Source organism: Falco peregrinus, chromosome 7 (assembly GCF_023634155.1).
Source record: "Falco peregrinus isolate bFalPer1 chromosome 7, bFalPer1.pri, whole genome shotgun sequence".
Classification (NCBI taxonomy): domain Eukaryota; kingdom Metazoa; phylum Chordata; class Aves; order Falconiformes; family Falconidae; genus Falco; species Falco peregrinus.
The window spans coordinates 34,438,893-34,495,170 of NC_073727.1; the positions used below are offsets into that span (position 1 = coordinate 34,438,893).

Sequence of the window (56,278 nt, forward strand, 5' to 3'; positions counted from 1 at the left end):
GGGAGGCTCCACCACTTCCAGACCTCTGCTGCCTGGAGGGGTGTTTCAGGGCTTGCTGGCAAGCTTTTGGTAGCAGAGGGGATACCCCTACCGCGTCACGATTTACTTCTTATTTCGCATTATCCTGCTCTGACTGGATTGGTAACGAGGTAATTTCTCCAGGTCTAGCCTGTTTTGCTCCTGCCGGTAACCGGTGAGGGAGGGGAGCCCTCCCCGCCCTTATCTCGACCTCTCGCCGTTTTCTCCGCCCCGTCCGGCCGGGGAGGGCGGTGACAGGGCGGCCTCGGCGGGCACCGGGCGTCCGGCCGGGGCCAACGCGCCACACGGCGGCTTTTATCAGAGCAGGGGCCCCGGGAAGGCCGGGCCGGACGCCCCCACCTCCCGCCGCGCTCAGCCGTGCGCCGAGGCCCGCCGAGGCCCCCCGGCGCCCCCCCGCCCGCCGTTAGCCCAGCGGCAGCCGGGCGGCGCAGGCGCTGCAGACACCGCCGCCATGGCGCGCCCCGCCGGCACCGGGCGAGGCGACGTCACGCCGTGGCGTCACACACGCGCGGGCGCGGCCCTCCCCGCGCCGGTGAGGTCGCCCCACCCTCTCCCGCTGCCCCTCCCCGGCCGGCGCGTCACAGTGGCGCGTTGCCCGCCCCCCCCCCCCCCCCAAGTCCCGCGCGTGACGTCGGCGCGTCCCGCTGTCCCGGCGGCGGGGCCGGAGGAGGCGGCAGGTGACGGCGGCGAGTTGAGCGGCGCGAGCCGGCCGGCCCGGCGGGTAAGTGCCTGACCGACCGACCGGGCGGGAGGCCGCGGCCCCGGCCCTGGCGCCGCCGCGGGGATGGGGAGAGGCGGCGGCTCCGCTGCCACCGACGGCGGCTCCAGCAGCGCCCCTCCGCCGCGGCCGCCCGGGGCGGCGCTGCCCGCGGCGGGGAGCGGGCGGGCGAGCCGGGGCGGGTGCCGAGGCCTCGCCGCGCGGGCGGGCGCCCTGAACAAAAGGCCGGCGAGCGGGGCGGAGCGGCGCGGGCCTGGCGCGGCTCCCCGGCGGCGCTGAGGGACGGCCGTCCCGGCGGGCAATCGGGCCCGGTATTGTTTTGGCGGGGGGTGGGGGGAGCACCCGCCCCGCCCGCGGGGTCACGTGACGGGCGCTGGGGCCGCGGCGGCGCAGGGCGCTGCTGGCCGCCCCCGGTGCCCCGCCGGCGGGCCTGCCCCCGCCCCCGCCCCGCGGCGCGGCAGGGCACCCAGCAGGCCCCGGCCCCGCGGCCAGCCTGCTGGTCCGCCCGTAGAGCCTCGCGGGTCCCCTGCGCCGGGCCGGGGCCCGCCTGCGGCCGGCGGTTCGGCCCCGGGGGCGGTTCGGCGGCTCCCCGCGCTCGGCCGGTGCGTGCTGCGGGCCGGGGCCCCGGGGCCCCGGTTTCGTTTTGTTCGTTACTAAAATAGGTCAGGAGCATTAGCTGCGGCGGCGTCACGCGTGGCAGAATCCCCTGACCGACCGAGCTCAGCGCTTTAATTCTTAGACCGATGTGCAGCGCTTTAAATGATGGTGCGCTGGCCGTTGTCACTCGCCTTTCAAAATGTCATTGCCGCGGCTGGCGTGCCCCGCTCGCTGTGAGGAGCTGCGTGAGGCTGGGGTGGGAGTCGCACGAACAGGCGCCGGAGCCCAGCGCAAAGCCTGGAAAACCAAGTAACTGGTGTTTTTCAATGGAAGGGCTTTTGTTTTCTTTGTGGTTGATGGCCTCGGCTCAAGTGTTGGGGTTGCATCCCTTCAGAATGTTAAAATGGGACATGAAAATAGGTCCAGCTTGTGGTGCAATACATGTTGCCACCACTGAGAAATTATTACAAAATACTTAGTAAATACGCGTTTTCTTATACAGATGGGAGAATCAATGTGGTAAAATAGTGAAAGCCAAATAAAAGCGTGGGGATTTAAATCTTAGCATGACTTTTCTGTGATATGAATTGAAATACTGTAGATTTTGATAATGCTGGTGAAGTGTGCAAGTGTACATTGAAGAAGTACAAGGAGAAGTAGGGAGTGGAGTTCTGAGATGTTCTGCTTTCATCAGATTTGTAACACTAAAAATACAGCCCTCCTGCTTTGGTATCTGCTGTCTCTGGACAGCAGGGTACTTAAAAATAGTTCCTAAAGCATCTCTAAAAATGCATTACCAAAAATTACAGTTTGTAGTAGTGTTGAAGACACAGTGAAATCTGAACATTGATTTGGTCATTCTGAGTAAATCTTAAATATTGAATGTTTGCAATAACTTACTTGATAGTCTTGTGTGGTTACCACTGTAGTTTCTTTCCAAGTGAATCAACATACCAGTTGTTTAAATTGCTATAATACAGAATATGTATGAGTGAAAGAAAAAGTTCTGTTGTTCTTGTTTCCTTCAAAAAATATTGCATCAAGTAGATGTAATTGAATTGCCATTTATTTAGAGAGCTGGAACTGCAGTATTTTTAAAGGCTGTTGAATAGTAGATTCCTGGAATTAGTGGGGGAGAATCGTTTTGTTGAAGTTGATGCCCACCCCCGCACCACATATTAATCAAGTCTATATATATCTGAAGAAATGTTCCTGTACTTCCTTTGTTTCTAAAGCATTGATCACTTTAAGATGAACTGGTTTCTAATTAATTTTCCACACAATAGCATTATATTTCAGTGAGAAACTAGTATTTTGCGCTGTTAAATAAATTGAAATAGGCTATATGCTTGAAATGCAAATTCAGTGCTTCAATTGTAGCATAGGAAAACCACCTCATTTTGAATAAATATGTAGCAGTTCAGTACTGAAATGGTTGACTGTTCTGTTCTGCACTTGACTATTCCCCTGTGATTCAGTTCATATTGTGCATATAAGGGTTGGGGGTTTTTTATTGATGTGTAATAGCAAAGGATAAGGTATGACAGGCCTCATCATAATCAGTATTTCCTGAAGATATTCTGAGTTTAAGAAGCATACAGAAAAGTAGATGAGAACAGGAAACAATGAGGTTATTTATCTGTAGTGCTCTCCAGTGCCCAGGGACAGGGTAAAAAATAACTGATAGGCTCAGTACCTTGAGCTGATAGTGTATTGACAGTAGCAGATCTTCAGATGGGAGAGTGATTTATTCCCCCCTCCTGTTTAAAAAAAAACAAACAGCCACCTTCCTTCTTCCCACAGTGTTTGGCTCATAGTGACTTGTAGGGAAGGGCAGAATTCTGGGGTCCTTTTTCCCCTCCTGCCCCCCCAGTAATTGAGTTACGAGTTAGGGAGCTTGATGGAAAAATCCAAGTATTTAATTGCAGAAGAGCATTTACTCTTTTTGAAGTAATACTGTAGCTTCTGAGTTTTCTATGGGGGGTGGGGTGATGATGATGAATTTGTGATAGCTATTTTAGAGTAGTCTGTACAGAGTTGCAGAATTTGTGAGAACATCTGTCATTTGCGATAAGACTCAAATAATAGACACTGGGCTGGTTTGGTTAGAAGCTGGTGTTAGCTGAATATAGCAGTGGTTTGTTCTTTTTTGTTTTTAAAAAGCTAAGCTTTTACTTGGAAGATTTCTTAAGACTGTAGGTAGCACTTCATCAACATTTAGGAGCTGGCTTCTTACATATTTACGTTGTTGGGATTATTTTTGTTACTGTTGCTGTTTTTGTAAGGAAATAGGAAAGTGGGAAAAGCTGTGTTGGGTCAGATAGTTTACTTGGGATCCAGTGGGCACATTTGATGGAACTGACAAGAAATGGTTTCATTCCATCTTGGTCTAGTGAAAGCTTGACATTCTTCTTAAGAAGAACCTGAAATCATTGTGGGAGATAGGTCTGGTAGGAAGTCCACAACTTCAAAAGTTTCAGGTTGCGTGGAAGAAGCGGATGTGACTTCTCCCAGCAAGCATTCTGAGAGATTTTCAAAAGGACAAAAAGAACAGTTAAATACTGGCAGAGCCTCCATTTGGGAGGGGATGTTGCCCAGTTTCAACGCTTTCTTCCAATCAGTGGGATTGTCTTTCATCTGTTGCATCTTGAATGAAAGATTTAAAATCAGTGTGTGATGATAGGATACATGGATTGTGAGTGTACACAATGAAGGGATACTTGCAAGTTGTTGTAGGTAGCGTAACTCCTCATACTACATGCTTTTCTAGCATAGACAATTAATTGCCAACTATAGGACACAGCTCTTGCCCACTTGGCTTTAAAGGAGGCGTCATTGGCCAGGAAAGGGGGTGTGTGTAACCACAAGTGTCTTTTAGCCCATTTACTAAAATTTTCAGAACTAGCTTATTAAATAAATAACAATGTCATGAAATGTAGAAGTTACCTGAAGTCAGTTTGTGAACTAGCTCTTCTTAAGAGCAGTGCAGCAATTAGAAAGTTGCTTTACCATAATCCTATAATTACGCCCTAATTGGATTCTTCTAGGTATAATTACATACCTTGGACATGTGCATGCATTTTTATTTCCTAAGAAATCTGCCAGAAGTGACCCAACTTTTTTCTCCCATCACCACCTAACTTTTGATTTTATGATGTGCTACCTCTAATAGTGTATTGGGAGAGGTAGTAGACTGCAAGAGGTAGTAGATAAAAGGCTTCAAGTGATACCTACAGAAGTAACAGAAAAGCCAGCTCCTAAAATGAAGGACTGACCACCACACCCACAGCATCCAGTTTGTTGCAACCTTCTCTTTGATCATAGCAAACGTAGTATCTTTTCTGAGTAGATTAGAAGAGCCAAAATTTTAATGGTGATTGCAGCTCTTGGTTTCAGATTGATGTGTGAAGAAAGGGGAAGCTGCTAGAACGATGAGGGGAGAAAAGGTGTGGATAGGCTTGTTAATTTTTGCATTTTTCCTTAGGAACTCTTTCTAAAAATAGCTGCGTGGAACGTTACATGGAGCTCAGCTATAAAGAAAATAACACATTTGAGTGATGTGTCTTATACTGAAGTCATCTGAACATTTCACTCTGATGTTAGTAATGAAAAATATTCAATCGTTCGATGAAGGACTATAGCACAGAATACTATGATACGAAATGCTCCATGCTCTTTCAGGGACATACCGCTCCTTGACTTTACTCTTACACGTCTGCTCTGCACTGTATTTATACAGAAATGATTCTTTCCTTGAGCAAATTGAAATCCAAGACCTTACATTCTTGGGTCGGCTTCAGATCATTCCTGTATGTAATGTTTTGCAGCAGCTGGAAATTGTAGTTAAAAATGCTTAAGAATCTTGAAACCTACGGCCCAGAAGGAAGATATAAACTCCGTAGCTTATCAAGTCTTTTTACAGAGGATTCCCAAATACTTCCTGTAACTAAGGGTGGCCCTTTTAGGCCAAGACCTTCATGTTTAGGGTGTGAAAATGGGACAGTGAAATCTTGATGTTCCCCTTCTCATTGAGATTGCAGATTCATACTTCACTACGGTAGAGTTATTTAAGTATTTGTTAGACACTTAATTGGTTTCTAGTGATTGCGATGTATTTGTGAAACAGCTTAGATTCTGCTTGATGACATATGCAAAATGTATTGTGACTGATGTTACCTGTTGGCCTGAAGAGGGGTATATTACCTCAGAGGTGTGGAAGCTGGGTTGCATCCTTGTCCACTTTTTCAAAGATCGCATGCATTCATTCCATGAATGAACCTCAGAGCCTTTCAGCACTTTATAAAGAAATAAAGGAAGATCCTAATTATTCCTTTTTTTGTTTACCTTGTAAAATATCAAGTCTAGGTCATAGAGTTTGGTTATAAGTCAGTATGAGGACATACATACGTAGATTTATAAATAAAAGTGCTGAACGCTTCTGAGGTTCGTTCATTAAATGAATGCACGTAATCTCTAAAAAAAGAGGACAAGGATGCAAGGCTCGGAGCTACAGGCTGCTTGAAATATGAAGGACCTAGGGGAAATCACCTGTTTGCATGCCGTTTTCTCTTCAAGCATTTGATACTAGTCCCTGTTAAGAGACAAGATGACAAGCCTAGATAGTCCTTTGGAATTATATGATATTGATGATTTTATGAACAGCTTTAGGAAGCCATTGTGACTTTTTAAACTCTCCGAATATAAGGAGTAATTTATTAGAGATTAGATTTGCATAAACGTAATATGCTTTTAAGTTTGGTCTTGTTTCTCTTTTTGTGTACGTGGTCATTTTATGGAAATAAGCTATTCACTTAAAGAAAATTGCCTTTTACAATACTTCAGAAAAAGATAATTTGCTTAAGTAAGACATCAAAATAATTGACATCAAAACTGTGGGCCAAAATTGATAATTGGAAAAAAATAATTCTGATGCTATTTTTGTTGAAGATAGCCTGCAATCAGGTAAATGAAATAATAATTTGTTTTCTGTAACGGGACCATGGCATTGTGTTTTGCTTCCTCATACCTCTGTATGCAATTGTAATGGTGATATTATTTGCTTTCAATTAGCTTGCAGAGAAGCTGAAACACTGTAGTGTACCATTGGGCAGGACAAGTAAGGAATGAGCCAGCCTTGGGGAAGAGGACCTGCCGTCCTAGCTGGAGACATCTGAAGAGAGGACATTTTAGTCTTGTGGCATGCTTCAGTAGAAATTACTCAGAAAAAGTAAGCTGCTTTTTTGTTACTGGGCTTATACTTGTCAACCCCTTGACAAGACTGCTTAGTTGCAGTTAGAATTTGACCTGGAGTTTGAAAAATTACTCCACTTTGAGATTGAGATGGTTTTGTGGGGAATTACTTTTTGTTCCAGTAGAGTCATAGAATGCCTGGGGTCTTTTCATATAGATTTATACTTTACCTCTTCCATATTTTATGTGTTGATGAAGGCGCTCTAGGCTGCGCACCCTAAGCTTACAAATTAAATAGATGTTTTAATATTAAAAGATTAAGAAAATCCACAAAAGGATAATAGAGAGCGTGGATCTGGCAGGGTTGTGGACTAGCACCTTTTCAGTTGGCTTTAGGCTTTATTTATGTTAAAATGCAGTATTCAGATGCTTATTTTTCCCTTATTTATACCTGAATTGAAGATCTAAATACTTCAAATAAATTTATTTTTAGAACTTGTCCTTGAGTTTGATAAATTGTTAGCCTCACTAATCAATAATGTAATTTTCCCTGTTACCAGAATTGACTTAAGGGAAACCAACCCTCCAAGAAACCAGAGCTTTACTCTTTGATATCAGTTCTAATATGCAGCTTATTTTGATTAAACCTTGTTCTAAAATATTACTCCTAATTGGAGGAAAAATATTCTGTGATTGGTTTTTAGTTCTTAATACCATGAAGTTACAGTGAACATAGGCCTAGATGTTCTTCCTCCTTTCTGAAGGATTACCTCTTCAATAAAAGTCTACATACACATCCTCATACCAGCTTATAAACAAACTCTATGACCTACATTCGATACTTAAAAAGGTAAACAGAAAGGGATTAATTAGGATCTTCCTTTAGAAACAAAAAGTGAGACAGCATTGCCTTAGTTGATATGAATCTTCAAGTGCATAATTGTCCTGCATTCTGAGCACATGCAACTGCAGTTGTGCTTATCTTTTAAGAGTTTTATGTTGCTGTGTAGCACTAGCTTAGAGATAAGGGTTTACTCCTCCAGCTGTATTCATTTTACACATAACATTTTCATCCGAGTCATTAAAAATCACATAGGAATTTCAAGATAAGGCATTTACTCCTTTCTTTTCATTTATTGTCTCACTGTAGTAAGGAATCAAAGAACCCCCAAATTAATGGGTGACCTATTGAGCATAGTTCAAATGTTAACGTTTTTGTGCTTTCAGTGAACAGGTGAGGAGGTTCACTCTGCTTTTAGCTTATGAATAAGTTAGTTTATGGTATCAGAATTTGGTTTGTCAAAATGCATTGCGTTCTTAACCCCAGCGTTGCATTTTAATCCCCTCCAAAATCTTAATTACAATACGCAACTAACTGTATAGAAGTTACTTATCTACAGGTTGTTTTAATCCTTTATTTTTCACTGAAAAGGATAACCTTAAAAAAGTATATTCAGGGAGAAGCAGCTTTTTGTAAAATTGTAGCATGGAAGTAAACATCTCCGCTGCTGTGCCTTTTTGCACAGTAGTATCTCATTATAGGAGCACTTGAAAATTCAGATCCTTTACCTCAGCTGTGGTTAGTGCAAATTAATCAATACATGGATTTCTCTTCTAATTCTTCTGTCGTGAGATACTGGTTGGGTTGTATTCATAGGTATTCTGAAATCTCAGTAGCTTTTCTTCTCCTCTTTTTCTAGCAAGTTTCTTATTATAAACCCCTAGTTTTGGTGTAAAATTCTGTTGCAAAATACAGCCTCAAAGATGCGAGGAAAGAAACGTATTCCAGCATTATTAGCATGGATCTTGTAGATAGATGTTTGTACAGTGAAAAGACTTTTACCAAGTGGTAGGTAATGCTCTGTCTGTATCTGGCATGCTGATTTAAGAGCTAGTATGCAGATTTGTCTTTAATCTCAGAGAAAGAAATTCAGATATGAAACTGAAACATAGGTGGATACAATTAATGTGCTACTTCAGGAAAAAATATTTGAGCAGTAGAGCTTTTACAAGAATGATTTGATAAAAAAGGATTAGAGGCATTGGTCTTTCAGGAGGAAATTGTAGTGATAGAAGGGAACAGACAGCATACAGAAATAAATTTTTAAGTAAACAGCACTTAATACATTATTCTAAAGATAAATACAGATACTGAAGCATAAATATTTTTTTTTGTCAATCCCAGCAATGTATTCATAAGATGTTTAAAGCAGTGGAGGTTTTTACAGTAACCCTTGGCGTTTTCTCTTAAGGTAACACATTCTGCTAGAAATGTGTGCAACACTAGAACAGGCCATCCAAGGAGGCTGTGGTATCTCCATCCTTGCACGCTTCAAAACAAACCTCAGCTAGACAGAGCCACAGCTGATAGTATTGGTGGCACTGTCATGTGGAGGAGACTGGACTACATGACCTCTAACGGTCCCTTTTGGCCCACATGCACGTGTTACAGTTCTGCACAAACTGTTCCTAGGTGCTTGTACAACAAAAACTACTTTCACTGAAAGGGTATTTTGCCGAAGCCTCCAAGTTCCTTGGGGATTTAAATGAAAAAAGGCACCTCTTTAAGCCCCATACCCCAAATCCCATTCTTCACCCTCATTTGGTATCTGGTGTTTGGTTTTGATTTCTAATAAATAAAAACATGAAAAGAAAACTACCATGAAACAGACTGTGAAAAGATTCCCATGGCAAAAATGTAGTTGAGAAGGCATTTGCAAATTTAGACTAGAATTTTCAGCTACTGAAATCCTACACAACACCAAAGTGACACAGTTTTACATTCCCTGTTCTCTTACAGTTGGTTACAAAACCATCTTTAATGACAGAAATAAGATATGGCCAGAAAAGGTAAAGGCAATGACTTCACAAACTAAGCAAATCAGTTGTGTGTCTTCTGTGATACACTGCTCCTTATGCTGTGCTGCAGCGATTCCTTTTGAGATGCACACGGCTACATCAGGCAGTTCACTTGATGCTTTTGCCTCAATTCTCAAATCTGGTTCTTTCTGCATTCCTGTGGTTGTTCTGAGCCCAGTTGGAGGGATGGTATACCATGGTGTATGGGGACTAAGAAACAGTGGAAAAATACTTCACCCAGGTGCTGCTGCCAGGCATATTTCTTCTGTGGAAGCCTAGACTGAGGTACTGTTTAGGCAGTCCCTTAATCAAACGAGTTACCACCAGTAGTGTGAAGAGAGAGTGTTTTAAGTTCAGTGTTTGCAGCTGTATCACCTCTTGAGGAAAGAACTATAGGTTCTTTAAATTTCCTGAGGAGGCTCTGAAGTAACTGGCTGGCTGGAGGTTCATTAATCAACACTACTTTAGACAAAGAATAGAGGAAATTCCAAAATTTGCTTTCTGACTTGGCATGATAATGGGCTGAAAATTAAACAGATGAAGATTGGTCATTAGCAAAATAAATTCTCCCAGTACCCTATTTAGTCTGTCAGCTCAGGAAACGGAATGTTAACCTGTCAGTTTCTTTAAGTTGAGCTTCATAAATGATAACTTACCTTAAGGTAAGAGTCTCATTCTGTGGATGTGGAGGTCAAAAGTGATGCAAGGTGCCAGTTTAGATTACACAATAAGCTGATTTAAATCTGTCTTTGATCCTTTGCAGGATGGCTGGCTGTGGTGAAATAGATCATTCGATCAACATGCTTCCCACAAATCGGAAGACAAATGAGTCGTGTGCTAATGCAGCACCTTCCCTGACAGTCCCCGAATGTGCTATCTGCCTGCAAACATGTGTCCATCCAGTAAGTCTGCCTTGTAAACATGTTTTCTGCTATCTCTGCGTGAAGGGAGCTTCTTGGCTTGGGAAACGATGTGCACTCTGCCGGCAGGAGATTCCAGAGGATTTTCTTGACAAGCCAACCTTATTGTCACCAGAAGAACTCAAAGCGGCAAGCAGAGGCAATGGAGAATATGCTTGGTACTATGAAGGTAGAAATGGTTGGTGGCAGTATGATGAACGTACCAGCAGAGAGCTGGAAGATGCCTTTTCCAAGGGTAAAAAGAGCACTGAAATGCTAATTGCTGGGTTTTTATACGTAGCAGATCTTGAAAATATGGTTCAGTATAGGAGAAACGAGCATGGACGCCGCAGAAAAATAAAACGGGACATAATAGATATACCAAAGAAGGGAGTGGCTGGGCTGAGGTTGGATTGTGATGCTAACACTGTCAACCTGGCAAGAGAGAGCTCTGCTGATGGTGCAGACAGCACACCGACTCTGGGGGCTGCAGCTCTGCAGCCTCTAGCATCCATTTCTGCTAGGCCCCTGCCGTCACTAGATGGTCAGCTGGTGAGTCCTTCAACGCCATCGCCTGATGCAAGTAATTCTCTAGAGAACTCTTTTGCCCACTTGCAAATAAATGGAGACAGTATGGCTGAAAGGAGTCATAGGGGAGAGGGAGAAGAAGACCATGAATCATCATCTTCTGGTAGGGTGCCAGCCCCCGACACCTCTGTTGAGGAGACCGAATCAGATGCCAGCAGCGATAGCGAGGATGTGTCTGCCCACATTCAGCAACGCCCAACCTCTGTCCAGCAGAGACACTTGAACGCAAATGCAAGCCAGTCAGGAGCAGATAGACCAGTGGGAGGTGGTGGGGTGGTAAGCACAAGTGTAAGATCTAGAAGGCCAGATGGACAGTGCACAGTCACTGAAGTGTAAATCTAGAGCCATGTGATTAAAAACTCAGTCCTGTATCTGTAAATTTTCTGTCCACATTGGCATTGCACTTAAACCTAGCAGTGTGTTTGGTGGGAGGGTGGGGTGAAGGGGAGAAACAGATTTGGCCTGTTTAACTTGAGTCTCTTAACATGTCTCAGCTGGAAGACTCTAACTGTAGGAAACTGGGTTGTCCTGTTAGTGGTTTGAAAGCTGCTTAGCAATGCCCAGTTTTCTTGGAAACGTCTTGTGTTTATTTTGTAGCATTTTCCCCTTGGAGATACTCAATCCCTTTTTGGCCAATGTATATCTACTGTACAACTTGAATTGTCTTCATTATCTGACCGTTGCATTAAGTGTCTTACTACTTTCTGCATGGATTGATGTATGAAAAGAACACTAAAGCAATGTGGGAGCAGGCAAGATGTTGGGTGTGAGCAGGATGCTTCATTTAATGTGAGGAAATAGATGTGAGTTTGGAATTAAAATGTGTTTTTACTAGACAAGAGCAATCATTTACCTTCCTTCAATGGAAATGTAAAAATGCTGTTAACTTTTGTTGCAAATCCTTACCTATATACACTCTTCATGGCATTTTCACTGGCTTTGCCATCTAGTCCTTGTAGTTTTGTTTTTGAGGTCTTTCTTGATCTGTCTCGTTTTTGTTACGGAATTTATAATTTAATAAAACTACATTTTATCAGTAATCATCTCAGATAAGTCTCCAGTTTAATTGACCTTCACTGGAGGAACTTTAAAGAAAACTATCATGAAGCAGCTTCCCGTGTTTGCCAAAAGGGAGGACTGGCTCTGGGTGGTATCTTGATGTTCTTGCATCCCTGACTGGCTGTCTCTCAAAATCAACACTGTAGAAATATGTCTTTCTACTGAAAAATCATGAGTTTCAGGCGTCACACTCACACAAGCTTTAACGGTCACTTCTCATCTGAAGAGCTGATCAACGCACTTCAGTGTTACAGCAGGCAGAAGTACCACACACAGCCTTATTTTAACAGCAGAAATGCTGAAATAAAAGAGTGTAAGGAAGTTATCAAACTTGACCCTATAACAAAGAACGCTGATGTTAAGGACTGCATTGCTGTTCCTCTGTTCTTCACAGGAAAACTAGTCGCAGCCTAGAAAAGGTAGTTTTGTGCTTGTATTAGCAATCTTCCATAAACTGACTGATGTGTATTAAAGAAGGTTAGAAGCCAGATCTTGAAAAGCACAGCTTGTCTTTTCTGTGTATAGCAGTTGTTGTATAATTTCTCAATTTGAAAAACAGCATTAGTTGATTTATGGACTCAATCTTTAAAACAAAGCTTATACTCCAATTCTTAGTATATGTATCCCTGAATAGAAAGGGACAGTAGCTGATACATAGGTAGTACACATCTTCAGACAAAAGTTGCTGTAGCAAACAATCATTTGAAGGGAATTAAAAGGGCCGATTTATAAAAATGGTAAGATTTAAACTGTAATGATGGCTGATAGCTCTACTCTTGGGCAAAGCTGTGCCAGCCCTCCAGTTTGTTTCCTCTGCCCACAGATGAGATCAGTCAACACAGAAAAATGCAGAGGAGATTAGGATGGAATAAAGAAGATTTCCTTCTTTCTCAGCTAGGAATGGATGCTCTTGCTCACAGATTTTTACTGTCATCTTCCAGTTCCATAAGGAGCATGGACTTAAAGGAAACAGGATGGAATGGGGTTTTTTTTTGTTATTTGCCAGCTGTCTTATTTCTCTGTTTCGAGTTAGCACACACAGTGACTCTCATCAAAGTCTGACTTTGTGCTGCAAAAGCTTTCAGTAAGAACACTTCTGCTGTGTGCACACATTTTACTTCATGTGAGGGTATCTGCTGTTGAAGAAAGCAAGAAGCAAAATACAAGAATTTGACTTGTTAGATACATCATTTCGTTATTTTCTGCCCAAATAGTCTACAACTACTTTTCAGTGATTATTCTTGGAGGTTCTTGACCAAAGTAGGCAGACCTCTTTAGCTAAACACCCGTGGTGCTGCTTTTGGCTCCTGCTGGCTGACTGCAGCTGTGAAGTACTAAAATTATTAAAGTACTAAAATTAGTTAAAAGTAAGGCTGGTGAGAGCTTAATAGCCAATCAGCAGAGCGGCAAATGCACTCCCCAAATCAAGCTAGCAAAAAGTAGTAATGGGCAATTCTCATATTTAAACCATTACCTTCAGTAGGAGACATCTTCTCCGTCAATTTTAGCTAAGCCACAGCCACATGGCATTATGTGGTTTTCTGTAACGCCATGCATTAAGTAATTTTCAACTTGTACAGCATAGCTAAGAGAAATGCACCGTGGAGCAGAATGGAAAGAAAAAAGGAAATTAAAATGCTATAAAATATACAGCACATCTTCATTTCCGGAACAGATAACCACAGATACAGGAATCCTATGTCATGGTAAAAAAACCCCAAAAAACCATGATGAACCAAGCATTGAGCAAGAACATCCAGCTTACCTAGATTGCCCGTTGGGTAAGTGTACTTCTGTCAGCAGCAAATACAATAAAATATCTATATGGCTAATCACCAGTGATCACCAGTATCCAGCCTTCAGATACTGGGTGCAGAATCCATGCCCCCATCGAGCACTCATGCTGTCCTGGGTCACAGGAAAGGGAGTAAGCCAGGCATTGCACAATGTCATAGGAAATCTAGCTCACTGAGGGGGGAGCTGGCAAATGAGCCCCTAGGAAATACAAAAGCTAGCACGCCGTTTAATTAGGAGACTGGGAGTATATCAGTTTTGAGGTTTCTAATTTATTTTGTGCATTTAGTGCTTGCTTGTTTTTAGGTCATTTCTGAAAGGGCACAAAAGCTGAGATAAAGCTTACAGTTTTTAACAATTGCAAAGAAAATATAAATGCTTATCAGCTGCTGGTTACAGGTGTTTGTTGCTTTAAGATGATAAGCAAGTATTCTATGAAATAAAGCATTCAGGTTTTAAATTGGTAAAATGGGATTCCATTTCATCTCACTCAGTCTGGATCTCTTGTCCTAGCGCTAATGGTAATTTAGTTAGGCTTGTTTTCATACAAAGGGCTGTACTTTTTGAACAGAAAAGAAACCAGAGAATATGGTGTTAGGCTGCTCACAAAATCCTTGATCAAAACAAACACCTATAATTATCTTCAGAATCTCCTGTAGCTATGTGTGGTATATTTGTGATTCCAACAAAATTAGTTTCTGTAACCTTTTCTGAAACTTTTCCAAAAGTGCCTTACTCAGTGGGAGTTAATTTGTCCTATTCTTAGAAGCAAATGTTGGCCTTTGATACAAACTGATGAGGATGCCTGGGGAATGCACTTGCTGAAAGGAGAAGCAAGCTCATTGTCTACAAGTGAAAATGGAAAGAGGTCCCCAATATGTGTACATGCAGAGTTTCACTTACTGGCAGCACAGGTCTAGTTCAAAACATGCAAGTAAAACAGATTCTGCTTCCCTGCTACAAGCTCCTCCCTTTTAAATATATACCACCCAGCGCACAGAATACACTGAGTCTTACAGCCTGTCACCTGAAAAATAAAAATAAATAAATAAAATCATTTATGGGTCTTGCTCAGGTTCTAAGCAATTTTCACACCCATTTTAAAAACATAACCACAGTGTTAGTAATGGCAAGTTTATTCTCGTTACTAGCAAAGACATAACCAGTTGCCCTTTAAAGCACAACTTTTTTGACTCACAACAACATGATGTGCTGTTGTTTCAAAAAGTTTGATGAATGTGGACTGGAGTGTGCTTTGTAGGTTCAGTGATGCTGGCAGTCTGGAATCCCTCATAAGTCTTGGGGAACTTCATGAAAAGCAGAACAACTTCATTAGGAAATGGTCAAATTCTGCCTGGCTATATTAAAACATCTGTACTTCAGAAGTAGTGGGTTTTGAAGTCCTTTAGAGCATGGGACAGAATTCAGCTGCACAGGGGACTAACTGAGCTACTGGAAAAAAAGGGGCTGGGCAGGAGGAAAGAGGCACAAACCGGAGCGCTACTCTCTCCTCGTGTTCCTGTTCCTGACTCTTCTCTAACCTGGAAGTAAAAACTTGAGTTATATTTTTGGGGAACAGAGATTTGAAATCTTCCTCCAGCAGCAGCTTCAGCTGTGTAGGCAAACACGCAGGACCAACAGGGCAGAGTAACCCCCTATTCCTGCCTGAGGTGCCAGCTCAGAACACACCTCTTTCTTCAGCATTTCTATTGGTTGCTTCAGGCTATACATGCTCCCTGCTGCGAAAGCCATATAGTAAAACATCTCCAGCAGAGCACAGCATCTGCTTGAAAGCTGCAGAATTTTAACAGGCAATTCAGGTCTAATTCCCATCATTGATCTGTCCCAAGATCCTCACAGGTGTGTACAGTTACCTCACTGTCTAAAACTCTGGAATCTTGCCACACTGTAGAAACCATAACATGTATTTCCATCCAAGAACTGCCTCCTTTTCCTAAGGGATTTTGTTCCACATATCTTACGCTTGGTCAGAGTGAGAATGCATGTCAGTGGCACATAGCCCAAAGCTTCCTCCTTAATATGCTCCCCTAGAGTTATTCGGTCCTGGGCTCAGATCTCAGCCCCTTGCTGCATGTAGAGACAAGTGCATCCTAACTACCAGTATAGGAAACTCCCAGTCATGGATATGTCTGCATGTTCTTGCTCTCACAGATATTTCATTTTAAGAATAATCTGCCGAAGCAGGGATGCAGTGTCAGTTCCTCATTTCTAAAGGGAAAGCCCTTCCCACCGAGTTGTCTAATTACTTGCACAGTCACCAGCATGAAGTGCAGACCGAGTTCCAAATCTTCTGGTTTGCCCAAATATGCCCTACCAGTAAAAATACTCTGAAGTAAGACAGATCCACACACAAATCCTTCCAGAATGCTGAAGCACTCAGAGCACCCAGTTGGTCAAGGACATCCCATTTTGGGGCACGATACATCACAGCCTTCCAAGATTTCACGTAATCCAAGACTCTATGTAAAGAATCAGGTCAGCAGCTTTGCACATGCTCAGCAGCATAGGTCCAGGCTATGGGAATGTGTGGATGCATATGTAGGTTGTTGGTTCCTTGAGCAGTGAGAAGATACCTAAATACATTTGAGGACCTTAATCAGTGTCAGTGAACGAGGGCTGCAAGCTTCTCAGTAAAGTAGAAATTGTCCTGTAAAAATCACCATTAAAATTGAAGTATCATTGGATACACTCAGCAATTACACAAAGAACTGACAAGATGAAGAAATAAAACCAGTCATCTCACCATTTATCATCCCTTCCAAGCTGCTTAAAGACACTGGTCTTATGTGGGGGAACTCGGATTTTGCAGCTTTAGATGCACCTGTTTCGCAAATAAATCTCATATATTTCAAGCAATTCATTTCCTTACCAGTTAGAAAAACAAAATTAACGCCGAAGAAAATAATCTTCAGCCTCATTCCAAAAGAATTATTGTTCTATTCTCAGCACAGTATTTACCTTTACATAGTAATTTCACTAATCTCCATTCAGTGGGTAATTAGGAAGTAAAGAATGTGCCAGGGATTTCTCTGTGGTTACACACCAAATATGTCTGCCTGACATGAGCAAGAATGTTAATGCCCATTTAAATGAGCAGGTCCTTAGATGATTCCGTTTAATGCCTGCTTAGTGAAAGCTTTGTCTGCAAAAACATCAAGAACATTTCTTACGCATCTGACCATCATTTATGTTTTGGTCTTTTAAGCAATGCCTGCAAATTAGCAGGCCCACCCCATACAGTTCCAAAAATGTCCTTCTCTGTCCTTAGGGCAGCTTCCACTGGTAGCTCTCTTCCCGCTGACACCACCTTTTTCACAGCCCGAATCACGCTGGCTGGACCCTCTGTGTACTGACTCAGCCAGGCTTGGGCTTCTTCTAACGCTGCGGTTCCGTCTGAAGATGACAGCGTCTCCTCCGAGAGCCCAAGGCGCAAAGCTCCCTCGGGATCCACCCGGGCAGCCCCGCTCAGCAGCCGGAGGGCAGCCCCGCTGCCCACGATCCGCACCAGCCGGGCAGCTCCTCCCCAGCCGGGCACCAGACCCATGTGCTTGTGGACGAATCGAATTTCACTCCCAGGTGTCATCAACCTGTCAATGAAGAACAAACACGCAGAGCTCAACCCATGCACGGCTTCCGCTTTCTGCTCACCGGCACCCGATTTTCTATTTTCTCTTCCCCTCTGCTTCCAAAGGCTGATACAACTTGACAGAACTTCGACTACAGCCAGAGCTGGAGTGCCTCAATTTTTACGTCACCCAGCACCTTAGCTGCAGCTTTTTGGCACTTCTCAAAATCAGATACATAGGCTGCCACAAGTGAAGATGCTTAGTGCCCACACTGATACCTGCAGTCAGTTCTAAACAGCATTTGAAAAGAGAATTGCAAGCGGAGGGTACATTACACTTATTCACAGTGTCAACACTGCCTTGTTAATTCCTGTCTAAACCAAAAAGGGTTTTGGTAAACACCAAGCAAACTAACGCACAAAACTTAGTTCTCAAAGGGGTGGATCATGATCTTAGTACCGATCTGCACCAGGAAGGTTCTGTCAGCACCCTGGTGCTTGATTAGCACAATCGGATTTTTTTGTTGTTTTTTGTTCCGTGCTTTAGAAGGTCCTTGAGAGTTTGATTTCTAACTGCTCACTATAGCAATGCAAGTCAGGAGGAATGCTCGACTTATGGCTCACAATGTACAATAGAATTGCTTTCTATTCATGCTTACAGTGTGTAATAGAATTGCCCCCCTCCAGAAGGTAAAATCACGTTTCTCTTTTCAAACATTTCACATCTTTGCTTCTTCTCTACAGCCTGTCACCTCCCTTATTTAAGAACACACCCTAGGGCTGATTAAGCTATCTCCCCAGAGGAGCTCTGCTGCAGCAGATTGTACTGTCTTCACATAGTGTTCACACAGACACACATTAGGATAGTAGAAAAAGCCCCTACAAATAGAAACATATAGAAAAGATGTACAGAAATAGAGCAATACTTTCTCTTTCTGAAGGTGATGTTCTGTGGTGTGGTTTCATGCTGCTGTTTATAAGGCAAGGGATGTAAATTACACTTGTGAAGTAGATCAGCTTCTACTTCAAGCACTAATTGGCTTTCTGAAGATATATCTTGTAATACTGAGATCTACACACAAGTGTGTTTCCTAATAATGCAGGTTTCCATAATGAAAATACCAAGGTGAACAACTTTAAAAGGGGAAAGAAAAGGAAAACCTTTAAAAATGCAACTACTTCTAGGAACTCACTTCTCAAATCTGCTTAGTTATTGTTAATTGTAAGTTTGCTTGGTTGCTTTTTACTTAACCAGAGCACCATCAGCATTCATGCCGTACTACAAATCACCAGGGCTGAAGAGATTAGGCTGTATCCCAGACCCAACACAATGCACAAAGGCAACAGCTGACATGCCAGATTGCATGAAAGCCTTTTTGTAGAGATAGTGGAGGAAGGTTGTGTGACAAAAGGAGGAGAGCAGAGTACTGCAGGGGAGGAAAGGCTTTTAGCTAACATTATTAGCAAGTGCTTCCCAAACCCAGCAAATCCCAGGGAGCTCAGGTCTCTCCTCTCCAAAAGGGCTCTGCAAGTATTCCAGAACTCCTTTACTGGCTCAGCTCACTTTGCAATTTGCTAATACTCAGTGTCCCACTGGGAAAGCAGTAATGAAAACATTATTAAGGGTTTAATTCTAACTGTGCTGAGCACTGTGAAGCATTAACAAAGGAGCGGTCATACACAGCCAGGTATCCGATGCTAGACAGTCTGTAGGCAGTCTCCTAAGGCAGACGCCAGAGGTTGGTAAGACAATGTTGTGTTTATACATTGAATCTGAGACTGTCCCAGGCACCTGGGTTCAGGCCTTAAGGACGGGCATTTCAGGGAACATCCTGAGGGCAGTCCATGGACTTATCGGGGAAGCTGGGTCAACACAGTCTGAAGTTTGCATGGGAAGTCCAATTTTACGTTAGAAACACAGCCCATCCCTCAGCACCAACATGAAAAAAGTTGAAAACGCGCAGTATGTAGGAAAGGCTCTGTTACCCTAGAATGTCTTCACCTCCCTCTGAGAAAAATGGAACCAAACATGATGAAAGGAGAACAAATGACTGACAGCTAAACCCAGAGAGGCCATGAGACTGTAACTTCTAGAATAGGATCTCATCACGATTCACCCCTCCCTACAATGCTCCTTTGAAAAAGCTCCACAGAAAATACCGAGGTAAGTGGTGATCAGTAGAAGGTATAAAAGTAGTCTTGGACTGCCTTCAGGCTTAAGAAAGGTATCTGTGTTTTTTCAGGCTTCTCAACTATGAATCCTCTCCTGAAGTCACACCACACACAGAAACCATCCATCACTGTCTTAGGTATACCACTCACTTCCAGTCCCCATGCCCAAGGAAGCAGTGGAGACCTGAGCTCAGATCTGAAGAGGCATACACTGCTGCCAAGCTAGTCTGGGATCAGCCTCTGAACATCAGCTGCAGCCTTGCATAAACGTTTCCCTTTTCATTTTATGAAATTAATTGAGTCTACCTTCTGAGACATAACAGATCCGATCTCCCATTAGATGAATTTATGTAAGAAAAGTACATAAAGCATTACTAAACATAAAGAGGCACACATCAAAAAGCTGAAAAGACCGAACTACTATTCTATTCCTGAGCTGTTTATACCTTATTCACCTTGTACTGGCCCTGCCTGAGACAGAATAGTAGATGAATACAAAATGAACCCCGATTTGACTCAGTATGCCTGTTTTTGTCTTCCAGGTCAAGAGAATTAAAATCTGGGTCTCCTGTATTCCAGAGGAAGGTCATACTCCTAGGCTCCTAGACACATGCCATCCCTGCCCTTAAAAAAAAAAATCTGTTGCATGGCAATACTGAAAAAATATGTATTAAATGTAATTAATGTACAAAGTAACTGAAGACTTAACAAGCAGAAAAAATTTAGAAGTTTGAAGGGCAGCAAAATCCTCACAACTTAAATTGGAAATAAGAGGTTAAGGTAGGTAATATAAGCACCAAAGTGTAGCTGAAACCTTAAGAACACTTTATTTCCATGTTACAACCACAACACCACCCCTAGTAAGAAATCACAGCCACCATGGGCCACATCCAATTTTGTGTTAGTCATCCAAAGCAAACAAGAGCTACAGCAAATGTTCTTGCTGTACATTTTAAAATGTTCTCAGATGCACTACATGTTACAAACCCTCCACCTTTGATCAGAGGATTCCTTCGCTCTGTGACATCTCACTGCGCCCACAAACTACCAACTGTCACATCGCATCACATCACCAGCAGCAACGCACATGAGAAGAAAACCTTGTTTGCCATGAACAATGCAACCTAACAAATCCCACCCGTTAAACATGTATGCTTGCTTCCTCAAAGGCAACACTTGCTGTGAGCTAACAGTTACGCTTTCCTTTGCTAGCATATCTCACAGCTACTTGAAGCTGGAGCAGATACAGTGAAAGCGGAAAATGCAAACAAAAATGTAATTTCTCAGTTTTTCATACCTGGTTTTATAGTACTCATGTTACTGAACTGTTTCAACAGGTATAATCAGTTCCCTGGGCAGAATTAAGAACTGTGCTGGCCCTTACCTCATCATTTCCTGGACTTTGGGGTTTCAATTATATTCAGCATTCTGACAAGGCAAAGGCACTGATGAAGTTTACTAGGGAGGAACAAATACCATCCTCTATTTTATGCATTTTAAAAGCTCCTACCACTATGCTTCTGAAACCCATGATGGAAAAAAAGGATGCCTAAAACATTAAACATGCTGTCAGCAACCTGGAGTTTATTCCCATCCCTGTTTGACTCCCAGTGTCACATAAGGACACAGCTCCTGACTTCCAATCTTCTTTTGGCTGGCGTGAGACTGGCACACCACGGAGGGAGGCAGCCGGCATCACACAGTGGTGCAGAACCTGGTTCTCAGCTATAGTTATACTGAGAAAGGGCAGCCAGAACTGCAGATGACTTACCTCCCCAACAAATACTTTGGCCTCCTGTTCTCAAGCCACCAATCAACATAAATAATAAGCAAACCTTCTGCCTTTGGGTCATATAAGTTCCCACACCAAATCTGCTACCTTCTTCTATAAATTTTGGTAAATATGAGGGGATTGAATCAAAGCAAAATAGAAAATTCTCCAAAAACAAGAGCCAAAGGCCTTGGGATACAATTAAAAGACATCCATAATTTTACCACGCTGTAAAGAAAAGTTATAGAAATAATAAGAAATCTTCAAATAGAACTAGACATTCTTGCAAAACATAGATGCAAGACATTCAGACACATGAGAAGCAATGGCCATGGTCAGCCTCATGTGTATTTTGGCCGACTGCCATGTCATTACTTAGTGAAGACAGCAAGAATACAGTATCGATATTAAAGGCTTTCAACCAACCATCCAGACCAAACATGCAATTATTTTAGGCACAGGAAAGAAGAGACGTTAAAGAAAAAAGAAAACCACCAGTAAAATGGTAACAGAAAAAAGGTTGTCAAGGGCCAAACCTTTGTTTTAACCAGCAAAGAAAAGAAGAACAAAGTTGACGTACAATCCCATCATATACTTTCCCAAACATATGTTTTTCTAATATACCCGTCAATATGGCATCAGGTTAATTAACTTGTTAAATTAAGAAACAGCCATGCTATGCTGACATGTGGCCAAACCAGCTTTTTAAAACAATCACTGCTGGGGAGTGCAAGTTCAAGAATTTGTTAGAGGTCAGGTATGACACTGCCTGTGGATACGTGTTTTTATCACACACATGAAACTGTCAGCTGGGCATGAAAATTTGATGATCTTGCTTGCAAGTAGCAAAAGCTCAGGTGTAACTAGTTTAGGATTTTAAAACTTTGCTTGGTAAGTTCTGCCAGGACAATCCACAGTGGCAGCAGCTCCCAAATGCATGCTGGATCTTAAGTGAGCAAGAAAGCCAGTCTGTTGTCCACTTCTTCCCTGTCTTCCTACTTTACCTTCTCAACACTCCAAATATAATCCCTGTCCCATCACTTTACCTGCACGTTGCACCTCATTGTCTCACTCCATCTTCCTTACACTTCCCCAGCATCCAAAGGGGCACAGGAGATCCCAGTGTTGGTGGTGGGCTCTTGCAGCAAGTGACTGTGACTCGGGCAGCTGAGAGAGAGTTACACAGGTAATAGCTAGAATCTGATCTCCCTTCTCCTCTTGCAGATGCATGCAAAACCCAATTGAAAAACCAAATGTGCTGCTCTTATACACAAAGTGCTGCTGAGCACATGTAGTAGATGGGATGTTTTCAGTCAACTAAAGTGTTACAAAAAGTTAAAATCAAGCAAGGGAGAGTTGTGATTATTGAATTTATTGCATCAGAGTAAGAGCTACCCATTCCTTTATCTGCACAACAAAAGCCCTGATTTGTGATTAAACAGAAGTCTATTATTTCAGGTTGGTTCAGTGTACCACAAAAATGAAGTAATATTTTCTAGACAGCATACTACATCTCTGGCTTTGGAGAAAAAAAAACCAAACCACAAAAAACAAGCGTGACAGTGTATGGCTGAAACACGGTAATTGTTAACTGTTCAGATGAGGCAGAAGTGGGTAGCTGGATGTGAAAGCATTTCCACAGAAGTGAGAAGTCACCTTGAATCTTTCACTGGAGGCAAAAGTATTGCCATAGGCATCTAGAGTTCAGTACAATTATAGGATCTGAGTAGCTGGGATCCCCTGTATTGTCCATCATGGCACATGAAAATCAAAGTCCATCTGTGCCTGAGGAGATGCAAACCTCTGAAAGCATCTTCAGCCAACAGCAGGATAAAGCTCTTCCTACAGCCACAAAAAGCCTAAGCAAACCTATGATCAGTGGCTGCAGCACATGCTGGGAGCGCCTACCCTGCCCAAGAACCCAAGTCCTGGTGGTGTCCTCTGATGCTTCCAGCACCTGTGCTGCAAATGCAGCCAGCCAATTAATTCTAGGACCTTCAGTTCCTCGGCTCGGGCAGGGGTGCTGAGGGATCATGCCTCAGGCAAGTGGGAGCCCTACAAGCTGGGCCATAAGAGCATTAACTGGGACTCCAGGCGCTGTTAGCCTGCGGCTTGGGCAAGGACCATTGCACAAGTAGTCAAGCACTGCTGCACATGCGTGCTGTCTTCAAAGGTTCTTGCGGCACTCGCTGCTGTTTGGAAGTCTCCAGGCTCACTGCCTTCTCCCCATTTTCTTTAGCATGGCAGGTGGCCCTGCAAGTTTTGAAATGTACTTAATGCTCAATCCAGCTCTGATAGCTGCATTCTGAATCTTAAGAGCCAGAAAGATATACCAGATATCATGTACCTTCCCATTTAATATATCTAAAACGTATCCTCTCCACTATGCACAGACAGATGTTAATGTGTGTTTGAGAAACTGCAGAACTTCCTTAGCGTTAAGATACAAATTTGTGAGGCCCTTTATATGAATGCTCCTTGGCCATTTGCTGCAAAACTCATCCTTACCTTTTCAAAAATCTTTTAACAACAAAAGTAACTCCTGAGTATAGCCTTGAAAACAAGACCTGAATATGAACCACTGCCCTGACACTGTCACAAAGCCACAGAAAGCCTGAAATTAAGAGTACCGACTAAAATAAAGGCTGCAGTTCATCCCTGCAGAGACCTAACCTGGAAACCTAAATACTGATATTTAATTACATGACAAAATTGTGTTCTAATAGTGACAACTTGTCTTGTGCAAGTATTTAGTCTCTCAAAATATTCTTAGGACCATAAATCTTATTGGAAAGGCTAGGAATACTTTCATTAGTCTTTAACTGCAAAGTGTACAGAGTTTTATTTTAATTAAAAAAAACCCCAGTTCTAGCCTTGTTCAATATTCCAGTACACAAGCCTTCCATGGTTATTACAGAAATTCATCTTGAAACAACTGCATTAACCAGTCATTTTTGCAATAAAAATGAATTTTGAAGCAGCAAGGTACTGTGGGAAGAACGTTCTGCAGAAGAAATATGCGGTACTACACAAAAACAATTTAGCTAGTCAACAAAGCTGCTGATGAGCAGTTCCCAGTCCTTACTTCAATTTTCGTGACAGACACTGTTGGAATTAGACCCTCAAAAATAAGACAGCATCCTCCAAAAAGCAAGTTGGGATTAATTAATCCATCTCTGGCTATCCAGTGCAGTGTCTCATCAGTCTCTTTTTATTGCTATACCATCAAATAATTAACTCTGTAATCCATAAAGGGATTATCTAGACAAAACAGCTAAAGATTTTTCTGAAGTTCAGCTATGTTACTATATCCTCTGTTGCTGAACTCTCTCCCCCTCCCCCAATTCTCTGAAAATATTAACAAGTAGCTTCATCCAGAGAAGAGTTAGTCATCATTTCACTTATCTTTCAATCTCAGATTAATTGTATAGGCCTTAAAGGATCAAAAAACCCGAATTAAACATTTAATTAATAACTCCTTGCTAATTATATTTAGCAGATTTTTGAACTGTAGCAATGCAGCGAATATTGGCCAGCCACAACTGTTCTGCGCTTTCCCAGCACATCTTGCTAGTGTTGATTCCCCCTGATCCTCTCCCGTATCTTCTCTCTCATGGAGAGCTGCTCATGTTTCTGCTCTATGCAGAGAAAGAGTAAGACCTTTAGACATCACAGCAATTGCTGCTTCAGAGCTGTGGCACCATGAAATGAGACTTCCAAATAGAAAATAATGTAAAACCAGTAACACTAAGGATTTGTCCTACATACTTTTGGTGATAGTCTGTGCAGACTGGCATCATAAAAACAAACCCCCAAATCTTTTCTCTTCCTGAAAACCTTTTAGTCAAATATATTCACTTGACAGATGCTTAAATGGTAACCACTAAAGAATATAAAAATGAAGACAAAATGGTTTAAGTTTCCTGGGGAAACTACGTCCCTTGTCTTAAAATATCCTAGATGCATTGCACAAAGCTGCTCTGCAATCCCAAATTCCAATAGGGTAAGAGAAGACTCTGCACATTAATGTTCTTTCCTGTTCATGATCTTTAATTTGTAACCTTTGTGACAGGAACGTAATGCAAAGAAAGTCCAGTTACTATCTTAATAAGCCCATCAGAAATTCACTCCTTTCAAATCTTTTCAGCGATTAAAAAAATACCAAACAAACCAAAACAACATACCTTCTTTACTTGAGGTTTAAATTAATCAAAATTATACTCAAGAACTAAAAATAATAATAAAATCATCCTACCAAGCCTCCCAAGTACAGAGTGTTCTAGGCACACTCTATAACTCTGTGTCAAAGGAGTAGGCTTGATGCCAGCCTTAAAAAATCCCACCAAGAGCTCACTTTTCTCACAGCTCTTTTCAAACTGCCTTACAGATCATATGGATTTTTATTCACAGTTACTTAATTATTTTATAATACTCTTAGTGAATCCATCCCCCCCCCCCCCCATTCCCCCAAAAAGCTAAGAATCAAACTCTACATAAAATAGCATGGACAAATATCTCAAGTCTCCCTTGCACGTCTTGCCTTTACCACCTGTGTTCGCTGCCCTCCAGCCCGATTTACCAACGCATTTTGTGGAACCCTAAAGATCAGGGTCAAAAGCAGATCCAAGAAATAGACTCCTAAGTACAGATGTATTTTCTTTAGCTGGAGTTAAATGTTCTTCTGGGTTGGCTGGGAAGCTCCAGGGCCCCTTCCAGAGGGGAACAGATGGACCTAAACAGTGAGAGATGATCTCTTCAAAGGAAACCTTAAAATAATCACTTATAACACAACTCCATCATGCTTTCTCATATCACCCAGAGTCAAATGAAATGCAGAAGAAAGAACGACAAACTCTTATTTTCATCTAAAGACACAAAACATTTGGCTGATGCTAAAATTCTGAGATGTGGAGCCCTGAATCAAAAAGGGAAGATGTAGTAAAAAGAGAAGAGTTGGAGGCAGAGATGGAATGCAGGGACATTGGAGCAGAAACCGCTGAACAGACATGAGCCATTTAAGGAGAAATATGGTCTCCAAAAATAAACAGGAGCTTCAAGTGTGGATAACTTCACCGTGTGTTGCCCAAACACCAGGACATTCAGTGGAAGATGAGCCTCCAAAAGCGACAGTGTCAGTTCAAACAAGCTGCAAGATTATCAGTTTCAAAAGAAGCCACTCCAGGGAAGAAGAACAGAAACAATACTGTTACTAGAAGATCCTTTGGATAACAGGAATTGAATTATAATAGGTACAGAAATCTGCATGCCCCAAAAACCAGCACCTCACCAAAGTCTGCACTGAGAAAAATTAAGAAAAGGCCTGTCAGCAGCAAGCAGGAGCACGGTAAAGCAGCAGAGCACACCCTCTGTGATCTGGCCAGGCCCAGACTAAAACTGGTCCAGGCATGACTGTGTAAGAATAACCAGAGAAGTGAAAAAAGGTTTATTTCTTAAGCACTTCCCTGATCAAAGGATAGGAGCTAAAAGAGGGCCAGAAAGACTGTTAGTTTGAGAGAGGGATTATGGAAGGAAAGAAACACAGGGAAAGAAGCTGTTGCTAGTACCCTGCAAGGGGAGCAGGGCAGTCTCAGACAAGACAAGGTAGGTAAGGCCCCCCAAAAGGCTCCTGCAGGTGATGCTCGCTGTCATACTGACTGCCATCCATGCAGATGGCTCTTCCAATCTCATTCTGGACCAGAATCTCCCAGAAGTCAGCTACAGATGGAGGTGCACCCAGCAGACCTGGATTAAGGGTTTTAAATCTAATTTTTTACCTCAGGCTCGACACTTTCCCACTGGTGGCTTCACAGAAGCTGAAGAGAGAAAAGCATGCTATAAAAAGCTACATTTCTTCTAAAAGGGATAAACAAAGCTGAATATTGGAAATTACAAAAAGACTTTTTCTGTAGCAGGAATGAAAAATTGAATTAGACAACAGAACACAGGGAAAGAAACAGGGGCCCAAAAACGCATGACTGCTTAAAACTCCACAAGCAGTATTAAATGGAAGTAAGATGAGCCTGGTTTTATTTTCCTGGTTATTTTTCAACAGACTGACAGGAAAGAAAATTATTTGGCCAAACCGCAAAGCAAATCTGTCCGTTCCCAGGATGATGCATCCCGAGGTCCACATGTGATGCTCACAGGAGTTCCCGCAGCCAGGGGTACTATCTGCCCCACAGTGGGCTGGGGGTGCATGGGGGTGGGCAGCACAGCACAGGGGGACTGCAGAGATGGGGACAGGATTGGCCGGGGGGCTCATGCAGACCCCCACTGCTGGCACATAAGGCATGCACACACCGCACAGCCCCTTTGCAAGCTGCCAAGCAACATAAAAGCTATGTGAGCCACACACGTTCCCTTGTCCCCATTCCCGTGCCTAAGCATTCCAGTGAGCTGAGAAGACCCAGAGAACAGCAGAAAAAGTAAATTAAAGGCCTTTCCCAAGTGGGAGAGACATGGACTTTTTACAATTACACAGTTTGCAACAGTCCCCAGTCTATGGATGCTGCCTTGGATCCATCTGACAACACCCACTGTGCACACACAAGGAAGGAACAGTATGGCTTTACAAAGGCTAATGAATGCACACAGGGCTCATATCACAATTTAAGAGTACAGAACCAAGAGAATAAAGCAGACAGCTACACCAGGGAGCTGTAATTCCCCTGAAGTGTGTAGTATAAACTCTGAAAACGGCATGAATCACCAGAGCCATAAAGCGGGACTAAAGCCCCATTGTTCAAAATATAGTGCTTGGATCCTCCTTTCTCCCCGCACTTGTACGACAGCAACCCACAGGGTACCACTCCATTTCTCTTCCCCTGCCAATGACCGATGTCTTTCTTACACCCTCGTCCTCTTCTGACTCCCAGCCATGACTTTATTTTGTATTACCCTAGCACCAATGGGTCCCGCGCACACTGCAACCTCCATTACCATACACTTATTTTCAGAGTAGTTCTCCTCTTGACATAGCACTTGGGTCTTACCCATAAAGCAGGTTTTAGCTATTCTTTACAGACTGCCAGATTCTCCATACACGAGTGAGTGAACGCCAAAATAATGCTCACATAAAAATTACTCATGCTGGAAATCTAAAATGTTACATGAGTCCTTCCTTCCAAAAAAGGAACTACAGCTATTTGGATTTCATTCAAGCAAACAGTTTCAACAACAGATATCACTGTTAGACTAAAGCAAAAATTTCCATTAGAAAAGATCAGTGATATTTCACCAGATTATTCAATGAAAAAAGGTAGAGGTTTTTTACCTTGGAGGTAAAGCTGTTTGATAATTGAAATCTTCAGTCAAATCTGAATGCCAGTATTTATCTGGAAATCAAAAAGTACACTGGAGCTTCTTTCAAATGGAAAATAATGTGTTTTTTAAATTATGTGCACACTTGCATGCCGCATATACACCCATGTTTATAACTTCAATTTCCCATATCTTTATTTCCATCACATATGCTTATCAAGACCAAAGAAAACAACAAAATTCTGGACCAAATTCAAGAGTCTCTTAAAGCAGCAACATTTCAGTCATGTTCTCTGCTCATCTCTGCTGCTGATACCGAAAAGGGAAGGGAAGCTTCCCAACACTGTCTCAGAGCTTGGCATCTAAAATGTCAAAAAGGCAAAGATTGCCTCAATCATCTGAACTCAGCCAACTGGAAAGGAACTGCCTTTCCCAACATCAACCCTAAGAGATGCAAGGTTCGAGTTGCTCTAATACTTTATGATGGATTTGATATATCATATTTCTGCAACCCACAGCATTAAAGGATTTTAAATACGTCATAACATCACACTACCTAACAACCCTTCACAAGACCTAGGGTAACAAGACACACTTTGAAATTCAGCTGTCTCCGCACGCAGTGCTACTGATGCTGCATTTGCACATCCTACATAACAACTTCTGACTAAAGCAAAGTGAGATCATACACTTATTTGAAATCACTGGTGATTAAATTATAATGAAATGTTGCCATTTTGTCAGGATACCAGGTTAATAGTTTCAAACAAAACATGCTGAGGGTTGTGGGGTTTTTTTTGTAAATTATCACAGTGGCTGTGACCTAAGGTTTAAGTTTTCCAGATACGATACAAGATTTCAGAACTCAGAGCTTTTTGTTGATTTGGTGTTTTGGGGGGGGGGTTGTTGTTGGTTTTGGGGGGGAGGGGGGAGCACAATGAAATATCTCAAAAAAAGACATAAATAGGATAGAGAATTTAACATTGAAATTCAACATTTAAATCGTAAGTTAGCTTCTTCACCGCTTTACTTTTTAATACAGCACATTATGTTGACAGGGAACTAAAGCCAGCTTCAAATCACTAACTGATAGTATGTTCAAACAAGCTGGACAAGAAATAGGAACATTTTCATCAAACTGTAACAGATTCTCCATAAATATGCCTAAGAGTGTGACCAGTTATCACCAAAAATATAATTTTCCCTGGTATCTTTTTATTTACAATCTTTCTCTTTCACACACACACACAATTCCACACTATTTGAAGTTATTGTTTTTTCCTCAGTCTATACATTTGCTTTTTGTTTATGAATATGAATGCATCAGCGCACAAAACAGAACTGGAGAATAACACCTAGTAACAGACCATAGATACAGTGGAAGTTCTTACACATACAACAGTTTAAGCACAGTAGGAATTTAATGCAAGAATTCATAATTTGATTTATTCTTACTGTGACTGCAGAGTTACAGCAGTAGCAATTCATTTCTTACTAACTACAGAATCCAGGAGGAAGTAGGAAGTTGAAGCCACCAAGGTTTACAGGTTCGAAGTCTGCAGTCTTGTTTCACACAATTATGGCCAAGTCTGGAAGGAAAAGGAACACAAAGATCCAGCCTGCAGGGCTCCAAATACTCACTAAGACATTGAGTTGCTTTGGATTAGACGGCAAAAATGATACAGTGGGTGAAGGAGAAGACTGGAAGTTGCAATTGTGAAGGCAATGCTTACAATGAAAGTAGGTTGAGATCCACAGAGCAATGTCTGCTCACACTTGCAAAAATGCAGGAGAATTAAGTTCTTTGGGCAACATTCAGTCACTTCAGTGAACAGTAACTGACATGGAAGATTACCTACCCTTCAGGTATCTACAATGTTAACTACATTGCTACCTGGAGTGATAAAGAGAGGAAAAGTTCTTTTCGTAGTCTTCAATAGCACGTGACAGGACTGAAAAAGGAGATGGTTAACAGGGACTCTGGAAGACGTTCTCCAGAAGCTGAGCCAATGCAAAGTCAGGCAGTTGAAAGCTGTGGCTTCAGGGGAAACTGATGCTATCAAACAGCTCCCTAGAGCCAAAACGAGAAGACTGTATTCCCATCCCCTCCTGTTATCATCTTCCTCCTTTACTCTAGCTCTAGCCAATACTATATCCCTTTACAAAACACTCTAACCCGCTGTACGAAAGAGAAGTATCTGGGCTTGCTGTTGCTTTTTAGTGAGATAATTAACTCATACAGGCACCTTCACTGGTGCTTGGCAAACCAGGGGTAAGCAGTGAGATGGGAATGGGCAGCAGAGACACCCTTCTCCCACATAAAGGTGAGCTGTACGCAGGACAGCCAGCCAGTCTGTCCTTCTCATGAAGCCACAGCACAACATAATCCCACCTCAGAATCAGCAGACTGGAATACACACACCAGCTTGTGGAGCTAGCTGACTATACAGACATACATTTTAAAAAATATTATTTTGGTAGCAAAGATCAGCAATGGAATGTCAAACTCAAATACCTGCAGGCAGGTTACCTAAACTGGGGATTAGTCACTTTACAGATGCAAGCATAAGGGATATTTTCAGTACATTTGTACTCTTCATAAACAAATTCTCCTGGAACCTTGAATGTTTCCCTACAGTGTATCAACAGCCCACTGTCTCTGCAAGAATCGATGTGGGTCCAGCTTTGCGTTCCCTAAAATCTGTCTTATCTAAGTTTTCCATTATCTGGGCTATCTCTGTTTATTGTTACTGCGTGGTACAGAATCAGCTGCAGACAGGATTGTTCAACAGAAAGGATGTAAGACTACATGGTAGAAGTTGTCCGAAATGTAGACAAATGCTGATAACAAAAATCTCATTCATCCAAGATAAGATGGTTTGGCCTCTCAAAGAAAAAAAAAAATTTGGAATTAAGTAAATTCCTACAAAAAGACAACCTCAGAAGGAAAACATCAACTTAAATTCATGCTTTGCTGCTGTTATTTATATTTCCAGTAAAATCAAACAGTAATAAATTTGAACCATATAAAAAATCCTCTGCTTGGAAGGCTGTAAACACATGAAATTCAAACCCAAATGAAAACTGGTAATTCAGAAAGGAAACAATACTAGTCCATAAATACAAGCCCCAAAATACAAGCTCTCAAGTCCATTTCTAGTAGTGCTGCAATTACTTAACCAGATGTCAAGTGTGCTAGGTCAAAAATGAGAACAGCCTTCTCAAAGGCAGGCAATGGGAAACTTTAAAAACCATAATCCATCTCCCTGAAAAGCTGTCAGAAAATTGTACTAACAAACCTCCCAGGCTCTAAAAATGTGAAGTGATGCATGACTGCAATGAAATTCTAAAATTGCCAGCTGATTTGAAGGTTTTATATACAAGTATATACATACAGACACACACACACATACATATTTTAGAGAGGAAAATTTTATATACTTTAAAAAAAAGTGATCTGTGGCATATAGCAAGCACCTGAAGCTGTGAGAACCCACTCTCAGATTTGGCTGCTGATACTTCTCCTGATGATGTGTAGCAACGTTACGGAGTTGCATCTAATGAAAAGTGCTTTGTCAGCCTGGACATTACACGAACTCACAAATATGTGAATCCCATCCTGTTACATTCATATCATGCTTTGCCCAGTGAAAGGAGCTACTATGTACTGAGGCACCCTTACTTCAAACAGCAGCAGCTCATGTACCAAAAAGCTCCTCCTGATAAAACTAAAAGCCCAAATCCTTGCGTACAGTGAAATATTTCTAAAGAAGCTAGCATGTTGTGCTCTATGTTCTGAAACCTATTCTTGGAAAGCTTACTGTAGAATACTAATATCTTTACAGCTTCGCCCCCCCCCCCCCCCCCCCCCTTTCTTTTTGAAAGGAGCAACCAAAAAGTTGGTCACAGTGGGCCTACACCTATGTAGTGGTTATATTATCTTCTGCTCATTTCATTTTATATAAATTACATTTAATGCACTAGACACATACTTGTAAAAAAGTAAATAAAGACAAGTCATTACAAGAACACACACAATAAGCTCTTGAATAGCAGTGTATTTCATTGTATCTCTTATTAGGCATTTTATAGAACATGCCTAACACCTTAAAATGGAACATTAAGCATGCCTACATATTTCACAAAAATATAGAAAACATCCAAATAAAATGCAGCAAGGCCAATCTGATGAATGCAGTATTAGCAGTACAAGCTTTTTCCCTTGTTAAAAGCTTGATTCTGCCATTCCTACAGATACAGGGTAGAAGTCTCCTCAGAAAGCAAGTACCTCTAAATCAATGGTGCTTTTTATGAGGTAGGATACTGCTCAGCAGCAACAAGAGTAATGAAACTGGCCCTTTGCATTTTAACTCTGCGACATCAACTACAGCTGAAGAAATTATAGTTAATTCATTTTCTGAAAAAGAAAAGGAGCTGCTGCCTTTACCTATAAGCCCATTTTGAGGTCAGTGGTAAGAGAAACAGGTAGCTTTCCATCTTTGCAGTCTCATCCTTTGCCTGGAAACACCACCTTTTAAACCGGATTCACATCGCAGCAACACACACCTGTTTTGACTGCAGCAGCAAAGTTGTAGATGTGTCTAAAGGACCTACATAGACGCTGCTCCAGTGAGATTTCTCAAAGGTATCAACATGAAATAGAAGAAAAGACAGCTCAGAATTCAAAGTTAGTTATTCTGGCTATTGGCTGGTGGCACACTGCAGATACTGCACTCAGAGGTTACTGTGATCTACTAATTGCACAAACAGATTAATTACCAAACCATCTCTGCCCCATATCTAACTGTTAGCTTACTGCCCAACAACCCACTACAATTCTTATCCAAAATCCTTAACCAACCCTGCCAACTCAATTCTACTTAACTTTATGCATTGTGCAAGTACAAGATACACTTCAAGATTCTGCATACAGGAAACTGAGAACAGGTACCTCAATTATTTGTAAAATTGCATCACTGAATCCAACATCACACTCATTTGTGCACTTCATTGAAATGGCTGCAGTGTCATGCAAAACCACAACATGCACTAACATTTGGCAGCAGAACCCACGAGCCATCTTCACAGGCACAGAGAGAATATTCATCTGCAGCACACTGAAAAAAAAATCTAGTTTTCCTGAAACTGTACTAAAAAGTGCAGTTGTCCAAACAAGTTTCATACCCACATGGTTTTACATTACTCAGTTTTACAGAAATAACTGAGATAAATAATTACAGTGTCAGAAGCCTTATCTTCCCAATTTTCATGTCAGAAAAAGTCTGAAAGGATTTTAATCACCTTGCACTTGTCTGGACAATGATTTATTCTGTTTCCACTCAGATGTTTATGATCATTATAAGGATGTTGCTCCTATAGAGACTAATACTGCAACAATCCAACAATCCATAAAGCAGCTAAGATTGAAGATGTTTTAAGACCTCCTCCTCCAGATCCAAGGTCGAGTGACCTAAGATGCTTTCACTTTTCACCACTGCCCTTACGTCACCAATAAATGTGCAAGAGTTCATGCAAGCCCTCCCTAATCCAATTTTAAATAAACTGGCTTAAAACAAAGTAAGGGACAATTAGCCACAAGAACTGCTATTGGAAGAATAAATACATCAGTATTGTCTTAAATCACCTGTGCTATTTTAAAATCGGATTTCTCCACACCTCTGCTTTAGTAAAGATGCATCATGCTGCCAGAGCACATTTCAAAAAAAGTACATAAGCCATTTTGGTTTAAGTGAATCACTTCAAGAATATCAATATAGTTAATGCAGTACAAACAGGCAGAGAGAAAAATAAGAGAATCTTTTGTGGCAATACCAAGCAGTTTGGTAGTTTACACAGTAACTGTGAAAAACAGAAGTGGATTTGAAAATCTAGAATTGAAAGCAGCCACAACTCACTCATTTTGTTCTTAAAAAATAAAATAAAATAAAATTTTTCAATAAACAAACAGTTTATTCAAGGAAGAAAACAAACCTCTTTGATTTCTGTTCTCACATTCCTTTTTTAGCATCTAATGACTCCGGACAGAATACCTGTTCCACTAATATCGACTCGCAGACTTCAAAAAAGCCCAGATTTTGTCCCCCAGTATTAAAATCATCAAATTCAAGAGCAATAGCAGCACAGAGTATGTTTCTGTATCTTGTTGTTGTTATTAATTAAGTCCCATTTGCTGCTCCTGAATTGCAATTATTTAGTTGCACTGGATGGGTGTGTTCGAAAGTAATGGAAGATGGATCAACAGCTGTAGTTATTATGAAAATTATGGCAGTACATCAGAGGAATTGCAGCTGCTCAATTCATGCAAATAAGAGCTACTTGACAATGACTATAATTACACAGTATGTCAAACAGCATAGCTGAAGTAAAAGTAGAGACTACATATTTTAGGAAGCCGAAAGATTTCCGTTTCATTTTGTTCACATTCCCTACACTCCTGTTTAGGGATAACAAGATTCACTTTCTGTCAACGGACCTGCAGATACAGAAAGGTCTGCTATGTCTCCCAGGTGCATTCCCCTGTCAGCACTGCAGCTGTCAAACAGGGCACCTCTCCGCATGTTTACTAGGCACTTAATAGTACAGCCTGTATTCGGAGGCCATAGTCAGGGCTGAGGTTTCAGCTCACCAGGTGCTGTGTAGATACGAAGAAAGATCTGGCCACATCTAGTTTTGAAGCAAAGGAGGACTGCTTCTGAGTGGCTCAGACAATGCAGATACCCTCTCCTCTATCCAAACCCTGTTCCTGATACCTGGAACAGCACTGTAATAGCCTAGTTTACTTTGCTTAGTATTACTTTTCAAAGCAAGTACTTCCAGCCTGCTCTGGACAATTCCCTTCTCACTTCAGATGTTAAGGCCCTCTTAAAGAGCCCATTTTCTTCTCTTAGAGAAAAACTTCACTGAAAACTCCACATTTCCAGAGAGGCTGCGCACAGTGCTTATCCTGTTAACATCTGTAAGCTGTTGGCACATTAGCAACTGTTTAAATAAAGTGATATTTTATTATTTTAGTTTCTTCCAGTTCCTGTTCTGCATTCAGCCTCCTTAATTAAAGCCCTCTGGTTTTTGCTAGTTGTTTCATGCTGGCAAATCCCTGCACCTGCATGGAAAAAAACAGGGAAGAACCCCATTTGCTTTCCTCTGCATCTCAAACTTTTGTTTCAAAAACTGTACAGCATGAAGTTATATCACAAATAATAAACCCAGAACATGAAATACGAGACTAATAGAGAGTTTTATTTATTTGTTTTTACTTACGATGGCCACATAAATAGACATAAGGGAATACACAAGTTTGCAGTCCTCCTACTTCTCACTTAGGGGTGAGAAGTTGGACCCACCTAGTATATAACAAGGTTGCTAAAGCTCCTTACTGCTCTTGTTTTATACAGTGATTCAAACTGTATAACTGGCAGTAAATAATCTTTCCTCTGTACTTTCAGGAAACCCAAACTTATTTTCCTGTGAAGTCTGCTGACAAAACTCACTTCTAAATGCCTTGGAATTCAGGGACATGACTCCTGGTAGAAGTGGTTCCTCTAGCTTCCCACATTTCATAGGTAAAGTCATTAAATCACCAACCCAGCATGACAGCTACTCAAATCATTGATCTTACCTGAAATCACATGCTGTGGTAAGCTCTGCTCCTCCTCCAATAGCTTTTCCTTGTACTAGTGCAACACTGATCAAAGGCAACCTACACAAGTGAGTTTTGTAAGCAAAATTCATGCTTTTAGTCTTTTAGAAATGACAAAAGAATTCAAGTAAACCACCTCTACAGTAAAAGTTCAGAAAAATATACTGTTCCAATTCATTCAAATAACCACATCTTTGTGGGTAACCAGCACAAAACCAATTTTACTTATGCCAAAATGATTATTCCATAATTGAAATGGAATGCCAAAATGAAACAGCAAGACAGATATGTCAAACAGAATCAAAGTAAAGAAGGTCATGTACTGTGTTATGAAAAATACCTGCTATAGATTATACCTTAAAAAAGACTATCTGCAAGGAGTGACAGGACAGCAACACAAGACTCTACCTTAAGCCAGTACACTACAGAAAGCAGTGGAAAGGGACACAAAGAACTGAAGGGCTGGGTTATCTAAAAATAATGAGATTTAGCAAGACACCTTCAGCAGCTTTGCTACCATGTCAGTCATCAACAGAACTTCTTTTCTTTTTCAGGACAAAAACATCCTTTGAGGATAGCAACAATCCATTACCTTTGATGGTGTTGTATTTAATCATGCTCAAGGTATTTAATCATGTTCAAGGTAATTCAAAGGACAGAGGGAAGGAAGAGTATGTAGGGAGAATCTCTTTCACCACAGCCACTGTGAAATAAATACTCATGAATAGTGACTGACGCAGGATAAACCAAGTTCCCTAAGAAATTAAGACAATTGGTTTGTCCCAGAATCTGCAGGCTGATAACAGCTGTTTTGTCTTTTACTACAAAGAGACATTTAACTCATTGAGCAGTTTTGAAACCGCATTCAGAAGTCAGCTTCCCAATCAGGACCACATGCTTGGTTTAACTTCAACAGAAGCACCAACAATTGCTTATGGCCCAACTTCACTTACCAGCTGCAGCACACTACACACAACACATAGCACAACTGAACCCGCTGGAAGAAGGTAACCTTATTTTTCCTGTGGTCCATGGGGATCTAAAAGATAAGGGTACAAGACCCACACACCCACGCTCTGATCCATTTGAGGCATCTCCTTCAGAATCACAGTCACCTTCCCTCTGAGGGAGGCTGATCCCATCTGCAGTAGACGTTCCCTGACAGAAGTTCAGTGCTCCCCCTGAACCATAGCTTCAACGTACTCTTAAGTCAAGACAGCTGAGGTGATGGCTTAATTTTCATACATCCTCCTTGTCTTTGCTTTGCCCCATCAATTTTGATCATATGGAAACCAACTCCTACAAATGGATACCCATCCTAAGGATTCCTTACAGTATTACTACTATTCGGTCTCCAATCTCATGAGCAGTTTTACAGAATAATATTAATTCATAATACTTTCTCATATAGATTATATGAAAACAAAGGCTATTTATCTTCAAAGAGCTATGAGCAGGAAAAAAAACAAAGACAGACTCTACCACACATGGATTTAATAGAAATGCGATTTCTTAAGGGAAGCTAAATCTAAAGGAACAGAAAAAATGTTTTTCAGAAGTACCAGATGGTAAAACTGAATACATTCCTCTTATGAAGTGGGAAGATTAAATAAATATATTAAATCAATGTTACCTGCGTAGGCTGCAAAAGCTGGCCCTGCTTGTTTTTTAAGAGCTACCGATTTCCACTGAGTAACAGAAGCCAGCTTCAGACATTTCAAAGGCCTAGATTTCCTTAACTGTATAGGTACCTCCTGGACCTCCACATATAAGCCTTTACATTTTTTTTCTGTTCTAGTTTCTGGAAAGTCTAATAGTTGCAAAATGTCAAGGCCTACCTAACTTAAATCCATAAATACCTAATTAACATGTGCAAACACAAGGTCTGGGATTTAAAATTACATACTTAAAACTATGCATTTAACTTTAAACATCTTGTTAAAGAGTTAGCCAAAACATATTCCAATACTTATAATTACTTCATAAAGAAGGATAAATAAAATATATTACCTCATAAGTCTGGTTAGGGTGTTTTGCATAAACATGCACATATTCATCCCATCCTACAAAGAATAGGAAATTAAAAAATGTTAATTGATCCTAATGAGAAGCAATTAAACACACAGATGGAGTACACAGAAGTATTCATTGTATTTACTCTAGCTGGGGTTTTTCTCTTTGGTTAATCTTGCCTGACTTCCAGCCCAACCCCACTATGCACAAACAGAAAACCTAGTATAAATCAGATTAAAATAAAAAACAACAAACAAACCAAAACACAGAACTCAATCAATTTATATTCATTTCAGTTATAATTAAGCCACTGTTAAAAGTAATCGCCATATTGAATTTCTATGATGTGAATTTACATAGATTCCTCCTAATCTCCTCTTCTCACTCCCAGTTAAAACACCCATAAAGCTGAGTTTTAAGAGTCTGTGCAGGACCATAGAGTGCTGCTGGAACTTTTGCTGTTCCAAATCCATAAAGTCTTAGACAAGATACAATTTATCAACTGCATATTTTATTGTTTGGGCCAAAAGCATTTCAGCCAAAAACCACAGCAAGAGCAACAACAACAAACGACCAAAACCTCCTCCCCTCCATAAAAAACAGAAAGAATATTTTTATTTCTCTCCTCCATGTTTTACATCAGCTTGCAAACAATAGTGAATAGGGTACAATTGTTCCCTTCTCTTCCAGTACAAGAACTAAGGGGCTCCAAATAACATCTGTTGCTGCTAGGTTCAAAACAAGTATTTCTTCCTACATGTCGTTAAGCTCTGGAATGCTTTGCAGCAGGGCATTGCAACCCCTACACAAATTCAAGAACAACTAGATAAACTCATGACATGAGAAAAATCGACATGAGGACTAAGAGAATATTTTAAAGCAAAATCATTCTCTTTCTCAGACATCTAGTATTGCCCAGTTATTTGTCGAGTTCTTGGTCTAAATGACCCAGCACGACCATGTTCATATGCATACTGAACTGCATACACTGAACTACATGTGATGTTTAATCCTGATCAAAAAACAAATTAAATGTTTGGACACCACAGAAATAAAAACCCAATAGGTAACAATTTGAGCAAGTTCAAAAAAAAACCCCAAAACAAAACCACACCAAAAACCAAACCAAACCGAACAAACAAAAAAACCCTCCCAAACAAATGGTAGGAAGAAAAAGAACAAATACCTCTTTATTAGCATTTACTGATTTCTAAAGCACAGTTTTGCAGGGGTTGGCAAGATAAAGAATCTGCCTTAATTAGAAGCTTGGAATAGGACCTTGAAATAATGGTAGGTCAACTTCAGCTAATTTATTGTCTATTTACTCATGCATTCCTAAGACCTGCTCTGCCCAGGCAGATATAAACTGCCATGACAATCACTACACAGGAACCAGTGAACTCAGTTTCATTACATTAAAGGCCTGCTTGAAAATTTCAGTACATCTTGATTTACAATGAGGCTTTTAGTAATCACTGTAGCCCCTTCCGACATCTGTTTAGACCAACAGCAATATTTCCATCCCAAATTAAAGAACATTCAGATCCTCCATGATAGCTGTCTTAGCAGCTAAGTTCAAAACCCACACAAACATACAAGGTATCAGTTCTCAGACCTGGACTTGCACAATTCCCACACTATGATCATCAGGATGAAGCTGCAAAAAAGCTCTTCAGAGAAAGTAATTTTTCACTTCATCACAGCAGAGTCCTTGCATTCAAACAGACTGTCTCTCAATTCACAACAAAATCCAAAATGGTAATTAAAGATTAATGCCAGAACAGACCAGCTTGACAAATACAGTTATGACTAAGCAGACCAAAAAAAAAAAAAAAAAAAAAAAGGTGTATATATTCTATATATTCTCAGGTGGTAGAGAGATTACTGTGTTTCACATGGAAAAAATGGCTGCACAGAAAACATTCTGAAAAAAAAAATAAAATCACAATTACGTGTGTCTTGGCCAACATACCATTCAAACCTTCCCAACAAGCAAAATAAGGCTACTAGTCAGAGTATTTTATCTGAATAAAAGAGGTGTTCACCGGAGTCTAGTGGAATAATCACATTTTCAGCTCTAATACTGTCCTTGGAGTAAGAAGAAGTCTAACAAACAGAAAGTAAGGTAAAATACAGTATGCATTACGTATGGAAGGAAAGGATTAATAGTTTGCCATGAGGCTAGGGGTGCAGGGAAGAAGAAAGTCACCTTCATAAAGTGGAAAACTGCACCACTGGCTCTTTTGGCTGCAAGAGCTTAGACTCCACATTCACTACAGACAGAACAGTATTTCCAGACCACCTCCAACTGCTCAGAAGTCCTCCCTCTGCAGCTTACTGCTGCAGTCTGTCCTAGGGCTTCTGAAACCTCTGTCCTAGGGCTTCTAGAAAGGAACCAAAGAAAGTGAAATTGTTCTGTGTGTCTCCTTCCTCTCAGCTGCCCTTTCAACAGCCTCTCCTGCTTCTCAGCTAGTCAGCTTCTCAAGTCTCGCTCCAGACTGGGGTTATTGCTTTTGGGAACCAGGCTTACAACGACAGAAAGAAAAACACTTCTTTTTTTTTTTTCTAGTTTCACTATTTGCCTTCTGTGATTTGGTCATGTAATGTTAGCACTTGCCAAAGGAGAACAGGCAAGGGACCTGGGTTTGTTTCAGCGTTAGGAACAACTGAACATGAGAGAGGAAGAGGAGGAGGAGGAAGAGGAGCCACTAGAGGGCATGAAAAACCTTCAGCACCTTGGCCATTATTCTGCTTTTCCTACACCACAGGGAAAGCCAAAGTGTATGCTAGATTATGAAAAAAACAATCTTCCCTCAACCAACTGGTTGAATAAGATAAAAGTGTTTACTGTAATTACTAAAAGCTATGGGCTAAAGCAGCCTTGCAAAAAATAAAGGAAAACCACATCAGTTCAGGCATGAGGCTATTCACTTTTTTTTGCCTTAGGCATGCCTGTGGACAGAAAACTTAACCTAACGCTCTTTTAACCTGAAACCAAACAAAACTCTCTCATCTGCAGTGTGTTAGAGCACAGAGTTCTGCAAGACTAAAGAACAACAAATGTTATTCCTTATTCTATTAAAGTTTTATTTAATAAAGACTATTAAATCCCACCAAACAGATGGTTTAGGAGTGGCTATTGTAAAGAAACTCTCAGTTCAGGATAAATAGTTTGAAGTCTCCCAAGGAAATAGAAAGCAACCATATTTAACTATTCTTGGAGCATTTCTGGTGACTTTTAGACTTACATTTCAGTACTAGCATAAGATCTAGATTCTTTGCAGAGAATTTTTGGCAAAATTATAATTAATACCTACAAATTTAATTCTGCTCAGTATATCTGTTATGGACCCTAATGTTTACAAGAGCCCTCTCTGCCACTGCAGTGGCTCCAAGTAATTTGCATAAACGTACAGAATACTAAATGTCAAACAAAGTATGGAAGCAGAATCACTGAGAATTATTGAATGCAGAACTCTGAAGGAAAGCTTAGACTGCAGATAAGAACTGGCCCATGCTTGGTTTCAGCTCCTCTTCTGTTCCTACCATGCTAAAATACGCTTAAAATTTCAGATTTAAAAATAACAACAATCAAATACCCACGCCCCCAAAATCAGATACATCTATATTTTTTAAGTAACCAGTGCTTATAAAGCGTCCAAATGAAAACTCCCCCCAAAAACTTATATCCATAAAGCATGCTGTCTCCACGTTAAGGAAAGCATACCTCTCATGGTGTTCCACATAGGAAACAAAGCCTCTCATACCTTTTGAAAACTGGACCATCGTATTTGTTTATCAGCCCAGAAATACTTAAGATTATGTTTTTAATGAAATTCAGTTTCATCAACAGAAAGAAATTACCACTAGTAACAGATTCACCAGTTTTTGAGTTGGCATTCTTACTGGAAAGCTCAATGAAATGTTTAATTTGTGTGGTTAAATCCTGAAACTTGAACTGACAACAAAAAAGGATGCCAGTTACCACAACTGCAACCCAGGATGCAGGAGCAGCATAGGAAGACCCTCTTCCTCTGCAGTTAACAAAGCCCTATTTCACACATGGCCAAGGAACACATGTTAATCCATAAATAGAATTGCAGCACATGTGAAAGTTGTCAAGAAGTGTGGCATGAGTGAGAAATTGCCATCAAACCCTGACTTCTTGCCCATAGTTACACAATACGCACCTGACTGGACCACAGCACAAAAACTGCACCTGTCCTTCCATTTTATGTAGCTCCAAACACAGCTTTGACAAAACCGAAACCTTTCTGGAATAGCAGTCATGCTACTTAAATTTGTTTCTGACTTTAGAATATATGAGAAATTATTACTTGTATCTGTTTCTAAAGGTCAAACTACTGAAGCACAGCTTATTTGATGTATAAATTCACCATATACTGCTGAGAAACTGAAATGACGTTTTTAAAAGAAAAGGCTGAAAGAATATGTAATGTAGAATTCAGAGTTACGAATCAATTACAGTAACACCTGAGCCACGGTTTAAAGGGGCTGCCAGCATTTTTTCAACCATTAAAAGCTCCATTCTGTGACTTGCACGTAAAATTGTAGCAGAAGCATAGTGCAACACCTCTGTCTGAAAAGCTCAAAACTCAGACTATCAGTAAGCCCGTTATTCTCCAACGCCTTGATTTGTATCACTACTTGCCTGGGAGTTAGATATTGCTTTGACGGCATTCAAATCAGATCCTGAGCAGAAGGTGTTTCCTGCACCATAGATGATAAGGCCTTTCCCATCCTTCCAGTTTTCCAGTTCAGTTACCCTCTCCTGGAGTTCTAGCATCATAGTCCCTGTCACAAGAGGGGAGAAGCAAAATTTTTAACAGGAAATTATCACCACCATCATGTTTTACATTACATTTTTCACCACCAAAACAAAGTTATCATTAACAAGTGATGAGCTTAAAAACACAAGGAAAAGCATCACTTTAGATGCTGCACACAAGCACTGACAATACATTTTTTCCTGAAGGACGCACTTCCCAAAATTCTGAAGGATATTCTCTGTGAAGAATATTTATGTTACATTCAAAAATATCCCCCAAAACCCTCATGGGCTCTTTTCTCTTCTGCCAAGAGTGTTGTTCTTTTGACCCTATGCCTGCATGCACAGAATGCATCCTGTAGAGAAACTGCCTGTTAGCAGCCGTGCTCACATGGGTGATTTTTTTTTACCCTTCCTGCTTTTTTTCCTTGAAGTTTCTTATGACATAAGCTTCCCAGCACCAGGCCAAAAGTGAATGCTCACTCAAGCACTTCATCCTTCAGCTTGGTCTCAGCCAGTGAAATAGCACATTTTGACAATGTTCCTGAGGAGGCCAATAATCAAATGGACATTTCATATTATATATCTAAGAATGACATTGGGTTGATTTTTCCCACTGTCAGGTCCAGACTATGATCCTCTAACAAATCCTAGCACTTTTACTGGTTCCTTTTCCTTCTGTATTTATAATTTGGTCATACTTTCTGGGCATCACACATCACTAATAGAATAAGGAATAACAACACCTTGTTGATCTTGAGCTCTTTGTTAATCAAGATCACTTTGAATCCCACTCCTCTGCTCCAAATAATGATCTTCTTGACAGCTCTCCAATTTTAGGTCATCTGAAAATTTCAGCAGTTCACCTTCTATTTCATCATCCAAGCCATGAATGAAAATATTGAGCAGAACGAGGACTAGGTAAGATTTTTGTGGTCTTCACTTGAAATGCTTTCCCAGCCTGACTGCACACTCAACAACGACTTCTCTGCAAATGATGCTGTTTAAACAGATGTACATCAACCCTGTGGATTTCACTTTTTGCATGTTTGTCAAGTTTTCTTACAAGAAAGGTATTTCAGCTGGCATCCAATCTATGCCAGAGTCAAGAGCACAACCACTGTTTGTGGTACTTTTAACAGTCAAAGCAGTGAGGTATTGAAGAGTCTTTCCACAGAGTATATTATGAGCCAAAAATCTAGACAATTTGAGTTTACAAAAAAAAACAACAACCATATGAGCCAGTTACATGCAATATCAGGGGACAAGAGACACTAGCCAGATCCTGTCCCATCCTCCTAGAGAGAATCCCTTCCATTAATAACAACACTGAACTATTATTTTACCAACCAAGATTGTCCATGATGTTTGATATAATTATAAGCACACAATACTAAAGCAAATCCTCACTCCATCGGTCTTGGTCCTTCAGTATTTGATGCCAGTAAGTTTGTGCTCTTCACAGAACTAAATCTACTTGGAATACTAATTTGCTTTAATCTTAATTATAATCTGAGAATAAATGCTTCAAAGTCAATTCTAGAAAATAAAATTATCACCATTATTATCTAATTTCTGCAGGCTGGCTTCCTTCTTTCAAATTAAGTTCAACTTCAGTTCAGTGAGAGGTTGGGCTGCTGAAATTGGTTCCACCAGGCTTAAATGGACATTATTAGCATTTGTTTCCAAAGAGACCATTTTAAACAGGTGGCTATCAGATTCCAGTTAAGAAGAGAAAAAAGGCATAACAATCTCCACATTGCCTATTAGCAATTTGCCAACAATTTTTTTCTGCTTTTAGTTCCACAAGTTGCTCAAGCTCAGAATAAACATAATTCCTTTGAGAGAAAAAGCTGCTGTGTAAAGTAAATGCCTGGCAAATAGGATCTCTCTTAACAGTTTAATGATGTTTTGCAGCTTTCTAAAGGCAGTGTACATGAATATATAAATTCACATCTGCCACTATCCAGAAGCTCTGAGACACAGAATCAATAGAATTTATTTGGGGCAAGGGGGTGTATCTACAAGCTCTGGCTGATGAAGTCAACCAGGTCCTGCTGGGGCAATATAAGGGTTGCATATCCCATGCCTTTTAATACTGCTCCTGAAGGATACTTTTTGATACACGACAAAAGGAAAAGGATCAAAGGCTTGCTAGTTCCTCAGCAACTGCGGTTTACAGACAGTGATGTTAAAGTGAAATGAAGAGCAGTGTAAATTAATATGCCATATCATCTACCGCACCAGCCAGCACAACCACTTCTGCTCTCCCTCCTCTAACAACAAAAGTCTCTAGCAGAGGTGCACAGTAGAAAGAAGCAGTAATCTCTTGAACTGCCATAGTAAGATTTTCCAGAACAAGTTTTTGTGGCTATTACCTAGCAAAATGGAGTACTGCTCTCTACAGGGCTCTACACACTACCATAAAACAGAACTGCCTGATCCCACGGCTCATTTGCTATATGCTAATCAGGGTCTGCAAAAAAGACAGAACTACTAATTTCCTCACAGGTTTTTGTAGCTCCTCTTTGCTACTACAGTATCTAATCCACATACACCAGTAAGTTATTTTCACAGTAGTCCTATAAGGAGAGGAGAGATTATTTTACAGACCACTAACTGAGCCAGAGAAAAAATATTTGCTACTTTTGGGTGCTCAACTTGAGATAGTGGTATGATTTCATGACATTAACATTATATAGTGCTTCATATAGTCAAAGCACAGCTACCAGTGGCCTAAATAGCAGCTGCAACAGCTCAGTACTTCAACAAATGAGTTCCGAGCCTCTTCTGTCAAGCACCTAGAAAACAGAGAACATAATTGCAAGTTTTTATAAAAGTTTTGTTCAAGCAATTTGATTTGTATTACATCTGATCTCCATAGCAGACTGGGCTTATCTGTCCGTCCTCCTTTTGCCATTATATCTCATTTCTCATGCTCCTTTCAACTTCCACAACAAATAAGCTAAAAGCACACAGTCTACAAGCTGTACATTGCACAGCTCTGTTTTGAGCCAAAAATAAAAATCAATATGTACAAAAAGAGGAAACAATGTAATTACGATTGCATAATAGCAGGTATGCTGACAGTGAGGCGTTCAGATGGACAATGCCTATGCCAACATGTTTTAGCCACAACTTCTCAAGTTAGGTAATGATTTTATACGTCAGTTTTTAAAGAGAAGCAAAAGAGTAACCACAGACACACCTATGTGCATTACCACTAATTCTGTTGTTCTGTTAGGTTCTCTTCCTTTCAGGTAATAATCGTTAGTGGAAGGAGTAGACTTAGATTCTTCACACAAACAACTCTACATTTTGCTAGCGTGTTGCAAACATGCTTGCTGACAGCAAAGGAACAGTGAGAACTGGGCAGGAAAATAGAACAGCAAAAAAGAAATTAAGAAGGTGACACAAATGTATCCATTTCAAAATATTAGGAGATAAAGGCTTTCTTAAAGGCTTATGCACAACTCCAGCTCAGGCAGATGCACACCCTGAACCCGTGCCACTTCTGTCTGAAGAGAACAGCATAAACTGAAATATTCTAAACAGTTAAGAACAGACAGCAAATATACCCATCTTGGAGATGAAAAGCTCTCATAATACAAGATTAATAAAATAGGGTACTTGGTTTTGATAGCAAAGCATTGTCCAGTGTGAAAGCATATCAAATTGATCCCTGATCTGCAACAGCTGAGAACACCCAGCTAATCTGACCTTTAATTAACCAGTCAATGGTATTTCAGACACAAGGCAAATGAAGAAAAAATGGAAGCCAGTCTGGGTGACTGGAAAAGACCAAATTACAGAAGCTTAAGTTACAGGAAGGGCTTTAGGTAAAGAACAAAGAAGTAAAATCACCCTTCCTACACCACTTACAAAACAAAGATGGAGTCTTCCCACCCCCATAAAAACACTCTATATGTTTCTAGAGCAATAGTGACAAAATGAAAGGAGATACAAGAGCACAGTAGCAGAACTGTGCTGACTGGAAAAAAAAGAGGGGGAGAAGTATGTTCTACCAGACAGTCCCTGTATCACGGAGAATTTCTTACATTCTTACAATGTTTATGGCAAAGTTACTATGTAGAATACTGGGCATTTGCTGCACATCTGAATAAAACTCAAACATTTCTTCTTTTAACTAAGGAATGGTAAGGCAATTTTGTTTAAGCAAAACACTAAAATGGGTAACTGAAGGAAAAAAGAAGAAAAAAACCCCCAGCAATCCCATCAACAAATACCTGTAAAGGCATTCATTAGCTTTGGGTTGTTCAAAGTAAGTATTCCAATGCCATTGTCTTCTTTGGAAAGGTTGATGGATCCACCAGCAAACTGCTGGAGTTTCTTCTTTATCAATTCTTCCTCATAGCCATGAGCACCATTATACAGTGACACCCTTCTCCGCTGAAGTATCCTTTCCCTTGTAGTCTGAAGTAAGTTCTTCCACAGAGAAATGGCCATTTCTGGAAACAAATGGGGTGGGGGTATAGTAATCAGGAAATTTCCACTAAAATCTACCTCAGTCCTCTGACCGAGAGGGAAGCGTAACAGCAGAAACTAAAATAAAGGTGATGCAATCATAAAAGTCTACAGAAATCATTGCAGACTGGATTTGCAAAATTCTTAGTTTGAACCTACTCCCACACAAAGTTATCAGGAGTTTTATGAAGTTATTTTAGTAGTTAAGCCAGAAATCAGCATCTTTTAAAATCTTTTCTTGTAAAAATTACCCAAAAGCATTTGCACGCAGAACATGAAAAAGGCTCAAGAACTACAGTAAGACTCCTGCATGTTCCATTGAGCCATCTTACTCTGTACTAGTCTTCCAAACACTCCCTCATCCTCCCCCCTAAAATAAAATACCGAAACTCCCAAACCCCACACGTATGTTGGAGGAAACTCCACAGTTTTCAGGATCTGGATCTCCTGCTTTTCTGTAAGCAACTATTACAGCAAGACCTCCCTGAGATAAATACTTGAGGAACTCAAAAATTAAAAACTGAAGACCATTCCTGTATTGAGGTCTGTTTCCTCACATTACCACACGTTTATCACAACCCATCTTAAAACTAGTTAGTCTGCCTAGCCCCTGGTAGCTATACGCTTTTGTCAGTCATTCCAGTAGCCCTTTGAATTCATCTCACTTGGACACAAAGCACCAGGACCTGTGCAGTACTCCAAAGGATGAAAAGTGTACAACAGTATTATATATTGAGCATCACACTTGCCTTTTATACAGGTACATAATATTGGTAAACTATTTCTATATACCAGCATACCCATGGCTTATTCCTCTGCTATTTCCACTCTACACTGCATGCTATATATCAGGAAATGACAAGAAAGTAATTATCAAATACTATTCTTAATCTGTGGTTCTGCCTTATTTTATTTACTTTGGAAAAGGGTCTCCTGGAGAAAGTGGTTTACATGTGATTTGAAAGAAACAGGGTACAGCCTGAACTGGAGACAGCTGAACTGAAAAAGAAGTTATCTTAGAAGCCACTCAGAGTGGGAATCAAAAGAACCCCCACAGGACACAGGAAAAGGTTTGTTGTATTTAAATCTTGCAGTTTGCTAGAGTACTCCAAGCTTTGTTCCAACCCACTTTTTAATGGATACAGCTGTTCAGAAGACACAGTAGATGCTTTTTTTTTTTTTTGAGAACTGGGAAAAGACCATCTTTGTTTCTTAATCGTATTTGGCAAAAACAAGATTCTTTCAAAATTGGCATGAAAGTCCTGGGAAGTTTTTCTAAGGTGAACCCAGAACAGAAACATATTCACGAAGATAGAATTTGGTAACAGCCATATTTTATGCTGTGTTCAGGGCATCTTACAGTTTACAGACTCAAAATTTTTAAAACTTTTATTATACACACACAAACAAGCAAACACACATTAAAAAAAACCACACTGAATTAGTTTATAACGAAAGAAGTGAACTATCCTGTCAGGTGAACTCTTACTTATCATGTCTCTGGCTGTACCATCCTACACTGAAGTGGAAAATGCTTCTCTTGGGGCAGGTGTAATCCCCATCAAAATGGAGAAGTCGCCTGCACAGCAATGACATTATGGGATGTGGAGGAGTATGCATCGTACCAGGCAATTTTGAAGAGCCACCTATGCCAGTAGATTCACACCTGTCCTGCCACATTGCATCCATCAATACAGCACTATCTCACAAGTTCAATACAAAGAAACTAGTAAGTAGTAACGAAGTAACAAATTATGCATTATAAGGACATATTTACTGGAATAGGTAAAGGGATCATTTTTTAACATCTGGCGAGACACTTTGAAGGGTCTTCTGAGCTCCTAACTAAATTTAAGGTTCTAATCTGTCACGATCAACTTTTCTACACTAAAGCACAAACCGATAAAACTAATTAAAATTTAATCAAGTTAAATCTTGTTTCCAATTGGATTTTATTACTTCATAAAGTGCACCCCAACACTCTCCCATCTATGCACATTCTAATATCATCTGTAACAGTTCAGCCATCACCTTCCAGAGTTTTTAAAATCACTTTTCTTTGTGAAATTTCATTTAAGAGTGAAAACAGGTTTCCAAAGCTCATTTCTCAGCTAAATTATTCTTTTTATATTCAGGCTCTCAGAAGAGAAATGGCCTTCCATTTTCTCTTAAACCTCAGCAGTCATTCCCTAACATACATTCATGCAACAAAACTTCCCACCCAGCTCCTAGTTTTCGCTCAGAAGAGAGCCAACATTAAAAGCGGATAGTGCAGGCTCTTGTTGCAAAGCATAGCTTGAACAGTTAGCTCCCAATTTTTAATGGCTACAAAGCCCCCCCCAGTCCTTGTAAGAAGACAGACTGGATTTAGTTCTCTAGGAAGCAACAGTGATTGGCCTGAAAGTAAAGGAGGAAGGGGGAAGTCTGTTCTGTTAACCTAACTCACTGCCAAATTATACTTGTTTGATCACTTCGATACTACAGAGATTTTTCATGTCAAAAAATGTACAGAGCAAAACAGATTTAAGATATGGAAATTTTATTCTAAAAAAAAAAAAAAAGTCTGCCATTTTCAGCTGCGTGGTTATATGCATTAACAGCTCTTTAATATTATCACTATGGTAATAAAGAGCATCAGCAAGTGTGGGATTAGAAAACAAATTGGATATCACTGCCTGCTGATCATGACTCATGATTAATGACTCATGCAAGGTATTATCTTTGAATTATTATCTTTAAAACCATCTCTTACAGCACTGGTCAGTACCCAGTAGTTTTTTTAATAAAAACAAGATTATTTTAACAGCTCAGTCTGAGAAAGCTAACCACTCAGGAAAAGCATGATATTTAAGCTACAGCTCTCTCGGACTAAAGGGATTTCTGCTGATCTCTGACAAACAACATCCAAAATTTCAATCAGTACAGAAGACTTGCACGACTGAGATTGATTTTTTTGTACTGTAAGTAAAAGCAGTGCAAGAGAGAGATGTTGCAGTAACCTGCACAAAGTTGTATCACAAGCCAAGACATACTTATTACACTAAAATTTACAGCTTAACATAATTACGTCTATTTAGATACACTTACAGAAATAAAGTCTCATTCTAATTTTAAAGTCAGACCTGCTATACCCATTAACATCTGTAGCACAGACAGTTTATGCACAATTTCTACAGTGAAAAAAAAATCTGACAGTATAGGGATAACGGACACTATGGGCAATCAGCATCTTTCAAATGTTTTAAGTGCTACAGCTTTACTTACCACTGGTGACAACTAAGAGATAAGCCAATAGTATGGACATCAATAGCTGTTCATTCCACAGTTACTATACCTCTTACATAAAACAACAGTTCAAATCCCATTTGGCATTCAAGTGATTTTATAACAGCCTTGCCTGTGGGGCTAGCAGACAGCGGGTTAATATGAACACTTATCAAATGTCAACACTTCAGTATCAAAGGAATGACACACATTATGCAAGAGCAATATATGCATCTACATGCAGACACTCACACACTTATTGTGTTTGCACATGTATCAGAGGCCTTCCGAAAGCCTCTAGTAACTGCCTAGTTAAAATTCAGTTCTCACGGTGTTAATAAAAAAATCAGTAATTGGGATTACACCAGCATCAACATTCCCTAACTGAGCAGATTCTTTGGGAAACTAATAAATCCCAGCTCTTGAACAAGCATATTTGCCCTTGCCGTTCACCACTATTCTGCTGCAACCCGTTTTTTTCTCTTAAAACATGCTGTATCAAACAGCAATCATCAACAGCATTGACAGTTGCTATTGCCAGAGAGCACAGACACAGCTGGCCAGAGCAATGGGTAAGGGATATAGGTAGCAACTTCTTGGATGGGTAGAAGAACTAAGACAAACCAGAGAACTAGATCTTGGGAGCCCAAACAAGCATTAGAGCTGCATGCACAAATAAGAAACACTGCACTACAGAGCAGCTACACAGAAATAATCAGCAAGTTAAAATACATGAGCTGAGAAAATTCTGACTCAAAGATGGTGCCTGAATTATTGACACAAGTCAGGGAAAAATGAAATGGGGAGAAAAGATGCAGGGATGTGTTTCCAATAAATCAGAGAAATAAGTGTGCCCTTTCACGTAGGGCAGGAAGTGACAGTTGTGATGTGCAGATACAGACTTGTGAGTCACCTGCAAAAAAAAATCAGCTGATTTTCTGCTTTTGGATGAAGGTATCCTGAGATAAAGTGAAGCAGAAATAAAGGGATCCAATATACAAAATCCACAAATGAAATCTCAAGAAGGAGAAAATATTCAAATGACATAACAAAAAACCAATAAGACAGACACTTCTGCGACACTGACAAAGGCATCAAGGGCAGCTGACAGGTCAAGAAGCATAGGAGAACTTAACCTGATGAAGACCTCCAGCCACTGCAATTGCAGTGACAAGCATCAAAGTATGAAGACAGGGTGGAACAAAGGGTAGAAGATGTGAACTGAAGATGCTGATGATATGATTCACAGTTCAACTCTGTGTGGGCGTCTTACCATTCACTGTAGAAGGCATTCATCTGTACTAGAGAGCAGTGACCATGACTGCTGGATGCTTCACTGGGTTCCTGCAGCACCTGACTAATGAATGGAAAGCAAGTAGTAACCCAATGCTGAGGATTGGCACAACTGACCCTGTAACACTAAAACACATGAAAAAGCAGAGAGTGAAAGAGAAATATAACCAAAGCATGAAAATAGTCCATCTATTTAAAAAAAAAAAAAAAAAAAAAAGTAGGTTGAAAATGAGTGCAAATCATTAACACCAACTGACTGGAACCTGAAACAGAGGGCTGGTGGGTGACTGGCGGGGGGGGGGAGGGGGGTGGGGCGGTAGAGGAGAAAAGAAATTCCAGTGTTGACAGACAGAAGGAATTCAGAAACAGCAAGATCAAAGGGGGTCAGCGCCTGGATGCAAAACAAGACAAGAGCATGGGTCTCAGTGCAGAGAAGTCATTTGGACCCTGCCTTCAAATACATGAAAGGTCTAGGAGGGAGGTCTCACCTGCAGGGTTCCCAGCACTGGCTGAATAGGCCACTGTGGCCAGCTGCTTGTCACCACCATTCAGCTAAAGATTACTGAGCCCTCCATCTACCTCATCCACTTACGCATCTCTTTCATTCAGCAATGCGTGGGTTAGGTTAACTTAAACACCTTACCTGACAGGTTCTTCCCACTCTAATAATTATCAGCTGAAGTAAGATGAGGGCAGTCCCCTCTCCAGCTGCCTTTCCTTCAGCTGGAAGAAAGCAGCGAGCAGATCTTAAGGGTGCTAAGGGATTGGCAGCAGAAAACCTACTAACAAAACATAACTTCAAAATACAGAAACTAAACAAAGCTTGGGAAATTCTACCTCCCCAAGAAGGAAAATGCACCTCCTCTATGCCATCTCTACACAGCAGTAACACTTACCAAGTTCAGCAGGAGCCACCTCAAGTTCATGCCTTTCTCAAGATGTCATGGCTCTCAAACTTGCTGAACACTGTTCAAATTTTTAGTACATTGTCTCTGGTACCTGCATGGTAGACAAAGTAGGTGGGGTCAACAGTCCTCCAGTTCAGTGCAAAGATACCTAAGAGTTTTGTGTCTCCTCTAAAAATGGGCTTTAGAAGTAGCTGGTATGATAAAGGACACGTTCTTTAGCCACTATGTTACTGTTGAGAAAAGAACAAAAAGTTTTGGCCTCCTAGTTACCTGTCCAGAAGCTGAGAGAACAAGAAGTGAGAAGATGTCCAAATTAACTAACAGAAATGGCTTCAAATCATGTACATGTGAAACAGAAATAAAAACGGGGGGGGGGGGGGGGCGGGAAGGAAGTGTTAAGTAAAAACCCTCTTGTCTTTGGTTCCAGTTTTAAGCTGGCTTACACTTTACATCTATATTCTGCTTCTATCTCTCTTTTTTCCCTTGTTTCTCAGCAGCTCAGCTCCGGAGATAGCAAGCTATGTGTTTTCCAAATTATTTGTCCTTTGTTTAGTTTTGCATTTTTTAATGGTCCCTGCAGGCTAAGGTTTAGATGCGAGCTGTCTCTCTGTTCCTAACCAATTATATTCTCTTTTAATCACATTTTAATTATTTTGAAGACTTAGTAAACAAATCACATAGAAGCATATCCAAGTTCAGTGAAAAATAACGGCATTCAAGGATGCAAAACAGCTGACAAAAGAAGACTTGCCACAAATACGTGACACTACCTAAAACCACCTGATTCTGGTCAGATGGCGAGTACAAGATCTTGAGTTTCACAGCAGAGGGTGAGAGCAAGAATCCGTTATCTTCCCCAAATGGACGCATGCCCTTTATTTTTTAATGCTTTGATCTGAAGAGGTTCTTTTTGCCTTTGTCACAAAAGACCCTCTGTAACAGTGACAGAAAACACTTTTAAGTTCACATAAAGCTCACTGCCTGCTAGGTGTATTTTAGACCCCTTCAAAACAAATAGATGTGGTCACTCCCATTCCTGTGAAATAGTGCGACCAACTCACTGTTTGCTTTTTAGTCACCAAATCCTAAGCCATAAAAAGTGCAAGGATGAATTTGTTCTAGCTGTTAACTGCAGAGCTTGATACTTTCCCACAGATCAATTTGCCTTGAAAACTGTAAAAAGTTTTGCAGTCGAGCAGTGCTCAGAAGTCCATTTAGTACTCTGTTCCTTACTATTGCTCTCCTTACCACCACCAGCAAATGCTCTTGCTGACAACACAGCAAAACCTCACCCAATGTCAGAACTGGCCGTAGCACGGTTCTCAGGGGTGCACCTAGTGTTCCCATGTAACAGCACTGGGAACTAGCAGCAGCGCACCAGGACAGCACCTCACCTGGCTCCTTGTCTCTACAAACTAAATTTCAGGAAGCAAAGGCATCCTGCATGGTATCACCTTGGGAAGACCATGATTACAAGAGGGCAGGAGAAACTCCTTCCCCAGCAGAGGTTCCTTGCTGCTGACCTTCTGCAACGCCAAAATCCCAACAAGTGCACCACAGCACTCGGTCTGACCTAGGCAAACATTTCTGGCATGGCCTATTCTTTTAAAAAAATAATTTATTTTACATCAACCGGCAAGGGAGGGCCCTATGCCAAACAGGGCCGAAGGGGGCGGTAACCGGCTGTTCCCAAAGTAAGACCCGAGGTCTCCGGGCCGAGGCCGAGCAAGCGATGGGCGCTCATAGCGCCTAACACGTTCAGGCAGAAACACCCCCGGCCGCCCCAGCAGCGGCGAGGCCGCCCCGCCTCCGCCCGCCCCGGGGCCCGGGCCACACCGCGCCGCCCACCTGCCACCGCGGCAGCTGCCGCCACCGGGCCCGCTCCTCGGCCCCGAGCCCCGGCCAGACCCTGCCCCTCCTCTTCGCCACCGCACGCCCCAGGGCCCGGCAGAGGCCCGCGGCCGGGCACTGACCTGGCTCCGCCGCTCCCCTTCCCGTCGCCGATCGGGCACGGCAGGCGGGTGGTGCCGCGGGGAAAACGGCCCCGCCGGGAACCGGCGCCGCGCCGGGCCGGGCCGGGGTGGGGCAGGCCGCGGTGCCGGGCCTACAGCCGGCCGGCCGTGCGGGGCAGCGGGTGCCGGGGCAGCACCCGGAGTGAGACTACGGGGAGTAAAGAGCATATTGAGCCGCTGCGAGCTCGAGGTAGCCGTGGGGCCGACAGCCGGGTGGCCTCCGCCGCGGTGGGGCAGCCGTGCCCGTTGCTCCGTGCCACGTCTGCTTACGGGTGACCCCAGGCACCAGAAACTCGGTCTAAATTGAAGCAGTTTTGCCGCAGAAGGTGCTTGTTAGATCCAAGGTTGCTAAACACCACGTGAACAGTTCATTATGAATTTTGTTTCCTGCACCGGTAGCCTACGAAGCAAGCCCTGTGTTTCTATCCAAGCCAGTGTAATTAAAGATGCTAATTCATCTGCCATGCCAGAACAACGTCTCGCCTCAGGTTGAGAAGGGGTAGGCACTGCTGCCGGGAGGATCCAGCCTGGAACAGAGCAGCTGCTCCGGCCCCACTTGCTCTCCCTGGTGTTGCGCTGCCAGGAGAGACATTAATGGCCTACCCGTGCCACCACAAGGACAGACGCGGGCCCCCATGTTCACATGTATCCACGTTACCTGCCAGCCCAAGCGCAAGCCCTTTCCCGCAGGCGTGCTCCCGGCCACTGCCTCCCCAGCTCCAGGCGCTGCTCACCTGTGCCCACGCTCTGGCAGCTGAGATAAAGTGCTGAGCCAGCTGCAAACTACCCCGGCATCAAAAGGGAGTAATTCTTAAGCTGTAATTTTTTGTAAACTTACAGCTGGCATAAAATGGCATCAACACACAGAGCCCTGCCCTCTCTGCCCTTCCCCAGCCCTTGGTTTTCCTCCTTGAAGGAACATACGCTGCCACGCCAGGAGTCAGGCCAAGGGAAATAAATGCTTGTTTCAATCCAGATCACTTTCTGTATTCAAAGCAATATGCAAATATGCGCCAGTCATTATTACTATGTCATTGTTAATGCACATACATAAGATGACTCAGTTCTAAGTGTTTGTAGCATGGCTGAAAGACGTATCTGGAAATACATCTTCTCCACCTTTATTAAAGCTGGTTTTCAACCCAGCTGTCAATACATATGTCCTGATGTTGGTTGAGCTGATTAAACATTTTGATTGAACATGTAGAGGATTGCAATTAATCATACATTTGGAAATAAAATATCTTTGCACTCTGAAAAGATATCTTCTATTTTGTATTCTTAAGAGAAACCTGTGATTATACGAAATATTCTAGTCCAGATGG

General features: G+C 41.4%; 2 protein-coding genes and 1 long non-coding RNA gene across 12 annotated transcripts; 1 reads left to right on the forward strand and 2 right to left on the reverse strand.

The window, feature by feature from the left end:
* The first annotated feature begins 599 nt into the window (after positions 1–599).
* RNF146 (ring finger protein 146) lies at positions 600–11,938 on the forward strand. Of its 3 annotated transcripts, none has more exons than XM_055810015.1 (3): positions 620–760; positions 6,425–6,581; positions 10,167–11,938. In XM_055810015.1, the coding sequence occupies exon 3, from the start codon at positions 10,168–10,170 to the stop codon at positions 11,224–11,226; it is 1,059 nt and encodes a 352-aa protein (XP_055665990.1). In that variant the 5' UTR covers positions 620–760; positions 6,425–6,581; position 10,167; the 3' UTR covers positions 11,227–11,938. The 3 variants fall into 3 exon arrangements, with proteins under 3 accessions (XP_055665991.1, XP_055665990.1, XP_005237040.1); XM_005236983.4 differs by lacking the exon at positions 620–760 and adding an exon at positions 1,535–1,663; XM_055810016.1 differs by lacking the exon at positions 6,425–6,581 and having other exon boundaries at positions 600–760.
* On the reverse strand, positions 7,958–10,170 carry LOC114012046 (uncharacterized). The gene is made up of 2 exons (XR_003554246.2): positions 10,060–10,170; positions 7,958–9,925 (listed from the first exon to the last, which is right to left on the reverse strand). It is a non-coding gene; the product is annotated as an uncharacterized LOC114012046 (long non-coding RNA).
* A 2,057-nt stretch (positions 11,939–13,995) lies between the features above and the next one.
* On the reverse strand, positions 13,996–55,737 carry ECHDC1 (ethylmalonyl-CoA decarboxylase 1). Of its 8 annotated transcripts, none has more exons than XM_055810017.1 (7): positions 54,915–55,104; positions 52,014–52,159; positions 47,239–47,460; positions 42,875–43,017; positions 38,200–38,252; positions 36,169–36,249; positions 13,996–17,351 (listed from the first exon to the last, which is right to left on the reverse strand). In XM_055810017.1, the coding sequence occupies exons 2-7, from the start codon at positions 52,030–52,032 to the stop codon at positions 16,946–16,948; spliced, it is 924 nt and encodes a 307-aa protein (XP_055665992.1). In that variant the 5' UTR covers positions 52,033–52,159; positions 54,915–55,104; the 3' UTR covers positions 13,996–16,945. The 8 variants fall into 8 exon arrangements, with proteins under 8 accessions (XP_055665992.1, XP_055665993.1, XP_055665995.1 ...); XM_055810018.1 differs by having other exon boundaries at positions 52,014–52,097; positions 54,915–54,981; XM_055810020.1 differs by lacking the exon at positions 52,014–52,159 and adding an exon at positions 52,930–53,032 and having other exon boundaries at positions 54,915–54,980.
* Between the last annotated feature and the right edge of the window lie 541 nt (positions 55,738–56,278).

Coding starts and splice junctions, on each gene's coding strand:
- RNF146 (XM_055810016.1), top strand. CDS start 10,168: ATGGCTGGCTGTGGTGAAATAGATCATTCGATCAACATGCTTCCCACA.
- ECHDC1 (XM_055810017.1), bottom strand. Junction 43,018..47,238: donor GCTAATGAATGCCTTTACAG/GTATTTGTTGAT, acceptor CTCTTGTGACAG/GGACTATGATGCTAGAACTC. Junction 36,250..38,199: donor ACCCTAACCAGACTTATGAG/GTAATATATTTT, acceptor TCACTTGTGTAG/GTTGCCTTTGATCAGTGTTG.